Source organism: Nicotiana tabacum, chromosome 6 (genome assembly GCF_000715075.1).
Source record: "Nicotiana tabacum cultivar K326 chromosome 6, ASM71507v2, whole genome shotgun sequence".
NCBI lineage: Eukaryota > Viridiplantae > Streptophyta > Magnoliopsida > Solanales > Solanaceae > Nicotiana > Nicotiana tabacum.
Genome location: NC_134085.1, coordinates 56,717,350 through 56,789,438, shown reverse-complemented (window position 1 = coordinate 56,789,438; position 72,089 = coordinate 56,717,350). Strand labels below are relative to the sequence as shown.

Genomic DNA, 72,089 nt, shown 5'->3' with positions numbered 1-72,089 from the left:
AGTTCAAGCAACAGTCTCAAACTAACCATTTCAAACCACATACGCCCCCTTAACTAATACCCCTCAACTGTCCCATTCAGAAGAATAACAAAACAGCTTATTAAATAAACCTAGCCAAAATGTTAAACTAGTTTAATTAACAAAATAATTAACAAGTTAATCCTAAATCCACTAACTTAATCAACTCGATTAAACAATCCAAAACAAAAATAAAACCTAACTGATAATTCAAAACTAAAAGAAAGAAGAGACAAAGTAATGAGAGAAAGAAGAATACACTAATTTTGGGCCGGGAATGAGTGGAGACGAAACGATGACAGCAACGAATCTTTGGCCATTCACAGGGGACTCTACTGGAATCTAGTGCACTTTGAAATGGGCCAATGATGATACTAATCGATGGCATAAATTTTGGCACGAATCGAGCTTTGAAAACCATTGAAATCGGATTAGGGTTTTTTTATTTCTTTTGGAATCTCAAATTTGAAATTAAAGCAAATGGGTGGAGATTTTGGGGAAATTGATAGTGGGATAGAGATGACGGGAGGCTAGGGATTGTGGGATGAAATTTTGGGCTAGTTGGGGTATCGCCACCGCTGTGGGGCGATTTCCAGCGGGTGGCTAGTAGCGGCAATTTAGAGAAACGAAGAAGGGTCTATGAGTGTTTTTGGGGGGTAGGGGAGTCTATCCGACAGTTATAAGGGAAGAAGGAAATCAGTTGCGGGCCGTTGGATCAAAATGATCCAATGGATGGGATTAATGGGAGGAGAAACGATGACGTTTTGTTTAATGGGGGGCTGGACCGGGTAAGGGTTTTGGGCCAGGGTGGTTTGGACTGAATTTGGGTATTAAAATTGCCCAAATTCAAATTAAAACCCCTTTCTTCAATTTCTTTTCTTATTTCCTTTTCTTCTTTGTTTTTCTTTTCTTTTTCTTAATTAAAAAATCTAAGTTAAATTCCTAAATTAATTTAAATTGTAGAATTAAGCTAATTATCTAATTAAAATATTTATAAAAATTAGTTGATCCTAAATTAAAAGAAAAAAATTACTAATCTAAAATTAAAAGCTAAAAATGTAAAAAGGAGCCAATTTTTTTATTTTCATTTTAATAAAGCAATTAATTGATTAATCAATCCTAAAAATAAAAAAATAAAATCTAAATGTAATGCATGATATTTTTAACATTTTTGGGGGATTTTTACGATTTTTAATAAAAATTAAATGTGCACAAAATGCAAACAATTAATAAAATCCTATAAAATGGCAAATAATTGGAAAAAATCAATTTCTTTGATTTTATAAGAGTATTTCGAATAGGGCAAAAATCACATGCTTACAACATTTATGTGTAGTCCCACATTGGAATGAGAGTAATATGTACTTTGTAGACTATAGCTATAAATTGGACCTCTTGTATTATATGGAGTAACCAATATCAATAATAATATTTTTCTCCCGTATATTATCATATGGTATCAGAGCATTAGTGACAAACTTATCGATGTTCATCATTCCAGCGACTTTCGGGAAGAAAGACCTTGTCGCCGTGCAATTTTTCCGGCGACTTAAGAGGTTGTTCGCAACAAAATCACTTTCCATTGGCATTGTGCAACAACCAACACCATCACAAGACTCCTTAGGCTCAGGCGACCAAACCTTGCTCCACCTCACCGAAAAAATACCTTCCCATGTGCCCTCACGCGCCCGAAAAAGAAAACAGAGTTTGGCGAGATCTGCTCTGCGCACCGGCGCGTGGAGCCCTTTCTGGCCATTTTTTGAAAAAGATTTTCTTAGGACAACTTGCTCGCAAGGGAATTCCGAGTCTATCCATCCTGGTTACGAAAAATTCCGACAACTTTACAATTTTTCGGTGAGCTACAATGTTTTTCGGTGTGAACACTATTTCCGGCGTAAAATAGTGTTCTGTTTTCTACTGTAAACAGTGTTTTCCCAGCTTTTCTTTAGTTTTCCCACAGGAGTTATTGATTTCCACTATTTCAAGTTAACCCTACTACTACAAATTGTAGCAACATGGGAACCAATACTTTGAATAGTCGAATGGTTTCTTTAGCAGATTATATTGAGTTCCTTTAGTACAAAGCATGAAAGAAGACATTTTCTGAGATAGCTTCTGTTGTTCAAATAGGTCATATCGGACTTTTATCTCCTAATCTTCATTCTCTGAGTCTTGGGTCATTGATTCAGGTGCATTGGACCATATTTCTGGTAACAAATCTCTTTTCACTACTATTTCGTATTCTCAATGGGTCTCAAATCTCTGGTGTCTCTAGTCACAATGGCCAATAGGTCTCAAACCATGAAAACTGCAATAGGTCAAGCAAGCTCACTTCCTTCCTTACCTTTAGATTCAGTTCTTTATGTTCCCAGTAGTCCTTTTAATCTCATAGTTGTTAGTCGCTTAGCCAAATCACTTAAATGCGATGTTTTATTTCTTGATGACCATGACATTATACAAGAACACAGTACAGGGAGGATCATTGGTACCGGGCGTGAATCAAATGGACTTTATCACCTTATCCTTTCTAAATCACATGGACTCACATCTTGTCTTCTTGCAACAACTTGTCCTGTTACTGATTCACCAGATTTATTACATAAACGGTTGGGACATCCCACTTTGTCAAAACTTTAGAAAATGGTACCTGGTTTATCTCACTTGTCAGATATAGAGTGTTAGTCCTGTCAGCTCAGTAAGCATACTCACTCACATTTCCCTCGGTGTCTTGATAATCGAACACCGTCACCTTTTACTTTAGTCCATTTAGATGTTTGGGGTCCTAGTCCGGTAAGTTTTACCTTGGGATTCCACTATTTTTTCAGTTTAATTGATGATCATTCCAGGTGCACTTGGTTATTTTTGATAAAGAAAACGATATGAGTTATTTTCTATTTTTTAGAGCTTCCACGCTAAAATTCAAAATTAATTTGGGGTTTCTATTCGCACATTTCGTAGTGATAATGCCCGAGAGTATTTGTCTTCCCTATGTCAGCACTTTATGAAATCTCATGGGAATATTCATCAAGCATATTGTCTGTACACATATCAACAAATGGGGTAGCTAAAAGAAATAATAGACATCTTATTGAAACTGCTCGTACCCTACTCATACAATCTCATGCTCCATTGCATTTTTGGGGGGATGCAGTTCTTACACCTTTCTATCATATTAATCGTATGCCATCTTCAGTTATCCAGAACTAAGTTCCATTCTCTATCATGTTTTCCCACTTACCTTTGTTCTTTCTTCCACTCCATGTCTTTGGAAGCACTTGTTTTGTCCATAACCTTACTCCAGGAACAGAAAAGTTAGCTCCCTGTGCTCTTAAGTACATATTTATGGGTTACTCGAGAACGCAAAAGAGGTATCGAGGCTATTCTCCTGACCTCTAACGGTACCTTATGTTAGCTAATTTTACCTTCTTTGAAACTCAATCATACTTCACTATTCCAGGTAATCACTTAGATATTTCAGAGGTACTACCGGTTCATTTTGAAGATTCAGTCACTATCTCCCATTCGTCTCCCTCTACATCTCCAGCTCCACCACATACAACCCCAGTTGTATCTCCACTACTAATATCTCTAGCTCCACCACCTGTAGTTCCAGTTCCACCACCTATGGCTCCAGTTCCTCCACATAATCCAGGTCAACCTTATGCAGCTCCACCACACTTGACTTATTATCGTCGTCTACGTCCAACATCCGGCCCAGTGATTCACGTCCTGCATCAGATTATGCACCTAGTGCAGACTTGTCTCCTCTTAGTCAACCAATTGTACTCTACAAAAGTGTATGATCCACACTTAATCCTAATCCTAACTATGTCGGTTTAAGTTATCATTATCTATCATCACCTTATTATGCTTTTATATCTTCATTGCCCACTGTTTCTATCCCTAAATCTATAGGTGAGGCACTATCTCATCCAGGATGGTGAGAGGCTATGATTGACGAGATGTCTGCTTTACATGCGAGTGGCACTTAGGAGCTTGTTCCTCGTCCTTCAGACATGTTTATTGTTGGTTGCCTTTGGGTTTATGCAGTCAAAGTTGGCCTAGATGGCCAAGTTGATCGGCTTAAGGCTCATCTTGTTGCAAACAGATACACTCATATTTTTGGGCTTGATTATTGTGATACTTTCTCTCCTGTGGCTAAAGTAGCATATGTTCATCTCTTTTTGTCTATGGTTGTTGTACATTATTGGACTCTTTATTAGTTAGACATTAAGAATGCTTTTCTCCACTGTGATCTTGAGGAAGAAGTTTATATGGAGCAACCTATGGTTGCCCAGCGGGAGTTTAGCGGTTGTGTATGCAGATTGCGCGGGTCATTATATGAGTTGAAACAGTCCCCTCTAGCTTGGTTGGTAAGTTCATCACAATTATTCTAGAGTTCGGCATGACTCGTAGTGAGGCTGATCACTTTGTGTTTTGTCGGCATTTTACTAATAATCTGTGTACTTATCTGGTGGTTTATGTTGATGATATTGTTATTAGTGGCAATGATCAGGATGGTATTACTAATCTGAAGAGCATCTCTTTCAGCACTTCCAAACTAATGATCTTGGCAGATTGAAGTATTTTCTAGGTATTGAAGTCGCTTAGTATAGTTCAGGTATTGTTATTTCACAGCAAAAGTATGCCTTAGACATTCTTAAGGAGACTGGAATGATGGGTTGCAAACCTATTGACTCTCCTATGGATCCGAATGCTAAGCTTCTGCCTGGACAGGGGAAGCCTCTTAGAGATCCTACGAGATATAGGAGATTGGTTGGCAAATTGAATTACCTCGCAGTGACTAGACCTGACATTTCTTTTCCGATGAGTGTTGTAAGTCAGTTTATGGATTCTCTCTATGATAGTCAATGAGATGTAGTTGTTTGAATTCTTTGGGTATAATGTCAGTTCCAGGCAAATGATTACTATTCGAGGATCGAGGCCAAGAGTAGATTGTTGGGTACACAGATGTTGATTGGGCAGGATCACCTCCTGATAGATGTTCTATGTCTGGATATTGTGTTCTAGTAGGGGGTAATTTTGTCTCTTAGAAGAGCAAGAAACAAAGTTTAGTTGCTCGATCTACCGCCGAAACCGAATATCAAACCACGGCTATGGCAATGTGTGAGTTAGTTTGGATCAAGCATTTGCTCAAGGAGTAAAGTTCAGAGAAATCGACAAGATGGAACTAGTGTGTGATAACCAAGCTACTCTTCATATTGCGTCAAATCCGGTGTTCCATGAGAGAACTAAAAACATTGAGATCGACTGTCACTTTGTCAGAGAAAAAATACTCTCAGGAGATATTGTTACAAAGTTTGTGAAGTTGAATTATCAACAAACAGATATTTTCACTAAGTCTCTTACTGATTCTCGTATTAGTTATATATGTAAGAAGCTCGGTACATATGATGTGTATGTACCGGCTTGAGGGGGAGTGTTAGTAACAGTGATGTGTAGTCCCACATTGGAATGGGAGTAATATGTACGTTGTAGACTATAGCTATAATTAGGACCTCTTGTATTATATGTAGTAACCAATATCAATAATAATATTTCTCTCCCGTGCATTCTCACAATTATATATTTTTTGTACAGTTATAACTTATAATAAAATTAATTTACAATTTTTCATAAAAATAATAAATGCACAAAAACTAATTTATCAAAATTATACGCCAAAATTAAGATGTAAAATTAATATTATAAAGATATTACATAAATATAATTAGGTATATATAAAAAGATAAATTAAAAGAGTTAAATAATAAAAATAATAATAAAGTAATAGAAAATAGTAATGGATGAGATGAATAGTGTCACTCCAAATTTGGAGTGACACTATTCATCCCCCATCTTGCAGCCAAAAGTGCAGCAACGTTGGAAACCAATTACTCCAAAAACTACCTACATTATAGCAAATGCAGTTGGCGTTGGAGATGTCCTAAGTATAATAGATGTCAGATACTCGTGGCAATTGAGTTTCAATTATAGCTATAAATTACATAAGTTTTTTTCGGATTAAAGTTTATTTATTAAAAGCATAGAAATAGTTCAAGGAATATTATTACAAATTGGGATTAATCTAAATGACTTAATCCCAACAAGTCTTTGCGGTACAGAAATAAAACATGTAAGGGAGAGAGATTCCAACATAGGATATCTGAAATGATTCCTATCATTCCTATCTTTCCATTTTGCACCAAGGACTCTACTACCCTATTAGCTTCTTTATATGTATGGCATAATGGCGGTTAGTCCATTACCCTTAGAAGAAACTTGCAATTATTAACAAATGTGAGAAAGATAGTAGTTTTTTTAGTTGTTGCGATGAGGTCAACCAATACTTGTGAGTCTATTTCCACTAATATAGGAAACAAATTTTTTGTAAAAGTGTAAAGCCCACCGATCATTTTGTGTATTTGAGTCTCGTTCTCCTATTTTATGCTTTTTGTATGCTTGTTTGTTATTTTGTGAGTTGCAGGGATGATTGGTTTGGTTTTGGAAAGGTTTTGGAGTTACTTGGAACACTTAGTTCCATGGTTGGAAGCTTGGACTATAAAGAGTTGACCGATGTTTGACTTGTGAGTAAACAACCTCGAAATGGTATTTTGATAGTTCCAATAAGTTCGTATCGTGATTTTGGACTTAGACGTAAGTCCGGATTTGGATTTGGAGGCTCCTAGATTGATTTGGCTCTATTTGGCGAAATTTGAAAATTTGAAACTTTGGAAGGTTCATGGTTTGACTGGGAGTTGAATCGATGCTATCATGTTAAAATTATTGTTCCTAGATTTGGAATAGGTTATTTATGTCAAATGGGATTTGTGTGAAAAGTTTTGGTTGCATTCCGCATTAGTTTGATAGGAACCAGACGTTTAGTTGGAAGTTAAAAGCTTATGAACTTAACAGAAGTTCAATTGATGGTTGGTCAACGATTTGTAGATGTGGTGATCTTTTATGTATTTAGAGGCTTTGAATAGGTGTATATAGTGTTTATTAACTTTTTCGTATAAGTGGACGGGGTCTCTGGTGGCTCGGGTGAGTTTCAGACCACCCGTAGCTTGGTTGGAATTGTTGACGACTGCTAGTGTCTGGTGTTCTTCGCGATCACGGAGTAGATCTCGCGATCATGAAGAGTCTTTTTGGGCAGCTGAGTTTTTGTCTTTCACGTTCGCGAACAGGGCATCACATTCGCAAAGTATTGGATTTGTTGGTCTTTACTTTCGCGGGCTAAGGGCTCGCATTCGTGTAGTGGAGAGCCTGTCTAGGAGCCGTTTGGAGCTAAGCCTTCGCCTTCGTGATGGGTTGATCACATTGGCGTAGGCCATGTGGATCTTAAGCATCGTTTTTGGGGAGTAGGATCTGCGTTCGAGAAAGTTTAACTGAATGCTAAGGAGTTTTGTGTTTCGCGAACGCGAGGCAGTGGCCGCGTTCGCAAAGGGTATCACTGGATAGACTTTTAAGAGTTCTAATTTCCAGACATAGACCCATTATTTTATATTATGAGCCCTATACTTGGAGAGAGGTGATTTTTTAAAGGAATTTTCACAAAAGGCAAGAGGGTAAGTTAATTTCAACTTGATTTTAATATTATATCTTATTTTTCCTCAGATTATGGGATTTGAGAGAGAAATTGGGAATTTTGTATAAGGTTTTGAAGTGTGAAAAAATGGGGATTTAAACCCTGTTCGGAATAGAATTTGGATGAAACTACTATATTTGGGACTTTTATCGGATTCCGAAAAGCGGGCCCGTGTAGAACTTTTTGGTTGACTTTTTATTATTTGATAAAGATTGGAGTTTTATTACTTGAAATCGATTTCTATAGCCGTGTTTGATGTTATTGAGTTGTTTTTTCTAGATTCGAGTCATTTAGAGGTTGATTTGTGTGGGAAGGGCTTTTGTATTGATTCTCGAGCTTTAAAGTAAGTATCTTGCCTAGGCTTGGCTTGAGTGTATTTTCCCCATAGACGACGATGCTTGCTATGTGTTGGGGGTGACACATGTATGTGGTGACGAACATGTATGCGTACACTGTGGTTATTTATGATGCAGGTAGATCTTAGGCTATTATGTGCCTTGTTTTGCTATCATGACTTTGTGTACCTTGTTTCCTCTATTTGTATGACTACTTGAGCTATTATTCATGTTAGAAATCAAGTTTAGGCTATGTGCTTATCTGTTTGAGACATATTAGGGCTATTTTGCTATGTTGAGTTGTTTGCCTTGATTGTAGTCATACTTTTCAGTCATAATATTATATAGCATATTATTTCACCATCTTTGTATACTTCTCACATGTTATTGGTGTCCTTACTTGTGTGACACAGGTTTGAGTGGATTTGTGGTATGTTGGTATAATTTGTATGGTGTATTGATTTCTAATGTTGTGAGTGTCGCGCCCCATTTTCTCGTGAAAGAGGGTTTCGACATGTGATAACTCTTTTAATGGTTATTAAAAGAGAAGAGTCGCCACCTAACAAATTTAAGGTGTGTTAGGGCATCATTTACAAATAACTCTATTTTAATCAGTCTGTTTCACTACAAATTGGGTAAGGGCTCAAATTACCTCAAAGATAAGGGGTTAGGCACTCTTCAAGGTCCACAACTGTGGGTCCCAACCAACTTTATGCTATGCGGGATTCTTGATTCATAATTATCCTATGTGATCATATAAGTTAAAGAAAGTTAGGGAGTCCAAATATCTAATTACAATGTGAAACAAGCATTAAAAGAGATTGCACATATGAAAGAAGTGGATTATACATCAATAAGTGATCGGTACAAATCTTTTGAGGATTACAAGGTGCAACCTAGTTTGATCTAAGTTCAAATAAACAGGTGTACAAGTAGTAACAATATATGGGGGTCCAAAGTTTTTTAGCCTATAGTATCACCCCGTGCAACATAAATAAAACTTCGTAACTCCACCATGACGGGGGTGTTACTCATATTATCCAGCAGGCATAGACTATCATCTCCTACTACCCGATTACTATCTTAAAGTTGTTTACCTAAAGCGTTCTAGCTTAATTCTAAGTCGTGTCCTATGTGTGCTTTACCCGTCCTATGTCTATGGTCCAAGAGGCTTTGGACCTACTACTTTGATGGTTCTAGACTTTACTTAGATTCTCAAAAGAATAAAAACTAAGGCGCAATTAAAAACAAATAAGACTGCACATAGTTAACAGTTAAGGTCTCAAATTGGCCTCCTCACGTAGACACAGATGCACGCGAACAGTTATAGGCTCATGCTAACAATATTCTAGATTATTAAGTGAACGGTTGTAGGTAGACAGACTTTATATGGAGCAGTATTGAATGGCACAATACTTATAGGCATGATTTCCATATGGTTGATTGATTCAAGAGTTAGCATAAGATCCTACAAACTACTAATTTTAACAAATGATTTATTAAAACCCTATAGGCATGATGTCTATGTGACTTATGACTGGACTGTGGGATCATTTAAAACACATAGTTATTTTTCTTTGATCATATAGACATGATTTCTAATTGAATAGCAAAATCCTATAGGCATGATATCTAAATAATAATATATGTGCAACAAAGTAATTGAGAACATACACTACTTTCATTCTATTCCTATAGGCATATTATCTGGGCAGCGGTATGATAAGGATAGTAATAACAACAATCTTAATTAAACACCTTGAAGTCCTATCGACATGATTCATTAGATGGTCAGATTTGGGAAATGAAGTTATTTTAAATGCAAGTTTGTGTCATTAGTCCTATAGCCATGCTTTCTAGGTGAGACACATAATTGCAAGAGGTATCAATGTAAACAATTCTTGATTACTCAAATGAGATCTTATAGGCATGTTGTCTAACAACACATAGAAATAGAGCATGTTTAGCAAGTAGCCAATGAAGTATTTAGATCATATACGCATGTTTTTAGCCATTTTATGCGAGAATTAAAGTATCCCAGCCCTTCACTTTCATTAATCCCCAACTGTTGTTTATTATAAGTTATCATAGGCCCAAGAGGAAGAATACTTGCCTCAAATTTGACCAAATTATAAGCTGAAACAAATACAGGCCCAACGGATAGTTACATGCCCAAAGATATAACCTAGTGATACTTCTAGGCCTTCAGCAGCCCCATTCTTCGCCCAAACAACAGACTCAAATCCCAAGCTTACCCAAGGCATAAGACAGTCACAAGGTACAACTCTAACAATACACATGGATAAAAACCAAGCTCAAATGGATGACTTACATACCCAACCGGATGCCAAAATTAACCATACAAGTAACAAATTACACATGTTAATTAAACAACCTTTTGGAGTCTACATACTGAATTCACAAAGTCGTAGCTAATAGCAGTTTTCACTAAACATATTGACAAGTTTATAGGCCATACATAATGTCACGCCCCGACCTTGGGGAGCGCGACCGGCGCTCAATCGAGATACCCTAGTCAAGCAAGCCTATATAATGCCTTCTACCCAAACTCACTCGTGAACAAAGAGAAGATATATTTCATTAATTAGACAATGAGAGGTCATGTGAACAACACCAGTTCATCACCATTAGTTACGTCATTTATAAGTCCCAAAATACATACACTATCATAGTTTGAAGTGGAACATGTGGTACAAATACAACATTACTAGTTTGACTTTCCCAAACACAAGTATACAACTGACACTATGTCTGTGGAGCCTCTAATAGATACAAAAGAGTAGCACGATGGTGCCAGCAACAAGGCTCCGGCTATACCTCAAAATAATATATATAGAGGACAAGAGATACAAGACCCCGAAATGATGTAGGGTTTACCAAGTCAGCTGAGGAGAGGGCGTACTGCTATCACCGGTCAATACCGCCTGCCGTGGAACCGCCTGTATCCATTAAAGATGCAGCACCCGACAAAGGGGACGTTAGTACATATGGAATAGTACTAGTATGTAAAACTAAACATATTCTCAATAGAACGAGTAACAGTAAAATGAGAAGGAAACATGGAATCAATGAGAGCCTCAAATAATATTAGAGTGTCAAGTTAGGATAAAGATAAATTTCAAGTTAGTTTCAATATTTTTAAGTTGAGAGACCTTTAGTACCGATACACCACCATATTTTTAGCACGGAATCCGTTCTCAGCCCGATCGGCTAAGCCATCTCACCTTGATACATCCACTCACAACACCACCATGTGTGCGGAATGGCATCCAATCTCAGCCCGATCGACTAAGTCGTCTCACTACAACGTCATGTGGGTCGACATCACATCCATCCCGCTAGCAATCATCTCATCTCATTTAAGGGGAAATATTTCAACACATCAATCTCATCCCATATAAAGGAAAACAATCTCATCACATCAACACGGGGATTTACCCCTCAATCACTCTTACACTGGTACGTGTAGTTTCGGAGTTAGTTTATTTCGATCTACCCTTCCTCGGTGACTAAAAGATACTCTCAAAACATTTATTATTTAACGGAATTACAACTCATTTCATAATCTTTCACACATCTTTCCTGTAACGACCCGGACGGTTGTTTTAAGAATTAATGCCCTGATCCCCTGTTAATTGCATTCCCCATGTTTGTTTTTGCTATTGTGAGTTGCCGGGAAGGTTTATTTGGAGTTTCGGAGAGTTTTGGGACACTTAGTCCCTAAATGAGAGTTTAAGCTTTAGAATTTGGATCATAGTCGGAGCAGTGCGAAGATGGCCTCGGAATGGAATTTCGTCAGTTTCGTTAGCTCAGTTGGGTGATTTCGGGCTTATAGGCGTGTTCGGATTGTGTTTTGGAGGTCCATAGCTTATTTAGGCTTGAAATGCCAAAAGTTGAATTTTTGAAGTTTCCGGTTCGATAGTGAGATTTTGATATCAGGGTCGGAATGGTATTTGAAAGTTGGAGTAGCTCCGTAGAGTTGAATGTGACGTGTGTCAAAATTTCAGGTCATTCGAATGAGGTTTGGTAGACTTTTTGATCGAAAGCGTAATTTGAGATTTTTTGGAGTTCTTAGGCTTAAATCCGATGTTTAATTGATGTTTTGATGTTGTTTTGAGTGTTCCAAAGGTTGGAACAAGTTTGAATGATGTTTTAGGATTGGTTGAGGTCCCGGGGGCCTCAGGTGAGTTTCGGGTGCTTAACGGAAATTGAATTTTTACTTAGGAAAATTTGATGTTGGTTGAACCTGTCATAACTTCACCTACGTGAATGGGACCGCAGGTGCGGCGCCGCATAAGAGGCTAAGGGACCGCAGAAGCAGGATTAGCCCAGGCCCCAGAAGCCGCAGGTGCGAGGGATTTGACGCACCTGCGGGACCGCAGGTGCGGTAAGTGAGTCACAGAAGCGAAAGTTGAGTTTTAATGAAATGTCACATATGTGACTTGGTCTTCGTAGAAGCGGGATCGCAGGTGCGGTCCCAGAGCTGCAGATGCGGTTTCACTGGTCAGAAAAGGGGCAGAATCGAGGGTTAGTTTCAAAAACCTTAGAAATTGATTTGGGAGCTCAGGATTTGCAATTTTGAGAGAGATTTTCACCTGGGTGTTTTAGGTAAGTAATTCTTACTCGTTTTTGATTAATTTCCACGAATCTATGCTTAAATTCATCCCTTAAATTCGAATTTGGGGTGAAAAAATTGGAGAAAATTTGGAAAAGTTCTTATACCTAATTTTGGAGTTTTGATCAAGATTTTGATGTCGGATTGGAGTAATTTTTGTATATATGAACTCGTGAGAGTGTGAGGATCCCGAATTTATAAATTTTACCCGATTCTGAGACGCGGGCCCAGGGGGGCATTTTAGTCATTTTACCTAATTTGGCGTATCAGCTTAGAATTTATTTGTGGAATCAGTTACTTGAAGTTATATTTACATTATGCAATTGAATTGAATAGATCTGAGCTATTTGGAATCGAGAAATCGTGGCAAGAACGTGGTTTCGGGTTGATTTTTGAGCCGGTTCGAGGTAAGTGGCTTGCCTAACCTTGTGTGGGGAAACTCCCCTTAGGATTTGGTATTGTTGATATTTGAAATGCCTTGTACGTGAGGTGACGAGTGCTTACTTGTGCTAATTGTTGAAAATCATGTTTTCATTAAATAACTTTAACTGTGTTTCCTTTCCTGTTTATACTACTTGCAATATAAGCCTGTTATTAGCTTAGGGAAGCATGACTAATTGACTTAATTGCTTTACTTGCTCAAACTGCCTTATTTGGATAATGTGCAGCATGCTAGGTTAGAAATACCTGTTTTACCTTGGTATGAAATTGGAATTGAATTGAGTATTCTTCGTGTTGTTGTTGTGTGTTTACTTTAGGACTACGGGATGGTATCCTGGGAGATCCCCGGCTTGTTTACTTTGGGACTACGGATTTGTATTCCGGGAGATCTCTTGCACATATATTGATTTGGACTGTAGTGCGAGATACTGAGAGATCCCCAGCACGTATATTGAGGATACCAAGAGATCCTCGGGATAACGAGAGATCCCCAGCACGTATATTGAGGATACTAAGAGATCCTTGGGATACCGAGAGATCCCCAGCATATATATTGAGGATACTAAGACATCCTCGAGATACCGAGATATCCCCGGTTGTTATCTCTGTGTTGAGTTGTATTCCTTTTGTGATTATTTTGTCTCTGTTATAGTTGTTGTTATTCTTATTATCATGTGTTACTTTATACTGTTAGCATTTAATTATATTTTGTATTCTATACTATTTTACCATGTTTTTCAGCTATAATCAGTAGGGCCCTAACCTTCCTCGTCACTACACGACCGAGGTTAGGCTTGGCACTTACTGAGTACCGTTGTGGTGTACTCATGCCCTTTCTGCGCATGTTCTTCATGTGCAGATCCAGGTACTTCGACTTAGTCCCACTACCCTTGAGGCAAGGCAATCCTCCAGAGACTTCGAGGTATATCTGCCGCGTCCGCAGACCGAGGAGTCCCTTTCCATTCTCTCTCATAGTATTAGCCCTTCTATATTTACGTTTGTTTAGACATTCTGGAGTTAGACACTTGTAGTTATTCAACAGCTTGTGATTTCATGAGATTCCAGGTTTTGGGAATTGTTCAGTTTTTGAGATCTTGTATTGGTATATTCCGAGCGGCATCTTAAACACTTCTATATTTGTTTATCTTCAGTTTTTATTAGTTTTTCCGCATTTTGGTTCTTTGTCCGCAATTGTTAGGCTTACCTAGTCGTAGAGACTAGGTGCCGTCACGACAGTTAACGGAGGGCGAACTTGGGTCGTCACAAGTTGGTATCAAAGCCCTAGGTTCATAGGAGTCATGAATCACAAGTCGGTTTATTAGAGTCTCGCGGATCGGTACAGAGACGTTTGTACTTACCTGTGAGAGGCTATGTAACTATTAGGAAAATTCCACTTCATTTGATTTCCTTTTCGTGCGAGATTTTTGATATCACAATTCTAAACCTCTGTCTTCTATTCTCTCACAGATGGCGAGGACACGTGCTACCAAAGATGATCAGGCACCCACGCCCCCTACTGGAGCCGTTAGAGGTCGGGGCCGGGGTAGAGGCTGAGGACACGCAAGTGGTGCAGCTAGAGTACCCACGCAAGCTGCCACCAAGGTGCCACCAGCAGTTCCAGCCAAAGTCTAGGCACCTGATACGCCTACTGCTACTACTACTCCAGCTCTCCAGGAGACCCTTGCACAGTTCATGAGCATGTATACCACTCTGGCTCTGGCAGGGTTGCTTCCCCTTGCTGCAGCTACATCTCAGGCCGGGGGAGGAACACAGACTCCTGTTGCCCGCACTCCTGTGTAGCGAGTCCATGTTGACCAGGTCCTAGAGATTATTCATGTACAGCCTGCAATCCCAGATAAGCCCGAGGGCAGGCAGCGGCTTCCGAGGATGAGCAGCTAGCTGAGGCTTGAGAGGTTTAAGAAGTACAAGCCTCATGTATTCAGTGGTCTAGCATTAAATGATGCTCTGGGATTTCTAGATGAGTGTTACCGTATCCTCCATACCATGGGTATATCCGGATCGAGCGGGGTTTCTTTCACTACCTTCCAGCTTCGAGGAGCAGCTTTTGAGTGGTGGCGTACCTAGGAGTTAGACAGTCCGGATGAGGCAGCTTCCCTGACTTGGACTCAATTTTTAGATATGTTCCTGAGAGAGTACATTCCTCAGAGCCTCAGGAACGCATGGCGTGCGGAGTTTGAGCATTTGCACCAGGGTACTATGACTGTCTCGGAGTATGCTGCCCATTACACTAGCTTGGCTAGACATGCCCCAGCCTTGGTTTCTACTATTCGCGAGACGGTTTGCTGGGTTATTGAGGGGCTTATTCCCAACATCAGGTCTAGCATAGCTCGTGAGTTGGAGATGGATATTTCTTATCAGCAGGTGGTGAGCATTGCTAAGAGGATAGAGGGTATGCATGCTAGGGACAGAGAGGATATGGAGGCCAAGTGGTCTCGAGAGTCAGGCCGATATTCTAGTGCCCGTGCTCCAGTTGTAGTTCGTCATAGTAGGGGTTATATGAGTCACCCCGTTCATTCAGCTCTTTCAGTAGCCAATGGTATTCTAGCTCCTCCTAGGCCTCAGGATCCTTATTATGCACCTCTAGTATCTAGTGCGCCTCCTGCACGGGGTGCTTTTAGAGGTCAGTCCAGCAGATCTAGCCTGATCCAGTCACAGTCGCCACGTCCTCCCAGAGCTTGTTTTGAGTGTGGTGACACACGTCATATGGTGAGGGATTGCCCTAGACTTGGGAGAAGTGCACCTCCACTGACTTCTCAACCATAGCGTGCCCCGTTGAGTTCTCATGCTATGGTTACAGCTCTAGTTGCTACCCCACCTGCTCAGCTAGCTAGAGGTAGAGGTCGGGGAGGTAGAGGTCACCCTAGAGGGGGAGGCCAGGCCAGATATTCTGCCCTTCCTGCCCATACCAAGGTTGTCGCCTCCGATTCTGTCATCACAGGTATTGTCCTGGTTTTTCATAGAGATGCATCAGTTTTATTCGATCCAGGCTCCACCTATTCTTATGTGTCTTCTTATTTTGCCCTGCATTTGGGTGTATCTCGGGATACTTTGAGTTCCCCTGTTTATGTTTCTACTCTCGTGGGAGATTCTCTTGTTGTGGATTGCGTTTATCGGTCGTGTTTGATTGCTCTTAGTGGTTTTGAGACCAAAGCCGATTTGTTATTGCTCAGCATGGTAGATTTTGATGTTATCTTGGGCATGGACTGGTTGTCGCCCCATTATGCTATTCTTGATTGTCACGCCAAAACCGTGACACTAGTTATGCCAGGTGTTCCAAGAGTTGAGTGGAGGGGTGCCATAGATCATACTTCCAGTAGAATTATTTCATTCCTTAAGGCTCAGCGTATGGTTGAGAAGGGGTGTGACGCATATCTAGTTTATGTGAGAGATGTCAGTATTGATACCCCTACAATTGATTCAGTCCCAGTAGTACGGGATTTTTCTGATGTGTTTCCATCTGATCTTCCAGGCATGCCGCCCGATAGAGATATTTATTTGGCATTGATCTATTGTCGGGCACTCGGCCCATTTCTATTCCTCTGTATCGTATGGCCCCTCCTAAGTTGAAGGAGTTGAAGGATCAGTGACAGGAATTGCATGATAAGGGTTTTATTCAGCCCAGTATATCACCTTGGGGTGCTCTTGTCTTGTTTGTGAAGAAAAAGGATGGTTCTATGCGTATGTGCATTGATTATCGCCAGTTGAACAAAGTTACAGTGAAGAACCGTTATCTTTTGCCCCATATTAATGATTTTTTTGACCAGCTACAAGGTGCACGAGTGTTTTCTAAGATTGACTTGCGTTCAGGGTACCATCTGTTGAAGATTCAGGAGCCAGATATCCCGAAGACTGCTTTCATGACTCGGTATGGTCATTACGAGTTCCTTGTTATGTCATTTGGGCTGACCAATGCCCCAGCAGCCTTCATGCATTTGATGCACAGTGCGTTCCGGCCATATCTTGACTCATTCATCATTGTTTTTTATTGATAATATTCTGGTATACTCCTAGAGTCGGGAAGATCATGAGAAGCACCTGAGGACAGTGCTTCAGACTTTAAGGGAAAAGAAGTTATATGCAAAGTTCTCGAAATGTGAGTTTTGGTTGGATTCCGTGGCATTCTTAGGCCACGTGGTATCGAGTGGGGGTATTTAGGTGGATTCGAAGAAAGTGGAAGTAGTGCAGAGTTGGCCCAGACCATCCTCAGCTACAGAGATCCGCAGTTTTCTTGGCATGGTGGGTTATTACCATCGATTTGTTGAGGGGTTTTCATCTATTGTAGCCCCTATGACCAGGATGACCCAGAAGGGTGCTCCGTTCTAGTGGACGGAAGAGTGTGAGGCGGGCTTTCAGAAGCTTAAGATAACTTTGATATTGCCTACAGGCTCGGGGTCTTATACTGTCTATTGTGATGCCTCGAGGATTGGCCTTGGAGCAGTATTGATGCAGGACGGTAGGGTGATTGCCTACCCGTCCAGATAGTTGAAGGTACATGAGAAGAATTATCCTGTCCATGATCTCGAGTTAGCTGCTATTGTTCACGCCTTGAAGATCTGGCGTCATTATTTGTACGGTGTGTCTTGTGAGATTTATACTGATTACCGGAGTTTGCAACATTTGTTCAAGCATAAAACCTTAATTTGCGTTAGAGGAGGTGGTTAGAGCTGCTAAAGGACTATGATATCACTATTTTGTATCACCCGGGCAAGGCCAGTGTGCTGACCGATGCTTTGAGTCGCCGGGCGGAGATTTTGGGGAGTTTAGCTTATTTACCAGCAGCGGAGAGGCCCATGGCGATGGATGTTCAGGCCTTAGCCAGCCAGTTTGTGAGATTGGATCTTTCGGAGCCCAGTCAAGTTCTAGCTTGTGTGGTTTCTCGGTCTTCCTTGTTTGATCGTACCTAGGAGCATCAATTTGATGACCCTCATTTGCTTGTCCTCAAGGACAAGGTTTTGCATAGCGATGTCAGAGATGTTACTATTGGTGATAACGGAGTGTTGAGAATGCAGGGTTGGATTTGTGTACCTAATGTTGATGGGCTTCGGGAGTTGATTCTAGAGGAGGTCTATAATTTGCGGTATTCCATTCATCCGGGTGCCGCGAAGATGTACTAGGATTTGAGGCAGCACTGTTGGTGGAGGCGGATGAATAAAGATATAGTTGGGTTTGTATCTCAGTGCCTCAATTGTCAGCAGGTGTAGTATGAACACCAGAGACCGGGTGGGTTGCTTCAGCAGATAGAGATTCTAGAGTGGAAGTGGGAGTGGATCACCATAGACTTTGTAGTTGGGCTCCCACAGACCTTGAAGAAGTTCAATGCCATTTGGGTGATTGTGGATTGGCTGACCAAGTCCGCGCACTTCATTCCTGTGTGTACTACCTATTCTTCGAACCGGTTGGCGAAGATTTATATCCGGGAGATTGTTCGTTTGCATGGTATTCCAGTTTCCATCATTTCAGATAGAGGTACTCAGTTCAAATCACGGTTCTGGAGAGCCGTACAACATGAGCTGGGTACTCGGGTGGAGTTGAGTACAGCATTTCACCCCCAGATGAACGGACAGTCCGAGTGCACTATTCAGATTCTTGGGGATATATTCCGTGCATGTGTGATTGAGTTTGGAGGGTCTTGGGATCAGTTCTTGCCATTGGCGGAGTTGCCCACAACAACAGATATTAGTCCAGCATTCAGATGGCACCATACAAGGCTTTATATGGTAGGCGTTGTAGATCCTCGGTGGGTTGGTTTGAGCCGAGTGAGGCCATATTATTAGGCACTGACTTGGTTCAGGATGCGTTGGAGAAGGTTAAGGTAATTCAGAACAAACTCCATATAGCCTAGTCCAGACAGAAGAGTTACGCAGACCGAAAGGTTCATGATGTTTCCTATATGGTTGGAGAGCGGGTTCTGCTTCAGGTTTCGCCTATGAATGGCGTTATGAGATTTGGAAAGAAAGGGAAGTTGAGTCTGAGGTTTATTGGTCCTTTTGAGATATTGCGGCGAGTTGGGGAGGTTGCTTATGAGCTTGCCTTACCTCCCAGCTTGGTAGGAGTTCATCCAGTATTTCATGTTTCAATGCTCCGGAAGTATCACGGTGATCTATCGCACGTGTTGGATTTCAGTTCAGTCCAGTTGGAAAAGGATCTATCTTATGTTGAGGAGCCAGTGGCGATATTGGACAGGCAGGTTCAAAAGCTGAGGTCAAAGAACATTTCATCAGTGAAGGTTCAAAGGCGGGGTCAGCTGGTTGAGGAGGCGACCTGGGAGACCTAGCAGGATATGCGCAACCGTTACCCTCGTCTTTTCTACTTCAGGTATGTCTCTATGCTCATTCGAGGATGAACAAATGTTTAAGTATAGGAGGATGTAACGACCTGGCCGGTCGTTTTAAGAATTAATGCCTCGATCCCCTGTTAACTGCATTCCTCGTGTTTGTTTTTGCTATTGTGAGTTGCCGGGAAGGTTTATTTGGGGTTTCGGAGAGTTTTGGGACATTTAGTCCCTAAATGAGAGTTTAAGCTTTAGAATTTGGACCGTAGTCAGAGTAGTGTGAAGATGGCCAAGGAATGGAATTCTGTCAGTTCTGTTAGCTCTGTTGGCTGATTTCGGGCTAAGAGACGTGTTCGGATTGTGTTTTGGAGGTCCGTAGCTTATTCAGGCTTGAAATGCCAAAAGTTGAATTTTTGAAGTTTCCGGTTCGATAGTGAGATTTTGATATCGGGTCGGAATGGAATTCCAAAAGTTAGAGTAGCTCCGTAGTGTTGATGTGACGTGTGTGAAAAATTTCAAGTCATTCGAACGAGGTTTGGTAAACTTTTTGATCGAAAGCGTAATTTGAGAGTTTTTGGAGTTCTTAGGCTTAAATCCGATGTTTAATTGGTGTTTTGATGTTGTTTCGAGTGTTCCGAAGGTTGGAAGAAGTTTGAATGTTGTTTTAGGATTGGTTGGCAGGTTTATTTGAGGTCCCGGGGGCCTCGGGTGAGTTTCGGGTGCTTAACGGAAATTGAATTGGACTTAGGAAAATTTGATGTTGGCTGAACCTGTCATAACCGCACCTGCGTGAATGGGACCGCAGGTGCGGCGCCGCAGAAGCGGCTAAGGGACCGCAGAAACGGGATTAGCCCAGGCCCCAAAAGCCTCAGGTGCGAGGAATTTGACGCACCGGCGGGACCGCAGGTGCGGTAAGTGAGTCGCAGAAGCGGAAGCTGCGTTTTAATGAAATGTCGTAGATGTGACTTGGTCTTCGCAGAAGAGGGACCGCGGGTGCGATCCCAAAGCCGCAGATGCGGTTTCACTGGCCAGAAAAGGGGTAGGATCGAGGGTTAGTTTCAAAAACCTTAGAAATTGATTTGAGAGCTCGGGATTTGCGATTTTGAGAGAAATTTTCACCTGGGTGTTTTGGGTAAGTAATTTTTACTCTGTTTTGATTAATTTTCACGAATCTATGCTTAAATTCATCCTTTAAATTCAAATTTGGGGTGGAAAATTTGGAGAAAAATTGGAAAAGTTCTTAGACCTAATTTTGGAGTTTTGATCAGGATTTTGATGTCGCATTTGAGTAATTTCTGTATATATAAGAGTGTGAGGATCCCGAATTTGTAAATTTTACCCAATTCTAAGACGTGGGCCCGGGGGAATTTTAGTTATTTTACCTAATTTTGCGTATGTGATTAGAATTTATTTGTGGAATCAGTTACTTGAAGTTATATTTACATTATGCAATTGAATTGAATAGATTTGAGCCATTTGGAGTCGAGTACTCGTGGAAAGAACGTGGTTTCGGGTTGATTTTTGAGCCGGTTCAAGGTAAGTGACTTGCCTAACCTTGTGTGGGGGAACTCCCCTTAGGATTTGGTATTATTGATATTTGAAATGCCTTGTACGTGAGGTGACGAGTGCGTACTTGTGCTAATTGGTGAAAATCATGTTTTCATTAAGTAACTTTAACTGTGTTTCCTTTCTTGTTTATACTACTTGCAATTTAAGCCTTCTATTAGCTTAGGGAAGCATGACTAATTGACTTAATTGCTTTACTTGCTCAAACTGCCTTATTTGGATTAATGTGCAGCATGCTAAGTTAGAAATACCTATTTTACCTTTGTATAAAATTGGAATTGAATTGAGTATTCTTCGTCTTGCTGCTGTGTGTTTATTTTGGGATTATGGGACGGTATCCCGAAAGATCCCCCGGCTTGTTTACTTTGGGACTACGGATTTGTATTTTGGGAGATCTCCTGCACATATATTGATTTGGACTGTAGTGCGGGATACCGAGAGATCCTCAGCACGTATATTGAGGATACCAAGAGATCCTCGGGATACCGAAAGATCCCCAACATGTATATTGAGGATACTAAGACATCCTCGGAATACCGAGAGATCTCCGGTTGTTATCTCTGTGTTGAGCTGTATTCCTTTTGTGATTATTTTGTCTCTGTTATAGTTGTTGTTATTCTTATTATCATGTGTTACTTTATACTGTTAGCATTTAATTATATTTCGTATTCTATACTGTTTTACCTTGTTTTTTAGCTATAATCAGTAGGGCCCTGACCTTCCTCGTCACTACTCGACCGAGGTTAGGCTTGACACTTACTAAGTACCGTTGTGGTGTACTTATGCCCTTTCCGCACATGTTTTTCATGTGCAAATCCAGGTACTTCGACTTAGTCCCACTACCCTTGAGGCGAGGCGATCCTCCAGAGACTTCGAGGTATATCTGCCGCGTCCGCAGACCGAGGAGTCCTTTTTCATTCTCTCTCATAGTATTAGCCCTTCTATATTTACGTTTTTTTAGACATTCTGGAGTTAGACACTTTTAGTTATTCAACAGCTTGTGATTTCATGAGATTCCAGGTTTTGGGAATTGTTCAGTTTTTGAGATCTTGTATTGGTATATGCCGAGCGGCATCTTAAACACTTCTCTATTTGTTTATCTTCAGTTTTTATTAGTTTTTCTGTATTTTGGTTCTTTTTCCGCAATTTTTAGGCTTACCTAGTCGTACAGACTAGGTGCCGTCACGATAGTTCACGGAGGGTGAACTTGGATCGTGAAATTTCCATTTCATTGGCACTTGTGGCCACAATTGTAATATCATTCTCGGCACGTCGTCCGTATTTCATATTTCATGCTCACCCATATAACTTTCAAGCATCATCACGGTTTATCAACAATAAGGGAATTTGAAATCAAAACTTTAAGTGTATATATGAGGAATAAGAGTCTTAATCACATTTAGTGTCTCTTCCACAATTAGGCATACTAACTTGCAATTGAAACATGATTTTTAAATCACAACACCTTTAATACATTGGTCATACTAGATCACATTCTCGGAGGGAATCATGATATGATGGGAACATTTGAAACATATTTTGAGTACATACATATTTCAACACAACACTTGTTTTAGAATAATCAAATTTATTAGGAAGGACTCGAAACATGAGAAATAAGAAATTGACCCAATTATAATCGCAACTTATGAGGACATCGTGGAATTCAATTTTTACAAGAGGAGTTTAGCCAACATACCTCCCTTGAGCCTTCCTTAAATTACTATAACATTTCGGAAATCCTAGCGACTTCAATTTAGTAGAGACATGACAAATTTGAACCACAATTAGGAAGATACTCGGGGATTCATATCATTTGAGCATTTTATCAAATATTAGGTTGGCATTATGATTTTAAGGTTCTCCTATGGAGGATTCCTTCATCCCACAACCCAATGTTTACCCATTTGAGCTCAATAACCTTCCCACCAACCTTGATGGTACATGCATGCATAAATAACACTCTCACACCCAAAAATCACACTCTTCATTACCCATCTTCTATCACAAATTTGAAATGGAAAGCTAGGGTTAGAACCTTACCTCTTGGGTAAAGACCTTGTAAGTTTTCCTTGTGAATTCTCTAAGACTTGAGCAAAGATTGGTGAACCAAACACTTGGGCCTTCCTCCTCTCTCTCTAAAACACTCCCCTCTCTCTAAAATGGCAGTTTAAACCTTCGAAAATAACCCCCAAAGTCTTTTTATGAAAATGGGATCAGGTGAAATTTACCAAAACTTAAACTTTACAAAGCTGGGTCTGCGGTAGCAGACCGGACCGCACGGGTATACGGCCCGCAAAGGGGACCGCAGAAATGGTCCCAAAAACTGGGCAGGCCTGGACAAGTCTGCGACTGGTCTGCGATCGCATAATAGACCGCAAAACCTCCTTTCAAAGTTTTCTCATGTTGGTTCTGTGATGGATGGGTGGCCCGCGAAACGATTATGCGGTCGCATAGTTGACCACTAAACGACCTCCAAATTTGGCCCTCTTTTTGCTTCACTCCGTGGCAGATCTGCGGTTGCATAATAGACCGCAGAAATGCCCTATTATGCAACAATTTTTCTTTAACTCCCTAATGCACTGTTCAACCCAAAAGTCCGTACTGCAGTGACCTTGAAGAATTTCTACAATCACCAAACACATAAACCTATCTTGGCATCACAAAACCCCGGGTTTTAGGTAAAATTTTACGGGGCCTTACACATAAGGCAGGTTCTTGCTTGCATTTTTTAGGAACAAATCTAAGGTGACAAAATTGACCAACATGAAATAGCATACTTACTTCAAGTGAAGTTTCAAAGAAGTCATCGCTAGAACTAGCCTAAAGCACATTAGATAGGAGGTTGAAGCATAAAAACTAGTAAAGTCATTGTGGAGCACATCCTTTACATGGTATGCTTAATATGGAAGCCATAACAGAAAAGGTTCATAGTCAAGCAATTACTTAATTAGGCAAGGAAAAAATTTAGCATGTTGAACATTAATCACACCTCAATTTCAGAAGTAAGGCAAACAGGCATAAAATCTAGCAATAGTTGACCACAGATAGGGGAAAATGCTAGTTTTAAAGTTACTTTGAATGTTTAACTAGTACTGAAGAATATAGGGTTGATTAAGCCAACAAACACACAATAGAAATAGAAATTGCATGAGAACAAGTTGTAATGAACAATAGGATCCAAGAAAGGTAGCAAGTTAGGCATGCGTGACTTAGTAGGAATTAGAATACCTCATAGACATGAGCTTGATTGACATAACAGTCCAAAACAAGGCAGAGAGGCAAACTCAATATAACATAGTAGACTAAACAAGTTTAGGAGAGCCAGAATTCATAGTGGGCAAGGACACAATAAAACTGGATTATCGGACCACACATAAGTAAAAGGGAGATATTACAGTTCACCTTATTGGTTGTAAGTAGTATCAAACAACACATGATTGAACTAGGCATATAACACACATCAGAGCACATAATTTGCAGAATAACATATTTGGGCTGACAACATAGTTAGGCATTGGTCCTAGTAGGGTATTAGAACACATGAGTTGATCTATCACAAGGATGCAGAACAAAGTAGGGAGATAAACTCAGGAAGATTAGAAGGTAACACACAAAAACACACTATGCTAGGCATGCTTAAAGTAGTGAGAATCATTTATGATAAGCACATACAGTAGGTGTAAGAATCCAGACATACACACACATATTAGGCTAAGAAGACCCAAGAGAGACAGAAATCAAGGGCATACATCAAACTTAGAGTTTTAGGCAGGTTCTAAGGCAAGAAAAGCATAGAGCTACAAGATAACTTTAAAAGTCCCAAAAGAACCACAAACAGAGATAACATAGTATCATATTGATTCACTGAAACTCAAGTGGAATGGTTTCACAAAGCATTAGCACAAGAAACGAGATAAAATTGAAAGAGTCACAGATGCTTACCAGTAGAAACTAACGAACAAGTCAAGAGCAAATTTCAGCAAAACATCAAAGGTCAGTAGCAATAGAGAACAACACGACTGTAATCCCACTATGTCAGAGTTCACAAGGACTTCTGATGAGTCCCGAGTAGTTCTCACACTGGAGAGATTAACAATGCAAATTATGTTGGCCTTGTCTTTCAGTCAGCCAAGAACAATAGATTTAGAATAGTATCGAGTGAGTCAGAGTAAGAGAGAGTAGTGGTCAAGGTCCATTTTAGGGGAATTGGAGGAGTGGTTTATATAGTGACAGATTAGGACGAACAAACATGGAAAATAATCAAATAAACATAATAAGGAAGAAAAAGATCATATACAGTCATTAACAGAGCCAGTAAAAGAGATAAAATAAATTTCAAATCCTAGTTGAGTCCAATGGCCATGAATCGGACCAAAAATGCAAGAATCATTTATTGTAGAGTGTATATAGATGAAACATCACCTAGATCTTCATAAAATCGAGTCAATCGGGCCTAATTTTGAAAGGCAGTAGTTGCCAAAATTGGGCAAATACTAAGTAACACCATGAACGCGTGAGCAGTAGCGGGATAAGGCAAGAAAATCATGAAAGGATTCCATAGTATAGCCGAATTCGGAGAGGATTTGGCGGATAAGGAGACTAGGGTTTTCAGAGAAAGAGGGAAGGTTAGAGAGAGTTTAGGGGCAGTGGATGGATAGAAATGTTCTCTAAGGTTTGGGAACGGGTTTATAAGTAAAGGGAGGGATTTGTTGTGAGTCGTTGATTATTTGAGATCAATGGCCGAGATTAAAAGGGAAGGCGGGGCGGTTTAAGGTCGGGTCCACGATCAGGTTAGAAAGAAAGGGATTATTTGGCTTGGGCTAAGGACTGTTGGGCTAAGGATTTGGGACTGTTTGGTCCGAAAACTAGCTTGGTTTTGGGCAGGGATTAAAACAAGTGAGAATTAAGAAAAAATAATAATTAAAAAGTATATAATAAATATAAAAATACTGTTTATGCAATTTTATATTTTCAAAATAATAAAGGAAGATTGTAAAATATAAAAATGCTATTTTGGATTAAATAATGCACTAAAATCCAATTATTTGTAGGGTATAGGCTATTATCGCAAATAATGTATAAATAATATAAAAAATACAAATATAATTATAAAATAAAGTAAATTATTAGTATAAAATATGCATGTGGGTGTAAATAATTGATTTAAACCGCTCAAAAATAATTTGAAGGAGTAATTAATAAAAATTTATCAATTAAAAATGCACAAAATCAATTTTAAAAACTTTAAAAATTGTAGAAACCACTTATATGATCTCTATAAATTAGGTAATAGTGCAAAAATGATATTTTAAAAATATATGAAATACTTTATAAAATATGAGGGCAAAATTGGGTATCAACAATGAACCTTTTTATCCGAAAATGATGAAAGAGTTACCGAGTAAAGAAAATAATGATTGATTTTATCTGAATGAGAGTATGAGGTAATTTGAAAAATGGGGGCCGAACCCTGGTTCCTGAGTTGCCTACATATCCCTAGTGTTAGGGAAATCAGGTCGTGGGTAGTTCTGGATCCAACGATGAACGAAATCGACGGAGTTGTTATAAGAATGTTCGTACGTTTCGAAGAAGGGTATTCTATGGATAGGATAGTGTCATAAGTAACAGATAATTTCAGGTGGAGCTATGAATGCGAATCTAAACATCATGGATGACAAGAAAAATGTTTGAGCGATTACAGAATAAACAGTAATCAATTGCTGACCATCGGTTGTGTTTGAGACAATTAAGGGATGTGAGCATTGTGAATGGAAACTGGAGCAAAGATTAATTTGTAGAACAGTTACCTCTCGAGTTACCTGCAAAAATTAAAACACGATGCATATATATATATATATATATATATATATATATATATATATATATATATATATATATATATACTGAGGAGTTTTAAATATGATGCAAATTCTCTTTGGACCATGAGAATTGTCTTTGGATGATGAGGATGATGTCCTTAGACCATGACGTCCTGGGCCATGAGGCGTACAATAAAGGGATTCGCAGGCCATGGAATTGTGTCCTCGGGCCATGAGGATGGTGCCTCTGGACTATGACACCTTTGAATAATGATATGCAATTTCGAGAGATCCTCAGGCCATGGCATGGTGTCTTCAGGCTATGAGGATGATGCCTTTGGATTATGATTCCTTTAGAAAATATGGTGATGTTTCAGCCTATGAAATGCACGGATGCATTGGTATTGAACGTTTGATAGAGGGGACATGTGATGCTTAGTCATATGCGAGAAGGGCAATGTTTAGCCTTATATAATGTAATGGAGGCAGGGCTTAGCCTCATGCAAAGTAATGAGGGTAGTGCTTAGCTCTATGCAGAGAAAGGCAGCGTTTGGCCTTATGCGATGGTGGTGGCAGTGCTTAGCCTCATGCAATGTAATGGAGGCAATCTGCAAAGGAAGGCAAGATTTAGCCTTATGAAATGATGGAGGTAGTTCTTAGCCTCATGCAATGTAATGAAGGAAGTGCATAGCCCTAAGCAGAGAAAGGTAGTGTTTAGCCTTATGCAATATAAAAGAGGTAGTGTTTAGCCTAATGCGAAGTAATGGAGACAGTGCTTAGTCTCGAGTGAAGGAATACAGTGTTTAGCCTTATGCAATGATAGAGGCAGTGCTTAGCCTCATGCAATGTAAGGAGGGCAGTGCTTAGCCATATGCAATGATGGAGGCATTGCTTAGCCTCATGCAATGTAATGATGGCAGCGCTTAGCCTTATGCAATGATGGAGGCTGTGCTTACTCTCATGCAAAGAAAGGCAGCGTTTAGTCTTATGCAATTATGGAGGTAGTGCTTACCCTCATGCAAAGTAATAGAGACAGTTCTTAGTCTCATGCAAAGAAAGACAGCGTTTAGCCTTATGCAATAATAGAGGCAGTGCTTAGCCTCGTGCAAAGTAATGGAGATAGTGCTTAGTCTTATGCAAAGAAAGGCAATATTTAGCCTTATGCAATAATGGAGGCAGTGCTTAGCCTCGTGCAAAGTAATGGAGACAGTGCTTAGTCTCATGCAAAGAAAGGTTGTGTTTAACCTTATGCAATAACGGAGGCAGCACTTAGCCTCGTGCAAAGTAATGGAGACAGTACTTAGTCTCATGCAAAGAAAGGCAGCGTCTACCCTTATGCAATAATAGAGGCAGCGCTTATCCTCGTACAAAGTAATGGAGACAGTGCTTAGTCTTATGCAAAGAAAGGCAGTGTTTACCCTTATGCAATAATGGAGGTAGCGATTAGCCTCGTGCAAAGTAATGGAGACAGTACTTAGTCTAATGCAAAGAAAGGCATCGTTTAGCCTTATGCAATTATGAGGGAAGTACTTAACCCTATGCAAAGAAAATCGACGATTCAATATAAGGAAGCAAAGTGGTTCTTAGCTTGACACGTTTGTCTTGGCGACTTTTGTAGATATGAAGATAGTGGTCTTGTTGTATATATGTTTGTTGTGCCTGCATATGTGAAGATAATGGTCTTGTTGGGGGGAAGGTCGGTTCGTGCTTTCGATTCCTCATTTCGCCTTTGTTTTTGTCTTGACGCCTTGTTCAAGTCACCCTGGGTAACATTTGGCTACAACAAACCTTGAGGAAATATGATGCAGTCTTGGTAATTTTGGACCAGTTAACTAAGTCTGCACACTTCATTCCGGTGATGACTTCCTATTCTTGAGAGCGGTTGGCTCAGATTTACATCCGGGAGATTATCCGCCTGCATGGCGTGCCTATTTCTATCATTTTTGATCGAGGAACGCAGTTCACATTGCATTTTTGGAGAGTCGTGTAGCATGAGTTGGGTACGAGCGCACTATTTAGATATTGGAGGACATGTTGCGGGCATGCTCTATGGATTTCGAGGGTTAGTGGGACCAATTTTTACCTCTAACGGGGTTTGCCTACAACAACAACTATCAGTCGAGCATCCAGATGGCTCCGTACGAGGACTTATATGTGAAGTGATATCGTTCTCTGATTGGTTGGTTTTAGCTCAGAGACGTTAGATTATTAGGCACTGATTTGGTCTATGATTCTATAGAGAAGGTTAAGGTGATTCAGGAGCAATTTTCGTACAACTTAGTCCAGTCAAAAGAGTTATGCGGACCAGAAGGTTTGAGATGTGGCTTTCATGGCGGTTGAGAAGGTTCTTTTACGAGTGTCGACTATGAAGGGCATGATGCGGTTTGGGAAGAAGGGCAAATTGAGCCCGAGGTTTATTGGCCCATTTGATATCTTGGAGAGAGTTGGAAAGGTTGCTTATAGGCTTGCATTGCCTCCAAGCCTATCAAGGGTACATTCGGTATTTCAATTTTATATGCTTCGAAAGTACCATGAGGATAGATCATATGTTTTGGACTTCAGCATGGTGCAGCTTGAAAAAAAATTTACCTATGAGGAAGAGCCGGTGGCTATTCTAGACCAGCGGGTTTGAAAGGTGAGATCTAAGAGTTTTCCCTCTATGAAAGTGCAATGGAGAGGTCCGCCAATTGAGGAGGCTAAGCAGAGTCCGAGTCTAATATATGGGATAGATACCCCCACCTTTTTACCAATCCAGTTACTTTTCTATGTCCATTCGAGGACGAATATTTCTTTTAAAAGTGGAGAATGTGACGACCTGATAGGTCGTTTTGTGTATTAGCCTTTATTTTTGTGTTTTAGGATCTCTCATAGCTTCATTTGATATTTCTTACGTACATAGTCTATGTCTCTTTTCGGATACTATTACGTAAAATTTTGCAGAAAATGAGATTTTTGACTTAAAATAAAGCTAGAGTTGACCACAAACAAATATTTTGATAAACTACTTCGGATTGGTGTTTTGACAATTCTGGTAGGTTCATATGATGTTTTTGTACTTGTACGCATGTTTGGTTGGGGTCCAAGGTGACCCGAGCGCATTTCGACGTATTATGTGAAAGATTGAAAATTGAGTTTACAAGTTGAAGTTTTGAGGATCAATTCCTATTATTTAGTGTTATTTTGATGATTTGAGGTAGCGAGCGAGTTTGTATGATGTTATTGCTCTTGTGTGCATGTTTAGTTTGGAGCCCGAGGGGCTCGGGTGAGTTTAATGTGAGTGTCAGATGAGTTCGGATGTTTTTAGAACTACTGGTGCTCAGCTGTTGCTGGTGCAAGCCTGCAGATTTCGCATTTGCGAGGTCTTGCTTACATTTGCGAGGTTCGCTTTTGTAGTCATTTCATCGCATTTGCAAAAGGCAACTGGGACTGAGGAATTTTGCATTTGCGAAAAAGGAATCGCATTTGCGAAGGCTGGGAAATCGCAAATGGGTATGGAGTATCGCGTTTGCGACTCTGGAAACTTTGGGGAGGAGGAACCTTCACAAATGCTAAGGTTTTGTCGCATTTGCGACTTCTGTGCATCTGATGCACTATTTGCATTTATGACCAGTGTCTCGCATTTGTGAACAAGTGTTCGCAAATGCGACATCTGCAGTTGGGTAAAAGATTAGTGGTTGGGACTTAGCTCATTTTACACCATTTTTTAACCCTAAGCTCTTTAGTGTCGATTTTCGAAGAACTTATTCTTCCCAAATTCATTGGTAAGTATTTCTAATACTTTTCAATCAAGTTCAATTACTTTTCATGAATTTTAACATCAAATCTATGAATTTCATGGTAGATATTAGGGGTTTTAGGTAGAATTTAGGGATTTTACAAACTTGAGATTTAGACCTCAAATTGAGATCAAATTTCGAAACAAATCACATAACCGAGCTCGGGGGTGAATGGGTAATCGGGTTTTGATCTGAATATCGGATTTCGACCAAGTGAGCCCCGGGTTGACTTTTTTGAATTTTTCAAAAATGATCAATATTGAACCTTTTTCATTCATAGGTAGTTTCTAAAGCTTATTTTGAATTGTTTGATCGATAATCGGCTAGATTCGGTTGGTTTGGAGGCTTGTTCAAAAGGCAAAGCCGTGATTGATTGTTGATTTGGTTGTGGAGTGAGGAAAGTGTCATGGTTAACTTTGACTCGAGGGAATTAGGACTTGTTTGGTCTATTTGATATATGAACTAAGTGTGGGGATGGCATATTTGGAAGGTGACGAGTATATATATGTTGTCATGGGTTAAAGCATGCGGGTGAAAATTGTCTTGTTTGTACCATGGTGATTCATCTACTATGCTTTCCATGTCTTAGCTGGATTGTTTATTCTTTAATTGTTCGCTTCCGTGTTCATCTCTCAAGTTGAGGTTGTTGTGATATTGAAAGTTGAATTTGCCTATTCTAGCACCATGGTTGAAGTTGAAATTTGCTTTCCATCTTACTTAATACTTTGGGTTGTTATTATTGCTTAGTGAGGAAGAGTAAAAATCATGAAGGGTATTGTCGTACCATATTTGTGAATACTTCTATTATCCAAACATAGAAGCGAAAGGAAATCCAAGTATAGTATAAGTATCCTTCTCTTTCTCTTTTTCTTTCTCTTTTCTATCTCATTCTCATTGTCTGAAATATTTTGTTTGGACTTCAAGCAACTTTTCAATGAGTAGACTAACTTTTCAAAATAAAAAGAGCTCCAATGGAAAGAAGAACAGAGTTGATCATCATCAATGATTTTTATTACCCGCTTAGACGCATTTTTAGTCTTACGCTTACCCATCAACACATACTCAACAAAATAGATTGTTGCCAACTTCATTGTGTAGTTGTCGCTACCTATTCTCTCTTTCATTCAAAAAGTTGAAGTCCCCTGAAGAAGAACATTTCTAACCCAGTAATTATGTGTAAGGCTTCACTTGTAAACTTCACTTCGCGATCCAAAAATCTTAAATGTCATTGAATTTTTATCATTCCTTACAATTTCATAAATCAACATACAATGAATTAATTTGCCACAAAATTTAACACCTTTCGACCGGAAAAAATTTCCAAAATACCCTCTCTCAATTTCTTCCATTGTGCTTTCAACAAGAAACTTTTTATTGTTTTCTTTTATTGAAAATCTCCTTTCCAATAACTATTCAGATTACGCCAGTCGTAAAAAGATCGATCTCCTTCCATTACCATAATACTCAGAGCTTGTATTTATAACAAATTCAGTTTACCAATAAATAATATATTAAATATATCCAATAATCTACAAAGAAGGAAATAGCAGGTAAGCATCAGGACTATTTTCCTGTAATGTCCTGAATATTTAAAGTAAAAAATTAATATTCAGGACCTAATTTCAGGCTAATGTCTGAAAGTGCTAAGGTCATATCTGTGAACTTAGAATCGACAAAGAAGGAAATAGCTGGTAAACTTCAGGACTAATGTTACGAAAGACATGAGAGTGAGAAAAGATTATCAACGAACTAGTAAGCAACAAACTCTAATCAGGCAATCGCCTAGTACACTTTGTTCCCTTCTCACTCGAGTAATAATACTTAAATCGATTAATAGTGAAGTTCTTAATACCAACTCACATGTTTATATGGCTCCAGAAATTGTAGGGTTCTCCATCCTCTTCTTAAATCTTAGTAAGTATGGAGTAAATGTTTGAGTTTTCTTTTAAATAAGGGATCTAAAAATGAAAATAAAAAAGGTTCAAAGATTGAATAATTGACAACATTAGGATTCAAGTTCAGCATCATAGAAATCGGAATGTAATAAAAACAACCAAGTAGAGGAGGCATAATATAAGAACATGAAACACATGAAGCATGTAGTAGCTAGTGCCTAGAAAGTGAAAATCGAAGACGAAATCATGGGGAAAAAACAAGTTTAAACAGAAATTATACCTACGTATAGGACGTTGATGAAAATTGATGAAAACTTTTGTGATTTTTTGGAAAAATTTACTACTGCATATTGGGAAATCAAACGAGGTTCAGTCCTCTCTCCATAAGGGAAGAAACGAGGGTTTTGATAATGAAAAAGGTTTGGAAAAGAAAAGAGATGAAGAAAATGTAAAAAAGTCCTTTCTTATTTATTATAACAGAGTAGTGACTATTTTTGCTGAGCATTAAAATTGATGGCTAAACACTAAATAGCAAGTTAAAAACTGGCCACCCGAAAAATTCAAAAATAGCCAGATTTACAAGTGGTCATTCAAAAGTAGCCACAGTTTTAAAAGTAATCGCAATTTGGCCACTTTTCATGTAAAGATAAATCTGAACGAAAAAACTGTTCAAAATCCGGAAAAATACTCCAATATAATATACTGAAACTCTAGTATATTATACTGGTCCAACATAATATACTGGAGATTGGAGCACCGGTGCTCCAATATCAAGTATATTATACTGGAAATTTCCGCGTATTGGAGTTCCAGCATAATATGCTGGAAGTTCATACACAGGTGCACCGATCTCCAGTATATATGCTGGAACTTTCCGTGTTGCAGCAAAATAGTAGCTATTTTTCAATGACTTTGCAAATGCTGGCTATTTTTGAATGACCAGTCCGAAAACTGGCTAGCCCGTGATATTTTTACCCCTACGTCATTTCCACAAGAATAAGCTCTTCAAACTAGGCCCGCATGCATAGGTCGATAACCATCTAATAAAGGGGTGCTTTGCACAAACGTGACATTTTCACTAGTATTTAAATTTTGTTACCGTTTTGAGAGCTATGCAAAAAGGGCCTTATTTTAGCTGAATGACATTTTTTTTTTAAAACTAAAACACCCTAAAACACAACACTAATCTTTTTCATCACCCAAATTGAGCCAATATTCCACAGCTTTTGGGCTTTTATTTGTGGCTGCTGCTATTGCCACTGCTAGTATTAATAAGCTTATCATACGAATGACTATTAGCTTCTCCATTTCCTTCTTGTTTCTACAAGAAATAGGAATTCATAGGATTGATTAAAAGAAAGAAGATATATAAAGATTAGTTCTATAGAAAGATAAATCACCTATTGGAAAGTATGTTTGCCACTTTGGTTGTCATATTAAATCTGAATAATAATATTTTTTGGCTGCCTACAAAAATAATAGCTCGCAAATGTATATATTTTATATACTTGAATAAATATACATATAATGTATGTAATAAGTATATTTTATGTATTTAGGCTACCGCCTGTAATTATTTTTGGTTGTTGGGCCAAAAATAAAAATAGCCCAATCAGAAACACCTTTATCAACATCATTGATTGAGAAGCGAGTTTATCAATCGTAATTAAATTTATTCCAACCAATAGTCGGAGACTTTGAGTGTTCAATTATTCACAAAATTCTACCAGGTTGGTATAGTTTTGTGTTATATTCTTTTTACCTATTTTGTTTAATTATTCATAAATTTTAACGATTGGCATGACTTTGATAGTTCAATTGTTCACCAAACTCTACCATATTGGCATGACTTTGGTGATATATCTATTCTATCTCGTTCATTGGTCACAAATTATACTGGATTGTCATGACTTTGTGCTATATTCTTATTCAAATGTTCCTAAATTCTACCGAATCGTCATAAATTTATGCCTGCATGACTTTTGCTTGTCCAATTATTTACCAAACACACCAAATTAGCATAACTTAAAAGTTATATGCATTCGACCAATCTGTCAAATTGTTAACAAATTCTACTCGATTAGCATAATTTATCTGTATTGTTCAATAAAATGTTCTTCAAATTTACAATTTAAATTTTTTATCAAATCACCTCAAATCTAGTCCAAATGATCTCAAATTTAAACAAAACCTCCAAACACCAACACAAATGATCCACAATCACCAATAAAAAAGATCACGAAATCACCGTTTGAAATAAAAATTTAAACACAAATAATCAGCACTCAAACGATTTTCACAATAATCAACCATTAACTTTGAATTTCAATCACCAAACAAAAAAACAAGATTAGCATAATTTTAAGTTACCGAACGAACAAAAAACAAGATTAGCATAATTTTAAGTTATCTATTCGACCTATGTATTAACCTGTATACAAATTCTACTCAATTAGCACAAATTTATCTGTGGTGTTCTTCAAAGTAATTTTCAAATTTGCAACAATCCAATTGAGATCTACTCCAAATGATCTCAAATATGAAACAAAATGATCCCCTATCACCAATTTATTAGTCAAATAACACCAAATCAACGAAGACCCACTGTCTTCTTCAACACTTTCTAAGGACTAATAATAGAGTTTTAAGATTTTTAAAGTAAATCATTAAATTACTATTTGAAATAAAAAATTAAGCACAAATAATCAGCACTCAAACGATTTTAACAATAATCAACTATTAACTTCGAATTTCAAGCTTCTAAAATTGAACAACTACGATGGTCTTAGCGAAAAAACAAGAGTTGGAGAAGAAACATAAGAATGGACGGGTAAAAATGTCAATTATGTGTATATAAAACCAAAGAAGCCTACTTTCACAATAAAATAAAAAATGGGAATAAAAAATGAATACCAGTCCCTCATGAGGGCAATCTGTGTAATTTCGTGTTATTAAAGCATATAAAAATAAGCTAAATAAGCCTTAAAATGTGCGACTATCATGTGTCACTTCTTATTGCGTATAAAACCAAAGCCTACTTACACAACAAAATCAAAAATGGGAACAAAAAATGAATATCAGTTCCTCATGAGGACAATCTGTATAATTTCGTGCTAATAAAAGCATATAAAAATAAGCTAAATAAGCCTTAAAATGTGTGTTAATCATGTGTCACTTATTATGATAAGTTCCTAAAAGTTCAATTAAAAGAATTTGGCCAATTCATCTCAAGTCAGCAAATGTCGGGTTTTCTTGCTCGCAAGCCCAAAGCAAAACAATCTTGAATCTTCTTTCACGCTCCTTCATTGGTCGAAGGAGCTTCTTGTCTACTCCATTCATGGCTTCTTTGGTCTTCTTAACTCTAGTTCTTGTAATTGATCTCTTTGTTTGCAACTTGATCGAGCTGTCTCATATCACATTGCCATAGATGTCCTTAAGCTGAGACAATGGAAGCTGCTTCTACAAATATAGGTTGCCTTAGCAACGTAATTACCAGCTTAAGACCTGCAGCATATCAGAGCTCTCTATACAAAAAATTAATGCTCAACTTTGCTATCCAGTTTATGTTATCTTGCATTTTCCTTGTGAGGTTTCACCTTTTTTGACACCACAAGCTGCTTGGACAATGACTCAGCAATAAGTTGATGGCCAAACAAGTGAGAGTTCTTCAGAATCAAATTTCTTGTTGATGGATCAATAACATAGCCTTGACCAGACATCCACTCCAGTAACTGCAGAAGTAGTTCCTTCTTTTCTGGTTTTGAAACGTAGCGTGATATAGCCATATCAAATAATTCCTGAGAAGAGTGTTTCAAGAGAGGAGATTTTAGCATCTTTGCTAAAGTACGCTCCTATGTAAATGCTAGAGTTATGTTTGCCTCCAAATTGACAACTAAAAACAGCCAACAACCAAATTCTGCATGTCAAATAAGTGCCTGATACACAAGGTATAAGTCAGTGCAATCCAAATTCAAGTTAGAATGGATTCCTCTAAATCCTAGAAAGAACCTTATTAGCAATTAGTCACTCCTGCAGATAACTACAACATTGCTATCCATAAATCAGCACTTACCTTTATACCGTCGGATACAAAGTCATCTATTTTTGATCAGTTTTTCTTCCTCAAATTTAACTTCATTCATAGAGAAGCTCTTTCTTTTTGCACTTCTTTTCTTTTTCTTTTTAAAAGTGCACCTTGTGGTCGGGGGCAGTTTGCATTGACATGGAAGAGAGGCTTGGTTTTTGCTTCTCTTTTCTTCTTTTCTCTCTTTCAGACAAAGGCCGGCTAAGAAACAGAGTTGAATCAGCGAAATATCAAAAATCATAAAATAGAGTTTCTTTTTTCACTTGAATAAAATAGGAATCGCCAGTCCTAGGAGTAGGCGAACATGTATATAAGGGACAAAGTTGTTTGAAATGCTCAGGGACAGTCTATCTGAAACAGGTTTGGCAACCATTGTGGTTTGCTCCTTCAACGTTTTAAAACTCAGATACTTGTATAAAACCATTTTGGATGTTTGTATTTCTTCTATTGGACACCGACAGGACATCGCACTGCTTTGCAATGGGTCGTGTCTTCTCTGGTTGAACTTGGCTTCTCTGCTTTCCCAGGCTGGCCACCTACTTTGTCGTTCATTTTGAAAGTTAACAATCCACTACAATCAAGAGCTAAAGAGAGGGTGATGATGATGTTAAAAATAATGAAGTAAGGTTGCTTGATGCCTATTTCGCATTAATCTTACGTAAAACTGAGTAACATTAGACAGATGTTACTCAGTTTTACATTAGCCATTTCGTACTATGTTTTAAGATCTTGTCGGTACTATTTACGATATTTTCTTAATCTTCATTGAGATGCTGACAAACTGAATCTGTTTCATGCAAAGTTAGAATCTCTGAAATAGACGAGTATGTTCTCTGTGTCTTATGTTTGATAGTTATTTATGTTTTAGTTCTGTTTTATGTCAGATAGTTATTTATTTCTTATGGTAGATGAAGGAAACATAACAATGATAAATTTTGCCACGTTTGTGTTGTTCACCCTAGTTTTATAACATCCCGTGCAATGACGTACATGCTCCTCAGGCTATGACAGATTTCTCGATACATAGAAAAATACATTCTCCAATACTAATGGCCTATAAACATATTTGCTTGAATACATCTTTTTTGTCATTTCAATACAATCTGGATTTTATCTTTATTTAGTTCTGTTATTGCAGTTTCTACGCTTCATAGAAGTAAAGTGTGGTGACCTTTCTCCTATGATGATCACTTATGAGAGAAGACATATGCAACATTCTCACCCCAACGAACTTAGGTTATGTCAACGAAGGCATGTTCCATGCTTCATACTAGAACCACACAAGCGAGCGCAGGAAAAAAAGAACCCAAACCTTAGTATAGTAATATCAAATAGGCACACACAGTCTAAAACAGATCTAGAGTTAATCAATCTTATTGCCAGAAAAGTTCGATGACCTTCTCAACACAACATTAGTTAAGTCCATGATACCTGATATTTTAAAGGACGATGCTTATCTAAACAATAATGATAGAGGCGAATTGAAACTTCTTGTACCTGATCAATCCGGTGGCCAGAGCTGTGCATAGCCTTCATCACATCATTGATTAAGTTTACATTGCCAGATCTCATGAAGTTGACAGCAAACCTTTTGATAGCCGGCCGGGAGATGAATCCTGCATTGTCCTGTATAGCTAGTGATTAAAATAGGATTCTTTATGAGAAACAGCAAAATACAGACGAAAATTGCAAGAAAAAGTAGGTATGAAGTACCTTGACAACTACATAAGCATCTTTGAGAAGGCGCCCAGCAATCAAAATGTGCAAAATCTTCTCATGAAGGGATTTGGATATGGTTCTTTTGCTATATCTCAGCATGTTATATACAGAAAATGCTTCTGAATGTGCATCTGTCTTTCCAAGATAATAAATTAAAGAGGAACAAAGTCCCTGAAAAAGGAAAAAGTTAAACAAAGAGAGTGTTAGAACTACGGATAACATTTATGTCATATTTTTCACTATAATTACCAATGTATAGTGTAAAAAAAATAGCACCTCATACAAATTTTTCAAGTCTCATCATTGATTCAACTATGTCTAAAGCTAAAGTGAAACTTCAAGCACAAATGGGGTTGAGAAGATAAAGAACGGAGCAACCTAAATTTTTAGCTTTACCAAGGTAGAAGAAGAAAGAATACTTTAAAAAGAGAAAGAGGATATAATTATTTTATTCAAAAAAGAAAAAAGAACAAATTCTTCTACTAGCTATCCAGTGATTATATTTTACTTGTGCATTAGCGCAAAATATAGGGGAACACATCACAAATTAACTAAAAACTGGACATCAGCAATTCGGGGTTGCCAAAGTGGAGGCAGTTGAGACTGTTGCTATTAAAAAGGGCAGCCCGGTGCAATAAGCTCCCGCTATGCGTGGGGTCCGGGGAAGGGCCGGACCATAAGGGTCTATTGTACGCAGTGTTACCCTGCATTTCTGCAAGAGGCTGTTTCCACAAGGGTCTGTTGCTATGGGAAAACCAAAAAACAAAGAGAAATTTTGATGTCATGTATTCTTTGTGAAGTACACAACAGAATTTATTCCAAATTCAGCCACTGCAACAAATTTTTCTGCTTGATGGTTGACCTAACCCTGATGCACTGCCGTTTAAATCATTTCTATAATTAGATGCCTCATTGAGCAACAATACAAGTTTACTTTTGACTCACATCAACCCACACAAACAAGCATCTGCAATTGAGCATATTGGTTTCTTAATCACGGGGCCACAAACGCAGTTAAGAAAAAGTAGTTTAGGATGTTATCTTAATCTAGTGAGTCTGGGGTCTCTAGAATGCTAAACCGTGTACAGAATGCCAACAACAGTTAACCCTGCTATAAATGCCACTTTCATTTCTTTTTATGGATTAAAAAAACAGTGAGAGTTTTTAACTTCTGCCTACCTCCTCTGGCTGGTGACCTTTTCTATGCATGTCCTGCATGGTACGATAAGCAAGCAAATACAGCTTCTCCTTGCAGAAATATCTTATAAGAATATTAAAGGTATTCCAATCAGGACTAATTGCAGAGTCATCCATCTTCTTCATCATGCTCATTACATTCTCTATTTCCCCTGCTCTGCAATAGGCAGAGAGCATTGCATTCAAAATAACTACATCATATTTGTCATATTTTTCTTCAAATTCAGAAGCTAATTTCTTTGCATCTTCGAGAAGCCCACTGCGGCAGAATGCTGAAATCATAATGCTATAGGAGTATCCATCTGCTCATTTATAACCAAAAGACCAAATCAAATAAATATAAATTACAAGAAAAATAAGACAGAACGTAAAACTTTAATCCATGTGCAGGAACCCCTCAAATATAATAAAGTGAGGCAATGATAGTGCACAAGGAAAGGAAGAACACATCGAGTAGGTAATCTCTAAGTTGATAGTGCAGGCAAACTAAGAAGAAGCAGTGCTTATCGACACCCATTGTTTGAGAGCATAGAGAACCCGGGCAGACACCGGACTTAAAACATCACAAAGTAATTTGACCAGCTTGAACATATGAAGGAGCATCAACATAATGTAATCAAACCAGCTAAAATACATCTCGGCTGCACAGATACATGAAGCAAAAGGCACCAAATACACTCTGATCGAACTGACAAAAATTGAAGAGCTCAAGAATAAATTTTTACTCATTTCACTACTGAACCTCACAGTGAGTTTCCAACATATTTTATTAGAAATTTTAGAATGGTCAATAGCCTGTCAATAGTATGAAAGATGCATACCAGTTTTCACATGTTTTCCCATCATCTCATCAAATACTGATTTTGCTTCAAGAAGAAGTCCAGACTTTACAAGGCCATCCATTAGGAGACAAAATGGCATCTGTAAGTAACATTTTGTAAGCCATAGAACACTAAAAAGTACGACAAGAATTAAAGTAAGAGCGAACAATCTGTAAGTGAAAAACTTCAGGTATACCACTTTCAGCAGATTGGTGACAAAAATCAGAAGACTTTCTCAACTTTAGGATCCATAAAGTACGCAAGAAGTCAGGAAAACATTTGGATCGAAAGATTTGTAACTTCAGAGCAATAAACAATGCTGTCAATGCCATTATTTCAGGAAAATAAATTGCCGGAATATCACTGCTGGAATCTTCTGGACATAATTAAAGATGTAAATCAACTTTTAATATGCTGGAAATGTGAAGAAAAGTTGGTCGGACGATGAGAAATCTGAAAACTCTTATTACTATCGGTAGTAAATCGAGGTTAAAAAATTTCTAGAAAGCACCTGAGCAGAGTGACAAGGCTCAATGGCTTCCCCATCAATTAGAAAATTGGAAAATAGTTGGTCGTAGCGCAGAGAACTTCATCATAACATTCAGACAAGTGAATAGGTAAGTTCCGACCACAAAAATAAGTTGGAACTTGGATGGCTCACTTCGGAACAAGCAGTCGACCTCCAGGAAGATGAGAACCTCGGCAAAAGGTGATTGAAAAGCTTTATGTCAACCTTTTAGTTAGAACCAATAATGAAAAAGTTTCTTCTCTGTGAAGGGATGTAACAACACATGAGATGTTCAACGGCGGGTACTGGTTATGCATGGCACTCACGGAAAACTAGGACGGGGTAGATTTAACAATTGCCGATGATGAAACTCCCTTGATTGCTGCATTCACGAATAATTTTTTTTTTTTTTTTTTGAGAAGGTAACATATTTGTATATATATAAAAATTGGAACTACACAAAACAATGTAGTCCCATATAATTACAAGGTGGAATACAAACTGACGCCCAAATCCCATTACATCTACAAATAATCTAGCACCTCAAAAATAGACTCAGCTTCCTGTAAGTATTCTCGTTTACACCAAAAATAAAAAGGGCTAAACAATTCATCTTCATCTTCTGCAAGGAACTGTTGTTGCCTTCAAAACTTCTTTGATTTCTCTCCTTCCAGATTGTCCACCAAATACAAGCTGGGACAATCCTCCATCTCTCTTATTGGCTGGAAAGGCTGCCATCTGTATTCCAACATGCTAGCACATCTAGGATACTCCTTGTCCTTAGTCCAACTAATCCCCCTCAAATTAATGAAGATCTTCCATAATTGATCTGTCATTCTATAGTGTAAAAAGAGATGATTGATTGTCTCAGCCTCTGCACTACATAAATAGCATTTGGAACATAAATGGAATCCCCTCTGGGTAAGATTGTCTTCAGTCCGTACAGCTTCTTTCACCAGTAACCATGCGAAACAAGTAACTTTGAATGGGATCTTAACCTTCTATATCAATTTCCAGGGACAACAACCAATCTGATTATTGGAGAAGTTAAACTCCTTATAAGTTGACATCACAGTAAACTTCTCTTGTGCACTCCCACCCCATAATAAGCTATCTACATTTGTAGACAACCCTGTGAATTGTTCTACGGTATTGTAGAACTCTGCTAACCTGTCAATCTCCCAGTCATTTAGAAACCTTCTGAAGCTAAGGTTCCATCCTGGATCACCCCAAATCCTGTCAACAGCTATGAAATGCTCCTCTACTCCCGCAGGTCCTATTTGTTCAAGAGCTTCTGCTGCATCTAAAACAGTTGCAGCCTCTCTCATGTCAAACCTCATTAGCTCAAGCAAACAACCAGGTCCAATCTCGATGTTGTACCCACCATTGTCAAAAAACAATATGTTTCCAACCGTTAATACTCCTTCCTCCACATTGGCTTGTTCTTCTGAATGTGTTAACCGAACATTAAAACTACTCCATTTGATGTCTCCAACACAGTATTCAAGTACTAAACTCTTGGCTGCCTTCGCCTCTCTTCTCATCCCATTGTAGATCAAGCAAACAGACAATACCATCTTCATCTTCTTCAATAAGCGGATAGCATCGCTATGTTCTTTCATAGTCATCAATAGTTCATTTATGAAAGAAGATACAAAGGCTCATTCACTCAATTGAACAGCAAGTACTTCGTATTCCTTGTACAGATTTTCACCAACCATTGTTGCCAAGTAATCCAAAAAGCCAATTATCTTTGAATGATAAGTAGCTATGAGGATCATCATGCCCACCTCAGAACTCACTGTATGACTTATCTGTAAGCCCACATGAGTGATTAAAACACCAAGAACCTTCTGTGTTGAATAACTGGAGTATAAACCTTCAGTTGGAATGACAATTGACATAAAAGTGTGTTCACTATTATACAAGAATTGCGGCTGAACAGAAGAGTTAAGCACACAGCTTGTGTTAACCACCATACTTAGACAGTCCACCTGAACAAAAGAATCAGATGCGCCATGATAAGATTTAGTTGCATAGCAAGATGCACTGAATAGAAAACTATCATCATTGATAAGACCCTTTTCCTCCAATCTTCTTTTGGATTGTTCGCGCCGCCCGACATAGGTAACCCCATACACTGAGGTTACTGTTATCTGCTTCACCAATGTGTTCTCAACTTGATTAGTTAATAGTTTGGCTAATAAAGCACTGAAATCAGTTGCATGGTCCTTGGTAATATTTCCTATGATAATATGATGAACATAGAGAAATTCCAGTATAAACATCGGCCGGCTGCTCTCCAACAACTAAGTTGACAGCTACTGCCACCATAACATCTCTTTCCAGAGATACATAGTATTCTAGGCCATTGCATGAACCATCCTTAGAAATTCCGGCCAACAAACATGAATAAACTATTTGGTCAAGCACATGAACTGAACGAAAGTCCGCAATCCACTTCCCCATCAAGCCACCCTTGCCCTCAAAGGGTGATATGTGAAAATGAAGAAATAACCACACCTGGATCGAATGGGATCTCAGAGAAGTCCCCAAACAATAAGATTCTTTCTAACACTGGAAGAACTTAATTGGTAATAGTTAGCAACTGTTCTCCTGAAAAAAATCGCTTCAAGTGTTGGTCAACTGAGCAATATTGACTAATGTGTGCACCACTGCCCTTCCACTGCATCTCAATGTCAAATGAGGGGCAATGTATTGGCAGACTAATATCAACAATACCAACAGATCCAAAAGAATGTAATTTCATATTTAGCCACTCCCATATTACACTTTCAACAGTCTTCTTTATCTATTCACTTTGTCTCACTTCTTCATCAGTCAATGAAGCTGTCAAAGTAGAGATGAGGGCAGAGTTTAGTTTTTGCAATTTATGCACAGAAGCAATTGCAATAGACTTCCCAAATCCTTCCTTTGACAAAATAAAACTGCTAGAAAGATCCCATAGTACTACATTCCCCTCACTAGTAAACAATGAAGCACCCAGGACCAGGTAGGCTGCTTGTTCATAAACAGATGAACTAAAAATTATCCACCAAATGGTAGAATTTATATCAACGGACTCATACTTCACCAGCTCTTCTGACACCTCAAGAAAGCCATTCTGCACATAAGAAGTCTCTGTAATCACCAAAGCCATCTCAAGATGTCCAGTTCTCATACAAAATGGGCAGAGTTTTGTAAGTGACACCTAGGAATGCCAGAATAAACAGGTGATTCATCACTAAAAAGAGTTGGATTTAGAGCAACATAAAATTGTCTTTTAGGAACTCAACTTTGATCAAATACTTCTCAACTGAATCCTGAAGCTCCCTGTCAGCCTCAAGTAATGAACAAAAATCATATCCTCCTCCTCTGAAGTTTTCCCACATGTGGTCATAATAGAAAAACTATCAAGAGCAACAGCTTCGCGTTTCTTGGGATTCACACTCTGTTCAAAGAGCATTTCAAAATCATGTTCATTAACTACAACTATCCCTGAGTCAATATAATAAAATAAAACTCACAGCCGCCTATTTGTCTTAGTTGCTCATGAGACATAGGACCAAGGACTAATATTTAATTTCGCCACCTCAATAATGCAGAGTTATGGAGGACAATATTTCACAAAACTTCTTTAAGAGTTTCACAATAAACAGTTCAACAAGCCCCTTTTCCATGGGTAGAATTAAAGTTCGCTCAAGAACTTCATGACACAAAAACGAAATTCCGAATTGTCTTATGCATCTGTAGGAGTCATTACAGACTCCACGTCTGATATACTCTCTCCATACTTCAACAATCTTCTCAATTTCAGATCTCAAACTAGCGTTCTCCCACTCTTCATTGCGCACATGAGTTTCTTGAGTTGGACAATTACTCTCTTCCAATTGTTTGGCTTTTTCTAGTGTGTTGTTATGATCTTCCTCAGCAAACTTGGTGCTTCTGTGCGTCCTCCAGATATCACCATTGATAGCACGAGAAATTTGATAATCCCTGTGACGTTTCAACAGATCCTCAGTAAGAGGCAAAGCTCCAGCTTCAGTGTCGAGTGGTTTGTGCTTTGGAGTTACAAGCGTTACTGATGAACTGTCAGCCACGTTGACTTTGAAACTGTAATTATTGTTAAGTGGACTCACTATTGACTCCAACAGAGTCTCAAGAACCGGACACTCCACCCCAATTAGAGGTTCGACTCCTCCCGAGCTCTCTTTCTCCGGGGAAATTTCAGGTATACGACAACCTTTGATATTTGTTCGGTGTCTGCCATTCTCGTCTTCTCTAAGTGTCCCCTCTCTATCAGATTTCAGAGACGGAAACAAATTTGTCAAAAGAGCTAGCTACCTCCGTTCTAGCTAGTACAATTAAAACACCTGCCTATATCATTGCTTCATCAGAAAGAGAAGCTAATTTGTCTAAAGGCATCACTACTTCATTAATTGGCATTTCATCAAACATCTTGTGCTCAGGAGAGAAGTGTTATTCCTTTTTTCATAGCTCAAATTCTGCCAAACCTAACTCCGTAGGGATAACATCTTCATTGTTTGCAACAGTGACACCGAGAAACGGAGTTTCAGGAGCACCAACCTCGTGAGAAGAGAAAATACCAATTCTAAATCCTGTGGTAGAAGGAAGTTGGGCAGAATTAACTGCAAACCCACCATGGAAACCAACTCCAACATCATCTGGACTTGAACTGGAATTTGTATCGCAATAATGGTGCGCATATAGATCCTGATAAGAACCACCAATATTATACTCGAGGCCGCCATAGGAGTTTGGACATGCACTGTAATACTGATAGGCATATGGATCCACACCACCAAACTTGACACAATGGGGGAATATGGATTACAACTGAGATCCGCATTGTAATACTGATGGGAATTACACGTCGCGTAGGGTATCACATTGGTGTGACTGATGTAAGCGCTGCTTATAACCTCCCATTGGCCAAAAATTAGGGGAAGCAGCGACGAACACGGACTGCCGGTAAAGATTAGAAAGAAAAGGTTGGTAACCCACGAACAAATGTTGCTTTGGGTTTTCGAATTGAGAAGTTGGTGGTATGAATTGTGGTTGTATGGTGGAGGGTTCTGCAATAGTGATGAGTATGATGTTTGTGATGGGTTCTTTTTCAAGGTCGAGGTATTCAGAGACCCCAAATTCTCGCCACCTGTGGGTAACTTCAAATTGCGGATAGAATTTATCAAATTTAGCTCCGTTCTATCATAACTCTTGATAATATTTGATTTTTGTGAATCCAATTTCTTCACAATTTCTCTTATCTTCTAGATATCTGATGCCATCTTTAAAATTACTCACAGAGCGAGGATGATGGCTCTAATACCACTAATACATATACTAAATTTCAGAGGGAGAAAAAGCAAATTAGGGCTAAGCTAAAGCTAAAAGAGGAGAAACTAATGCTAATAAGATAAAGGTTTTTCATTCATAGTCTCTAAAAATGGCAAGCTCGGTACATATCGGGAAAGTAAGACCTACCGGTCAAAGTGAAATAAAATAACTACTTATTGGACCCAAATGTAAAAGTAATAACAGGTAGGTAAATAACAAGCTCAACTCCCATATACACTTCTGGAATCATAGAGTACTTCTTCCCACAGCTGCTCTATTTCTAAATCGTATCACTCAATAGTGTTCGATAATTCATTTATTCTTTCAATATTACAACCGCTAAAATCACTCCTATGCTGAGAACTCCAACTTCTTTCATTTCAAGAGTCAACTATATAACACTTTCTATTAATCACCATGCTATACAAATTAGGAAGGCTTTTTCCCTTTTCCCCATACCTTTTGTCCTCCATAATTTAATTTTCTGACATCACCAACTTTTAACCTTATTCTCTCTTGAAATTCAATTCATAGGCTGCTGATATGTTTCCAACTTGCAGCTCCATGTGTGAATATATAAAGAGGTGCCCTATGGATTATGTATACCATATTTGAATTTGATGACCAACAGCTATATAATAATCTATTGGGGTCAGCCAAGCGGTTCAGGTTTTAGGTTGGTTCCTGTTTGCCTTCCCACTCCCAACTCCCCCCCCCCCCCAACCCCAAGACTATTAGTGGGTAGGGTGGTCAACCGAGAGGGCGCCCGCATCCTCTTCAGACATTGCCTCGACAACCTGGCAGTTCTTCTATCTCCGCTTTTGGGGCGGGAGTGCTATGTCGCTTCCTCAACCAGTTCAGTTGTCACTCCTAAGATTGGTTATTTACACCAATGACATAGGGCCTGAAGGGGTATACTTCTTCTATGTGAGCTTATCACTTTATGCCAATAAACTTACTAAAAATTATACTACCAAGTAGAATATTAAATGAAACGTTTGGGAAGTTTTTTCAAACACATGAAATCCTAAAGCAAGAAGTTTACCTCATCCTTAGCATAGCCAAAAGCTTCTAACTCCTTTAATAGTTCCTTTGACTTCTCAAAGAAACCTCCTTTCACGTATACCTTCAACAAAGTTGTGTAGACCACCTGCAAACACATCATGAGCAGCATAATGAGTTTTTAAATAAAATTTTGAGCGCTAGAAGTGACAATTCGGAATTTAAAATGGAAAGATGAATTAAGTTGCCAAAAACAGTTTGACTCCAGACTGCAATAGCATATTGCAGTCTGCAGTGGAACAACAAAATACTAATCTTAAACTAGTCAAAAAAATTCCTTTAGACACCACAACAAAGGTCATGACAGCCACCTGAAGTATGCGCAAAATGTGTTTATTAGAAGACATGACATGGCAAATGTGTGACTTTCAACCAAAATCAAGCCCATGTTGCTGGAAAGATTAAAGTTTTTCGCTGGAAAAATGATTTTCCAGCCATTTCCCAAACAACTGCATTTTTGCAACCATCTTTCTCAACGCACTTTCTTCCTCCTCTTCTCTGAGGCTCACACCAGATTCAGACCCTATTATCATTATCTTCTTCTAATACTTGAGATGGATCATGCAATTAAATGTGATTTTCTAAGTGTACTACTCCAATGATTTTGTAAGGAGCATTCATGTTTATTTAATTAACTAGTATTGTTAAGCCCGGGCTGAGCCCGGGCCCAAGCCTAATACTAAAAATTAAATTGATAATCATCGGATTTAGCATTTACAGTTCTAGTCGGTATAAATAGATTATACGCAGATTATATACGGCTATAAACATATCAAGTATATATTAAACATTCGCTAGCTATTTTAGTTTAAGCGATTGGGTGAACGGCTATTTGGGTTAATTCTTCTGATTATTTATAGACATAATTTCAATAACATTTCTCTTGGTTTGCTTTGGTAATACTAATTACCTCTCATATGGTTTAAATACTATAATTACCTATTTTGTTTCTATTTTCTTGTTAAGAAACTGGTTTCAAGTGATATATTTGTTATAATATTTCGTAATTACCATCCTCAATCTTACATATTAGTGTTGAGCAGCTTAATTATAGGAGAAGAATCAGAGAATCAAATCTGTAATTAATAGCTTGATTGTAGGATAGCTTAATTGTAGGAAAATTGTATTGTAGCTGAATATTCTCTCATTATTTTCATTTATTTACTTTCCTAGAATAGCTGTAGAACTTTTGTATAAAGGAATGTACCAATAGGATGTAAAATACGTTGAAATATAAAGAAGCCTTCTCTTCTCTCAATTTCATCATGGTGTCAGAGCCATTGCTGCCCTTTTGAGGTGAGTTTTCTCCCTCCGCACACTAGGGTTCCATAGGATGAGTTTTCTCCCTCTTTTTTATAGTTTTCTTGCTAAAGTTTCTGTCTGAAGCTTTTTTTTCACCCTCCGTCAGTTTTGTACAAAAATTGGTATCACTTGAAGGATTACGCTTATTGTACGACCTACCCAAACCAGTTTTAGATTTTTCCGAACACTAGAAGACAAGTCCAGCGTAACCAGTAAGCTCCAGGAGCCTTTTTTCAGATTCTGAAGGTTGTTTTTGGATTACCTAGTGTTATGAACAACGTGAAGCGAGGAAAAGGGACAAGCTCCTTTTCGCTTAAAGCGAGAAGTGAAGCGGAATTTTAAAAAAAAATATATTAAAATAAATATTGATACCACATGTAACTATAAGCAAATGTTCAATACTTCAATGTAAAAATTAAAGAGTAGCATTATTTAAAGACATCTAATAGCCATCTTGTTGGTCTCGCTAACTCTTGCAAAATAAACCCAAGCCGGGTCTTTCCTATCTTCTTTTGATGCCATAAAAAGAACAACTACATAACACATAAGAAACGTAATAAGAACTAAGAATAAATGATATGAAAAAAAAATGGCAGTAAGTATACGAAAAAGGGCAGTATAACTGAGACGAAAAAATGGGCAGCATTTCAGCATTTTTATCACTGAAACAGTGCAAGAAAATGAAGAACTGAAGGGGGAAAAAAATTCGCCAATCTTTCGTTGCTATTTGGACACTCAAATAGTGAAAGGACCTGGGACCAAACTTGCTAGTAGGTTAGCAAGATCCTATATAGACACAAGCACGTACGTTTAGTCTGTGTGTAAGTTTATCTAACTAAAAATAAATTTTTTATTTTGAAGAAAAAACATCAATCATGTTATTAAGAAATATGGATCCTTCAAACGGCTCATGTAATAGTACAAGAATGATATATAGAGGTTTTGACAACAATGTCATACATGCAAAAATAATAATGGGCCAAATTGCTTCCACGCATGTGTTTATTCCCAGAATTCAACATTCACCTCCAGAAAATGAAGGATACTCTTTTGAATTTATTAGAAAATAATTTTCGGTATAATTATACTTTTCGATGACAATAAAATAAGTACAAGGTTAAATGATCACTAATGTTGAACTGTACTTGCTGCAGTACACTTTTCATATGGATAACTATATGCTGCAGTTTCAAGGGGAATATCAATGACAACAATAAGGGTTTTCATCAAGGCACGGCACTGAAGTAATATAAAGAAATACACCAAGAACATCGTCTACATAGAAATATTAGGACAGTTACAACAATACAACATATCAGCATCTCATATAATAAGATATTTTTAATAAAAGAATATATAACTAACTTACCTAAAATCTTTATTGTTGCAGGTTCAAAAGATATCCAATTACTTTGAATTCAACTATTGTGCGCTTAAATGTAGTGACATTATTTTTTTCTGTTTAAATGAACATTGCATCTTTGCTATTACACATAATTCATTCTTTTTTTTACACTATTTTATTAATATATACATAATACACGTGCAATGCACGTACACTAAAACTAGTGATTCCAATTTAGTAAAAAAGTGAGTATAAAGAATTTTTGATCTTTTTGCTTCATTTGTCATTACCGCACCAAAAAAGTTCTCGGGACCACAAATTATTACTCCTTAGGCAATTGATTGAGAAAAATCATTGACTGCAGTGTTAGGTAAAGAGTAAAACGGCTAAAAGTCAACAAGCCTGTCTATATGCTATCACACTTCCCACCTATAAAAAAATATCATGTGTAAAGTAAAAATAATTACTTTTAAAATTTTGGTGAACCCCGTGGTTTACTTTAGTTTCAAGTAGCAAAGTAGAACAATTAGATTCACTTTCACGCCAATTAAGGGAAAAAGAAGAAATTGAATGGTCCTAAATGCTACATTTCTATATATAGTACTTACATAATTATATTACAATCTGAGGCCTAACTTGAATTCAGCTTTGCTTTACGAAAAAATTCCATGTATAACTTTTCTGATTTGTACTCTATGTTATCTAGCAGAAAACAATTGAAATCTCCTCGAATAATTTAATTCGTTACTACTATCTTTCCACGGTAAATAAAATAGTACTCGTTGCTATTATTGCAAATGTAAAAGAGATAGTACAGTACGCACGAGGACGCTTAAACGCGCCTCTGAAAAGGCTGGAGATGCTGATTAAGGTGCCAAATGAAAACTAAAGAGGGGCCATTTTTCAGAAAGTTGTGTATATCTCCAGAGGATAGGGACGAAATTAAACAAAAATCTTCTGGATTTTTCGACTTTCGTCCATAACGGTAAAAGTACACCCACAACACCTAAAATACACTGTGGCATTAAAGCAGATAATGCTTAAAATACAAAACGTGTCCCCCAGGTCGGCAAGGAGGACGACGGGAAGCTCCTGAATGTTTGAAACTGTCCCTTATATAGTACTAATTTCAAAATGCCATAAATAGCATTTTTTCAAAGCTCTGCCAGATTAGTGGATTCTCATCCAAATCGGATTAATGAAATCACTCAACTCTATCCCTGACACTTATACATAGATCCTCCTAAATTTTGTAAACTCCACTGTAACCCAAATTGCAAGAAAGAAAATTCATGCATAAAAAAACTCAAGAACAAAGATTTAAAACCAAACAATTATTTATAAGGAACTCAGTAGGTAGAAACAACCAACCAACTCAACAAAAGAACACAAACTCACCATCCAACAAGCAAGAACTTAAAAACCCGCAATGATAAAAACAACCGGCAAATCATATCCTAAACCACAAAAAAAAAAGGTAACAATAGTATTACAGTTTTTTTCTCAAATGGTGCTCTCTAATCTGCTATCTTGAAACCACTAATCATACCAAATAAAACAAAGATGCAGATATTAATAGTTTATTTCCTTCACTGGTAAGAGAGCATAGAGACATACCTTATTTAATACTAAACCTGCAGATCTCATTTCTTCAATCAATGCTTCAGCCTTCTCGTAATTTCCATCAACCGAATAAGCATTAAGCAAAGAGCTATAGTGGTAGACATTAGGAGACTGACCTTCAGCTTTCATCTTCTGAAAGTACTTTTCAGCTTCATTGCACTCTTTATGTGAAGCACATACCGAAAGAAGTGACCCATAAGTCACACTATCCATTAGCAGTCCATTAGACATCAGCTCCTGAACCAGCTCTAGGGCCTTAGAGTATCCATCTTTTACTTTGGCACAGCCTGCAAGAAGCTAAAACGTGGCAGATGAAAGTTTAAAAGAGGTTAACAACAGATTATATTGTAGCTTCTTTAATCAACAAGTTTAATAGGCATCACATTGCGCAGTTCTATGTTTTTATTGCCAATTCTAAGATTCAACAATCAAAACCTATTTAACAAGACTAGGTGACTCTAACTGCTAGGAGTGGGATTTACAATCTGAAGCAGCATACCGTGCTATATGTGACAGCATCTGGTACTAAACCATCTCGCTTCATTTGAGTAAACAGTTTGAGACTGCTCTCAGATTTTCCGTTCTTAACTAGACAACTAAGAAGCGCATTACAGACTGAGACATTAATCTTTGTTGACCTATCTTTGATGCTTTTGTACATTACTAAAGCCTCAACAGAACTGAGGCTCTTTCCCATGAGCTTTACATAACTGCTGTAAGATGCAACATTGATCTTCTGATTTTGCTGCATCCAATCAAACACCTGAGAAGCAGAAACGAAGGTCAAACTCCTGGTAATAACACAAATTCATGTAAGGAAAGATCAGATGCCAAATCTGAAAGATTTCATGGTAATTTAAACTTAAAGGATACATAATACTCTGACAACAACAACATACACAGTGAAATCCCACAAGTGGGGTCTAGGGAGAGCAATATCTACACAGCCTTACCCCTACCTTTGTGAAGGTAGAGAGGCTGTTTCCGATAGACCCTCGGCTCAAGGAAAGCAAAATCCCAGCAATCATTAAAAGGACAAACAAAACAGTAACAACAGCAAGAAAAATAAGATAACTCAAGCAAAGAACTGATAGATAATAATGGAAAAACTACGAACTGAGAAAGCACGGGGGCAATACTAATGCTACCGGTATGAAGAAGAGAAACGAACGACTACTTGCTAACTTAATACATTAATCTTCGACCTCCACACCCTCCTATCAAGGGTCATGTCCTCAGTAAGCTGAAGATGTGTCATGTCATGCCTAACCACCTCTCCCCAATACTTCTTCGGTCTGCCTCTGCCTCTCCTAAGACACACCATTGCCAACCTCTCACACCTCCTTATTGGGCATTTAGGCATCTCCTCTTCACATGCCTGAATTATCTCAACATCGCTTCCCGTATCTTGTCCTCCACAAAGGTCACTCCCACCTTGTCCTAAATATCCACATTCCTAATCATATCTCTCCTAGTATGCTCACACATCCACCTCAGCATCCTCATTTCCGCTACTTTCATCTTCTGGACATGAGAGTTCTTGACTGGCCAATACTCCGTCGCATACAACATACTCAGTTGAATCACCACTATTTAAACTTACCTTTAAGTCTAGGTGGCATATGTTATTGAATCACCACTCTATAAAACTTACCTTTAAGTCTTGGTGGCACCTTCTTATCACACAAGACCATGGATGTGAGCATCCATTTCATCCACCCTGCTCCAATACGATGTGTGACGTCAGCATCAATCTCTCCATTACCTTGGATTATAGACCAAAGATACTTTAAACTCCCTCTCTTGGAGATGACTTGTGTATCAAGCCTCACTTCCATGGTAGCCTCATGCATCACGTCACTGAAGTTGCACTCCAAATATTTTGTTTTAGTTTTGCTCAATCGAAAATCTTTAAACTCTAGTGTCTGTCTCCAAATCTCTAGCCTATCATTAACCTCGTATCGCATCTCGTCAATCAATACTATGTCATCTGCAAATAGTATGCACCATGGCACCTTCCCTTGGATGTACCTCGTTATCTCATCCATCACCACGGCAAATAGGAAGGGGCTAAGAGCTGATCCCTCGTACAACCCCATCATGACTGGAAAGTGTCCCCAGTCTCCTCCTAATGTCCTTACCCGAGTCTTGGATCCAACGAACATGTCCTTAATGACCCTAATATATGCGATAGGTACACCTCTAGCCTCCAAACATCTCCACAGAACCTCTCTTGGGACTTTGTCATATGCTTTTTTCTAGGTCAATGAACACCATATGTAAGTCTCTCTTTCTCTCCTTATACTACTCCACCAATCTCCTTACAAGGTGAATGGCTTCTATAGTCAAACATCCCGGCATAAAACCGAATTGGTTCTCGAAAATTAACACACTCCTTACTCTCATCTCCATCACTCTCTCACAAACTTTCGTGGTGTGGCTTAGCAGCTTGATACCCCAATAGTTGTTCCAATTTGGATATCAACCTTATTCTTATACAACGGAATCATTGTACTCCACCTCTATTCCTCAGGCATTTTTGTCGTCCTAACAATGACATTAAACAATCCAATAAGGCACTCCAAACCTGTCATGTCCGCGCTCTTCCAAAATTCCATTGGGATCTCGTTTGGCCCAATCGCCCTTCGCCTGTGCATCCTACGCATAGCCCTCTCGCCTCCACAACCTAATACGCCAACAATACCCAAAATCTCGACGACAATCTGAGTGCTTCAAATCGCCCAGCACAATACTCATGTCCCCCTCTTCATTCAGGAGTTTATGTAAGTATGTCTGCCATCTTCTTCTAATGTGTGCCTCTTCCACTAATACTTTTTCTTCCTCATCCTTGACACACTTCACCTGGTCCAGATCCCGAGTCATCCTTTCTCTCGCCTTGGCTAATCTGTATAACTTTTTATCCCCGTATTTGTTCTCAAGTTCAATATACAAGCGTTCAAATGTTGCTATCTTTGCTACCGTAATTGCTAACTTTGCCTCCTTCTTCGTTATCTTATACTCCACCCTAGTTGCTTCCCTAATACAACTAGTTGTCCAATCCCACATATTGTTTGCATCCCCACTGCTTCCCACGCCCAATGCCCTCGACTTCTCCCTATCTCTTGAGCATTGGCGGTAGTCAAACTACATCACTTGATCCTTTTTTTTCCACTTGATCCTTACCATGTCATACACAACCCTCTTTTTCCTTTTCCTCCTAATTTCTAAATCAATTACCAAGAGCTTATGTTGGGTTGTAAGATTCTCACTCGGTAAAACTTTGCAATCCTTACAAAGAACTTTATCACACCTCCTAAAGAGTAAGGAGTCTATCTGGGTCTTAGCCACCGAACTACAGAAGGTTACTAAGTGCTCCTCCTTCGGAGAAACTCGAATTAGCTATCACCAACGCAAAAGTTTTCACGAAATCCAAAAGGAAGACTCCTCCTTCGTTTCTATCCCATAGCCATAACCTCCATGCACCACGTTATAACCTCCTAAAGTTGTTCCGATATGGCCATTAAAATCTCCTCCTACGAATAGCTTCCCGGTAAGCGGTACGCCTCTCACAACCTCGTCCAAATCATCCCAAAAACGCTTCTTCACCTCCTCTTCTAAGTCCACTTGGGTTGCATATGCACTAATAAGCTCAAAGTAAACCCCCAACGACTATCTTAACCGCAATTTCCCTATCGCTTACCCTCCTAACTTCTACCATGCCTACTCCATTACTATTCCTCAAGCCTCCTGAGTACCATAATTTAAACCCGTTCACATTCCGTACCTTAGTTCCTACACAATTGATTTCCTGGACACAAGCTATATTGATCTTCCTCTTTTTGAGAATCTTCATCAACTCTATAGACTTTCCCATTAACATCCCTATGTTCTAATGCCCAATTCTCAGTCTAGAGGTTTCCTTAACCCCCTACAACCCTTATCCCCCCTACCCACCCAAAACGAGGGCATGACCTTAGTCTGCCGTCGCTCACTAGCGCCACTAAAACATGTGTACGTTAATAATATGTACACAAAAAAAGGCAGAAAAACAAGTAGCGCTTTAAAAGTTAAAGGCAGACAAGTCGAACTAAAAACAAATATTGCAAATTCTAGACAGGCAAGCAATTACAGCCAAGCTAAGCAGATTATAACAAAACAGGAGAGAGATAGAAAGATAGAACCTAGAAAGCATCATAGTGGGTCGCCGGAAACCAGGGGGCTCACCGAAAAGCTCACCGGAAAGGGTGCAGATCAGATCGATTTGGAGAGGCCACCATCGGAGAGTGATAGTATCACTGGAAATCTGCCTGGCCGAGTGCTCACATGTTGGCTCGCGTAAGAACTTCGTCGGAAAAGTCTAACCTGTTGGGGGTGTTCAAAACCGATCCGAAACCGAAAACCGAACCGAACCGCAGTTTAATGGCTTACTGGTAACGGGTTAACGGCTTAACGGACGGGGAACAAATTGAAATTCTTTTATTAACGGCTTATCGGTTTAAGGGTGGATTATTCAATTTTCTTAACGGATAATCCGTTAACCCGTTAAGAATATATATATTTTTATTTATATATATTAAATATAAAAAAGACAAAAACCCTTGACCCTTCTGTTCCAGTCGACCAGTACTCTGTCTGTCTTTAGAGCAATATTTGTACAAAATTCATGTTTCTTTTACTGTATCCTCCATTGCCTCTTCCATTTTAATGTGTTTGTTGCTTTTTGCTTATTGAAGGGTCGTTTGACATTGTTGGAGCCAAGTTAAGCAGCAGCTTTTTCATTCTACAAGTTGCAATAACTTTAGGAGAGCAGAGAGACATGTAATCTTGTGTGTTGTTTGCTACTTCTTGTGTAAACTGTAAAGTAAACTTCTCTTGTGCCCTGAGGCAATTCTAAATGTCCCTAATACTTCACTGGAATATGTGGGATAATCATACAGTTGTACAGCTAAACATTGAATGGCAGATTGTTGCTGGATCATTACTTCAGGGTATTGCTAGTTTCACTCTCAAATGATTTGTTCTGCTTTTTTAACAGACATGTATGTCTAGTATAATTTCGATTTCTGAATATGTATGTCAGGCCGATAAACCGCCCGATAACCGTCCGATAAGAGCTAAACTGATACCAATCCGCCCGATATTTTATTGGGTGGCTAGCGGATTAATATATTTAAAAGTCGATAACCGATAAGCCAAACCGTTAAGAGTAAATAACCGCTCAATCCGTCCGATAAGCAGCCCTATAACCTGTTATTGTTCGCACCCGCGAACAGCACAGCCACACACGTAGAGAGAGAGGAAGAGAAAAAGAGAGAGAGACGGAAAAGCGGAGAAGAAACAAAGGCGGAGTGGTCTATCATCGTCGGCCTCTAACCAGAAAAAAGGAAGAGGAAAAGAGGAAAAAAAAAGAAAGAAAGAAAGAAAGAAGAGAGAGAAGAGAGAAAGGAAAGGGCCTTACTAGTATTGTGATGTGCCGACGAAGAGGGTCGGCGGAGAAGAAGGTTAGCAGATGGTGGAGAAGAAAATTCTCATTGGGGAGAGAGATAGAATGGTCTGACATTCAAAACTATTGAAAATTTTTATGGTGTTAAGAATATTGCGTATGTTAAAATGAATTAGGGAGACAGCAAAATTAATTAGGGAGCTATTGTGCATTTGTAATTATATAATCTTGATTTTTGTCCTAGTTTGTGGCAAAATGGATTAAAAAATAGTTATCTATCTATGTTATCAACTAAGAAATGAGTTGGATAATGAACTTTTTAAAAATGGGTCAAATATGGATAAGATTCAAATTATCCACTTAAAAAATAGATAATGAATGGGTTTAACTTTTACATTTGCAAAGACTCAAATTGGGGGTTCCTCAAGTTTGGGAGACTAGAAATTCTCCTAAAATTGATCATATTCAAGAAGCCATGGATAATAAGGATATCCATATTATCCACCAATTAACCCATTTTCTATCCGTATTAATATGGGCCGGGTCGGATAATTTATCCGTTTTTGTATGACCCATTTTCGACCCGCCCATTTTCTGCCCCTAGTTTAGAAAGTTGAGAGAATTTCAGGCAATAATCAATACTTCATTTCTTTCTTCCGTATTATATATTTTACATGATACCAGAGCATTGGCAAGAAATTAGTCATTTCACCATTACCTGTGACAGAGAGAAGAAATTAGGTCATCATGCAAATTTTCTGACCAACCTAAAGACGGTTCGAGAGGTCCTTGCCTTACGTGTGTGTTGTGCATAAACCAACATTTTAACAAGGATTGGGTCACTGCAGGCACAGGCACACTTTGACCAGCTTCGTCGTCGCTACAGCTACTGCATGCCCTCACGCCGCCACCTTCTCTGTATCTCCGACTCATGTGCCAATATGACTTTCTAGCCACCTTCCAGTTATATCTCTTCATCCATCTGGGTCGACGGAGCATTTCGAGTCCACCTATCTTGATTCCAGTTACTCCGGTGATAAGAATCCTAAACAAAGCAAAACTTTCCAATGAGTTTCCCGGCATCTGACAAGTTTTATTGGTGTTTCCTGATTGTTGCGAGTTGACTAGGGCTTATGAGAGTACCTCTATATAATTCTAACTTTTTCGGCCAGATTTGGGTGCTTCTCCGACAAGTCAAAAAAAAATTCGAACTACTATACTTCCGGGTGAGACCTTGTTGTGACAATTGATTGAAGGTCTATGATCTTTTCTACCTATTTTTTATACTTTCCGGCAAGCAACATCATATTTCAAAATGGGTTCGGGCAATGCAAGAAGCCGGATAATTTGCTTGTCTAATTATAATGAGTTTCTTAGGTACAAAATGCACCTAAGTAAACCATTTCACAAATCACAACTGTAGTTCAAACTGGTTAATTATGTAGTTTATGTTTCTCCTTCTTCTACCCCTGAACCTTGGGCCATTCATCAAGAGTCCAAAGGCTTCAAGTTGAGCAGGACTAAAACCGAATACATGGAGTGCAAATTTAGCGACGTAACACAGGAAGCTGAGGTAGAAGTGAGGCTTGATACACAAGTCATCCCCAAAAGAGAAAGTTTCAAATACCTAGGGTCAGTAATCCTAGGTAACGAAGAGATTGACGAGGATGTCACACACCATATTGGAGCAGGATGGATGAAATAAAGGGCTTGCTTCCGGCTACTTGTGTGATAAGAATGTGACACCTGGAATTAAAGGTAAGTTCAACAAAATGGTGGTTAGACCGACTATGTTGTATGGGGCAAAGTATTGGCCAGTCAAGAAATCTCATGTTCGGAAAATGAAAGTAGCGAAATAAGATGTTGAGGTGGATGTGTGGGCATACTAGGAGGGATAGGGTCAGGAACATAGATATTCGGGAAAAAGTGGGGGATGGCTTCTGTGGAAGATAAGATGCGAGAAGTGAAGCTGAGGTGGTTCGGGCATGTGATGAAGAGATGCATTGATACCCCAATGAAGTGAGAGAGGTTGAATCGGTGGGTCAAAGGAGAGGTAGAGGAAGGCCGAAGAAGTATGGGAGAAGTAATTAGGCAGGACATGGCGCTTTTTCAGCTTACCAAAGACAAGACTCCTTGATAGGAAGTTGTGAAGGTCGAGAATTTGATTGGAAGGTTAGTGGGTAGGAGAGCTTTCTTCCTGTCCTTATCAGTAGTTTTAGTGTTACTCTTATTTTGTCGTATTCTTGGATGTCTATCACTATCAAATGTTGCTTATGCTTTTATTTTTGTTAATATTTTGTTGTTATTGTTGTTTTTCCATGACTCTTTTCATATACTAAGTTGCTCGGACTCGAGTGCGGGTATCCGAGACGGGGACGGATCCAAGTATCGAATTCGGCAAAATCAAAATTTTAAGATTCGGGGATGCGGATCCGGATATGGATACGGAGATTCAGCTAAACAAAAAATAGAGCTATAAAAATATTGTAAATTTTGAGAGAAATTCTGTGAAAAACTTACATGAATATTGTAGAATTCAATCTTTCAATCTCCAAGATGGACATTATTCTTTCATTCTTCTAAATCTGTTTTATTTTTTATTTTGAGAAATCAAAATCTCAATTTTTCTGCCAAATTTGTCGATGGACTCCCATCAAAGTGGCCGAAGTTAGTTGACCGTATCTGGGACATATCCCGCTCCCGCCTCGTATCAGGACGGGGACGGCACCAAAATCGAAGAGTCCGCGCAACTTAGTTCATATATATATATATATATATATATATATATATATATATATATATATATATATATTGCTTTAATGTTGCGACTTTGTTGGACTGAGCCTGGGGGTCTATCCGAAACAGCCTCTCTATCTGCACAAAGCAAGGGTAAGGTTGCGTACACATTACCCTCCCAAGACTCTACCTGTGAGATTACACCGCTTGTTGTTTTTAATAAATCTTTTTTCTCTTCTATTTCCTATTCTCATTCTCTTCCTGTTGTCACATTACCAATGTTTCACAAACCACGGCAATCGGAGTAGGCCAAATTATCCTATTTCCCTTTATGACTTTAAACCTAGTTTTATGTTCCTAGTTGTCATCCATTAGTTGTTTGTCTCAACACTTAATTGTCCAGTAACCTTTCTTAATAACTTTGTTGTTATGCAGGATAGGTTATGGGAAGATCATTGGTATCGAGCGTAAGTCAAATTGAATTTAGTACCTTAACTCGTTAAGGTCACTCACAGCCTGACCTATTATTAACTCTCCAAAGTTACTTCGTAAACAATTAGACATCCGAATCTATTTAAGCTTCAAAAAATAGTACTTGCTTGTCTCATGTCTACTTTAGTCTATAAATCATGTAAACTTGGTAAGCATACTCGATTATTCTTCCCCCGTTGTCCTGATATTGAAAAAAGTCTCTTTTTCACCTTAGTCCATTCAAATATTTGGAGTCCTAGTCGAGTCAGTTCTACTCTTGGATTCCATTACTTTGTCAACTTACGATTTTTCAAACACAGAGTATTCTAGATGGAAAATTTTGACTGTTGTTGCTTATCCGATAGAGGAGAATGGGGATGCAGGCTCCCAAAAACAGATAAGGGGTTGTTGAATAAGTTGTACAATCTTTTTCTCTTTCAAAAAAAATAACTAAATTGTCAATGATTTATCAATAGATGAAAAAGTGATAGGGGTATCTTGGGTAAATAAAAAATGGGTACATGCTAACCTACTGCCTCACGTAGTAGGTTAGCAAATCCCTTATTTAATATGAATACTTAGAGCAGTATATATATATATATATATATATATATATATATATATATATATATATATATATATATATATATATATATATATATACATACTCCCTTTGTCCCAATTTATGCGCGGGTGTTCGAATTTCGAGAGTCAACCAAGTTTTCTTTGACCGCGACTTTTTTATATATCTTTTAAATATTTTAAATTGTTAATTATTGAGACTTATAGTACTTTTTACGTAATTTTCAAATATGTAAATCTTATTTCTTTATTTTTAAGGAAAATAGAACACCTATTAATTGGAGACACAAAAAAACTTAAAGACTTCATTTAAAATATGTTTTGTGTCAAAAATTTAAATATTCTATGTCTGAATTCACAATCAAAATTAAGAAGTTTGACTCTTGAAATCTAAATTATGCCACATAAATTAGGATAGAGGGAGTATATGTTACTGCAGACAACTTCCTCTCTTTTGCATATCAGTCCTCCTTTATTGGTTTTAACCCTTTGGTTTTTCTCTTATTAACATGATTTCATCATATAGTTTCAGTTAAATGGATTCTTCTTTGAACAAGTAGACAAGACACGAAGAAGGCAAAAGTGCCCTATGGTGGAAGAAAAATAGGACATGAGCAAGAGAAGAGGAAGGAGGTAGATTTTCCGGTTCCTCAATAGCAACAAGGGAAGATAATACGATAGATGCAACACCCTACATAGTTCCTTGGTTGACACACTTTGCAGGAAGGACTCTCTTCAAATATACGTGATCAAGCTTCTATAGGGCTAGTTTCTCGACCTTTTCTCCAATGTCCCAACAATTGTTCCACATATTAGCGGCACTTTAATGCTGAAATGTAGGGAGAGACCTAATTTGATAGAAAAACTTCTGATTTAATAAAAAAGCTTGTACTCCCTCTGTTTGATTTTGTTTGGCACTATTTCCTAATTATTAGGTTCCAGAAAGATTGGTATATATTTATATTTTAAAAAGAGCAGCCCGGTGCACTAAGCTCCCGCTATGCGTGGGGTCCGGGGAAGGGCCGGACCACAAGGGTCTATTGTACGCAGTCATACCCTGCATTTCTGCAAGAGGCTATTTCCGCAGCTCGAACCCGTGACCTATTTAGAAACAATTAATTTTATACATTTCATTTTACCCTTAATAAAAAAAATTATAGCCACAAAAATGTCATGGCATGTTCCAGACCACAAGTTTCAAAAGTTTTATTTTCACACAAGTGTTATGCATGTTTAAGATAACAAGTTTTAAAAGTTTTCATATTTTTTCTTGAACTTCATGTCGGGCCAAACTTTACCATACAAATTGGAAACGAGGGAGAATCAGATACTACTGATTGCCTTACCATCAGAAAGACTGTTAAAACATTGGAAACTCAAAGCATAACAAAATAAGAGAACTTGATAGGTTTGCTAACAGAACCTGAGAAAGCTCCTGTCGTCTACTTAGCTTCCCAAAGTAGCGCAAAATCACATTCATATCCTGTACTTTAAGCGTCTCACCAAGCCTGAAAAGCAGTTAATAAAATTAGATGCATAAAATTAGAAACTCTTTCTCGATTCCCAGTTGAGATTTCAACTGAACATCTCAAGTGTCGTTCTAAAAGACGGACAAAATGTTGCAAATAGCCAGAAAATGGGTACCTGACATTTCACCGTCAAAGCACATACAAGAACCAACAGCCACTTACATAAGTTACAGATAGAAATATTTTCATGTTTTGACGTTTTGTGTCAAATTAAAGGTGACTATAATGTATGTCGGACAATTGAAACAAGTGAGACTAAAATTGAAAGAGAGAGAGAATAAAAGTGAATATTTATAGTAGAAAATGACTCCCGCCCATAAGTGATGGACTTATAATTTCTCCATTTTCCGTCATACACCCTTAATTTTTTATTTTTTTTTAGAATGGTAACAACAGATGACCCCGCTTGACCAACGAGCTGGCTCTAACAGTTGTCATGCACCCTTAATTCAAGCCAAAAATAAAAAACTTAATTCAAGCCCCAAAAAAAAAACCTTGGAAGAGCAGAACCCAAGTCAGACGACTCCTGAATCTGAAGAATTGCCGACTGTCTATCATTACGGGAAACAGGAAACTGATTTGAAGAATTAGGAGAGACATAATCTGTGAGTACGTTCTGAAATTCGCCTGCCTCAGTCCGGGGAATAGAATCGGTTGTTATCTTCGTTGCCGCAGAGGTCGAAGACTGTAACTTGAACTTGTGAATGTTGGGTCTCTTTCTACTGGAAGTTGGAAAAGAAAAAGGAGAAGAAGAAGAAGAGAACAAAGGTGATGAAAGAGCCATTATAGAATGAAACATAGAGGAAATCTCCATAGTTTGCTGCCTGCTCACAGGCAATATTCAAGTCCGTCCTATTGAAATTAAAAAAAGATCTGCGCCTTTTTTTGGATAATTTCACAACCCTCCCTCGAAGTTTGGCTTTGTAACACTTAATATCCTACGGAAAGAGGGCATAAATATGAATAACAATCACAAAGTAAATCTATAATTGCGAGGAATATAAAAAAATAAGAATCTATATCTATCTATATTTATCTATATCTATATATAAGCACGAAGGTCATTAGCAAAATATCGTTCGTCTTTTTTACCCTCTAAAAATTAATTTTACGCTGGACAAAATTGTAATTTAAGTTTTTTCCTAATTTTTAGGAGTTCTAATTGATTGAACCATTAAATCTATATCATGATTACGGAACCATAGCAATAATAATCGTCGAATTCTAAGGTCGTATGAGGAAGTTATGTCCATTTTAGTATTATAATAAATTGTTGGTAATGGTGCACCGCATATGCGGAAAGGGTTTGCAGGTGTAAAAAATGACACCGCAGGTGCTGAAATGATGCAGGTGCTTTAAAAATCTGACTTCGTTTCATTCATTCTAAATCAATTTCCAGGAGTTCTAGAGCTCGAATATGGTTGATGTTCGTGGCGTTCTTGTCGTTTCGATGTAAGGTCAGTATCTAAACTCAATTTTTGTATCTCAACATGATTACGCTCGTTCAATAGTGAATTAATCTATGTTTTGGTTGGGGATTTGGTGGTTTTAGCCCTAAAACTTAAGAGGATGAAATTTATGGATTTAAAAGTCAATTTGAAGTCGTTTTGGGATGAAATTTCAAATATGAGTTCCCTAAGGGATGAGTAACCTGATTTTAGACGAAATTTCCGGTTTTTTCCTCGGGGACGGGGGTTAATGTTTGAGTTGACTTTTCTAAATTCACTAAAGATTAAAGCTTTTTGATTTGAGATTTCTTCCTAAAGCATGATTTGACCTTGTTGAGTATTATTTGGCTATATTGGAAATATTTGGAGGTGATTTTTAAAAGAAAAACGGTATTTCAAGATTAAAGCTAGCTTAGAAATAGGTAAGTCTCTTGTCTAGCCTCGTTAAGAGGAAATATTTCCCCAAAAGGTGATTTATGTGCTATTGATTGATTGATTTGGGAGTTATGTATATACGAGATGACGAGCATATATGTAAGCTTTTGGATTTGACCATGTTCGAATAGAGTTAGGCCTACATATGCCTTGTTTAGGCTATGTGAATTAATTACACATGCTTTATTTGACTATATAAATACGAGGCTAATCTTAATCATTATAGAAACCATTCTTAGACCTATGACTTAATTATCTGGGCTTGATAAAGTGCTTTGTTATGTGGAGCTTTATGATTAGTCGTAACCTTATACATGTCTTATTTGATTTATAATTTTCGTGACTATGTGGCTATTATTGCACATGTTAAAGACCATGTCTAGGCTTTATTATTCGTTGATTGGGCATTATGAGCTATATTTGTTATGTTAAGCCACATGATTAGTCGTAATCATACACAACATTCATGAGCATATCCGCATATTTAGTATTGATATCCTGATGCATCACATATATTATCTCATGTGCATATGGACACTGTTGATGGCCAATTTTGACCATCTCTTTTTAAATTAATTTATTTTTACTTAATAATTTACAATAAATATTTTTAAAGTATTTTTTAGTAACAAATACTTATTTTTACAAATCAATTAAATAATAGTTTTAAAATTAATCTCATGGTATTAACATTATGTAATTACAAATATTTGCTATTTTAACATTATTAAAATAATTCTTATATATACATTACATTGGTTCTATAATTAATTTGATAAATTACTCTTAATTTTCTAGTTAATTAGATTATTATGTGAAATTCGAAATTAGTGTTGCAATTTAGGAAAATAAAGTGTTTTATAAATAGTTAATTAAGTAATTAGTAGTATATATATAGTAAGTATAATTTTACCACATTTATTGAAAATGGTTAAGTTTATTTAAATAAAATTCAAGAAGGGATTAAAAGACAAAGGCTACAATTGCAATTATCAAATCAAAGGCAAAGTGGCCATTTTTTAAATTATTTTGGCCCAATTACTTAAGCCCAGTCCGAAATATACCCAACCCAAACACCCATCTCTTTTCTTGTTGCCGATCCAAGCCACCTTATTTGCACCAATCACGGCACACCACATCACCCTCTCTCACCACTCACACAAGAAAGACAATGCATTCAAGCCGTTGATCCATCTAATCAATGGCTCACGTTTATTTTCTGATTTTCCTTTTGATTCTAATTCTTGCCCCCAGAGACCTAATCTCGACCATCCAAAACTCCATCATCCAATAGACATCGAAATTTTCCCTAAAATCCTAATTAACCAAATTATCAAGACCGTTGATCTCAAAGAATCAACGGTCTGGGTTCTATCTCCTAACTTTTAACCTAAAGACCAACCCAATCCCCTAGAAACCCTAATCATTTTATTCATTTCCCCTTTCTATCTCTTTTCTCTCATCCTTTCCAACCCATCAATCAGAGAAAACTTGCACGAATCAATGCAAGGTCACAAAACCTTCACCAAATTGCCTTTCGGTGTCCCTTCATCCCCCGAATCCTGCTAGTTTCGCCTTTTTGCTCTCCAAATCTGAGAGATTAGACTCGGCCAGTGAGGTCGAAACACCATTCCTTTGTTCTCTCAAATCAAACTTGCAGATTCGTCTTTCTTAGTCGTTAGGAGAAGAAGCCAGTGAGCCCAATTTACATTCTCGTCGTTTGAATTCAAAACCCTAGACCTAATCAATGAACTTTCATTTCATTTAGTTTCTCCACTCGCTCTGCCAAATCGGAGCACGCATGTGCATATTTCAGAGCTTCATCATGAATATTTTGTACCTAGAGGACAAACGTAGTGACCTCTAGATTTTGGGGCTTTATCCAATAGTTTTCCTTCCGCGGTCAACTGAACCTCCACTCAGGTAAAAAAAACTGTCATGAGTCAATTATTTGATAATCCTAATTAAGATGAACCTGAAAGTTCATAAGTTTCTATCATTTAGCTTAAGCATGAAAATCTAAGTGTTTAGATTCTTTCTTTCTATAACTTTGAAGGCAACTTCTAGGCTGTTACCATGGCATTCTCATGGTTATACCTAACTGTTGGATGCATTTGCATGAAACCATCTTGCTTGTGTTAAACTGTGTTCTTTTCATGAACCTCTAATGTATATATTCTGTTTAGATTAAGCTACCTTCCTCTTCATCAAACAAGTCATGATCATGTTTGGTTATAAACAACTCACCCGCTCCCCATGGAACATCCTTTTTTGGGACATTAAAGTGATCAAGCCCGGAAAAGTCCTCCAACGCGGCTATGTCCATGCCATTGAAGAACATTTTGAGGGCATTATTTGGGCCCGGCTCCATCTCGTTTGATTTCTCTTTGCCCGTTTAAGCCTCTTCAAGCATGGACTTAGTATATGATGGCGTCTCCACAATGTCGATGACACCAGATACCTCCTTCGGGACAGGAGCGGCTTCTCGGGAGGCCGCGACCTCCGTCTCTCTCACTGGTTTCACAGCTAGAAGGGGATTGACTTTGTGGTCACCTTTCTCGATTGCCACCTGCTCCCCCTCATTGAGGGTCGAACCATGAGCAATTAACTCAAGGTCATCATCCTCGAGATAATCCCTAAGCTGATAGAGGGGATCAAAGTCCGGCCCCCTGGAATTGGTGTACTTTTTGCTTTTTCGGACCCGGATGGTCACCCTCTTCTTCTTCACCTCGGCATCGAAGGAGCTCGAGGACTTCCTCTTCTTCTTTCCCTCCTCCTTTGTGGCAGCCCCAAGTTGCCTCAAAGCGGAGGGTTCGGCGAGTGAGGGCTTATCCTCATCCTCATCTAACAGTCTGAGCTCAATGGTCTTGGAAAAACATATGAGAAGGAAGAAGACTTAGCGAAATATAAGTGTCGTGTATGAATGTAATCATTCGGGAGAGCCTCACCTTGGGAACGGGCCTCCCACTTGCCCTTCGAGAGCTTATGCCATGTGTGCTCGAGGTAGGGAATCTGTTTGCAGATCCCCTCGATCTAGTCCTTGAAGTGAGGGAATGCATTAAAAACCTTGGCAACCGCTGCATGATGACAAATACAGGCAATTAGAAAAAGAATAAAAGGGAATGCCAAATACTTAAGAAGGAAAAGACTTATGGGATGCGTTTCACTTTTTGGGGAATGGTAGAAATTATGAGAGGATGAGGTCTTCGGTTTTCACCCAAACGAACCTCCCATGCCAGCCTCGATCTCGGTCCTCGTCAATGCCAGAGAACAAAGCCTTGCTTGTTGTGCAAATGAGCTTGATCAACCCCCCTCAGAAGATCCGGGGATTGTATAGATGAAGCAGATGGTTGAGGGTGAACCGAGGTGCTTCGGTGTTGTTCACAAAGTGTCGGAGGAGGATTACGATCCTCTAGAAGGATCGGTGAATCTGCCCAAAGCAGACCTCGTACCTTTTACAAAAGTCAATGACTATGAGGTCCACCAAGGCGAGCATGAATGGGGAAGTATAAACACTTAAGTACCCCTCAATATGAGTGATGATGTCAGCGTTGGGCTCAGGGACGACCACCTCCTTGCCCTCCTAGTTACAGTCTACTTGGACTGTGGGTAGTGTTTCCTCAGTAACGGAGCATATGTACCTCCATGCTCCCTCACCTCAGTCCTGTTGATTGGAGGCCTTCTTGATGTTGAAGTCGTTCCCGATAGAGCAGCCCCCGGGTATGAAGCTCTTCAAGTGAGCCTCCTGGGCTACCTCAGGAATGGTCATCTCGACACTTGTGGCTGGGTGGGAAGATGAAAGAGCAGTTTGCTGAGGCATGAACCTGGAAAATATGAAGGTTCAAAGAAAAAATATGAAGATTTGAAGATGAGATAAAGACATGAAGGTCTAGGTTGAAGATTCAAAGAGAATGTATGAAGGTTGAGAATGAAGATATGAAGGTCTAAGGAGCAATGTATGAAGATTTGAAGGAATTAAATGTAAGCATAGAATTCGAGGGTAAATCAAAGAGTTCTGGATTCAGAAAGTGGAGAAGTGAAAAAGGGTTGGAGTTTTTATAGGGGGAGAACAATTAATGCGCGACGTTTTGCATTCGAGGACAATCAACCGGCGGCTGACACGTGTTCGATGTCACAACGACGCGACTGATGAGACGTTTTGTTGACCCAACAACTCGGTGGAAGTAAGGATTGTAATTGGGGTCAATGTCTACCTTGATTCCCTAATGAAAGAACGAACGAGGAACACATATCCGCGAAATTATAATCGAGGCCAGATACCCATTGTCACACCTCCTTTTTCCGCCCCCGCGAGGGGTGAAGGAGTTTTTCCAATTAAAAGACAATCGAAACGAGATTTGTTTGTTTATTTCAGAGTCACCACTTGGGAGATTTAGGGTGTCCCAAGTCACCAATTTAATCCCGAATCGAGGAAAAGAATGACTCTGTATTACAATCTGCGAACCAGAAATCCGGATAAGGAATTATGTTAACCCGGGAGAAGGTGTTAGGCATTCCCGAGTTCCGTGGTTCTAGCACGGTCGCTCAACTATCATATTCGGCTTAATTATCTGATTTTTATACATGTTGAACCTATATGCGAATTTTAACTTTTAACCGCTTTTATCATTTACTGTTATTTTTTATCAAGAATTGCAACATCGTGGAAACACATCTCGAACCATGTCACATTCAATGCACCCATGGTTGTTGGCATATTTCAACTCTGTTGAGATTGGGATTTGGGTCACATAAATGTGCACCCGAGTTTAAGAAGATAACATTATTAAATACGCGCCTAAAGCGACTAACGTGTCATTATTATTAAATTTTTTTTTTGGGTAGGGCCGTGAAATTTGCTAAACGACCCGTCCCGGAATCTAAGCAATTTTTAAAGCAAATATTTACAGAGGGCCCCGCAATTTTTGCATTTTTATTCGGCGAGGCTCATCTCATTATTATTATTAAAAGGGCAATCCTAGAAGTGGCTAAGGTTTTCTATTGGGTTTATTTTTAACAATGAAAGAAAAAGAGCGGTTCAACTTTATTTACATGTTCACAAGATAGTTATAACCGGGTTCCTAATATGATTTGCGAAATCCGAACAGGAACACGTATATGGGCAGTCGTTTAGATATTACGGGCCCAGGCCCAATGTGCGTAACGTTAAGCTCGGCGTGGGCCATCCTTATTCCAATTGGGCCTATTCAACTTATTTGATATATGTTTAACATTTATAAACAAGGGGGAAAGCTAGCATGCAATGTACAACTTACCTTAATCAAACCATATTCTTACCAACTAAAAAAAACTACCATTTGTTTAAGGAGGTAACTATTGGACACCTAACATGCTTCTTGACAACAATGATGAACTTAACAGAACATGGCTACTGCAACATTGATCCTTTTTTATTATAAGCAAAAGCATAGAGTTTTCCAACTACATGATATGTGTAAAAGTGCAGTTACACCACAACTAGCTTCATGGTTCTAGTAGAGAAAGTACATTATCATACAAACAACCTATTTTCAATACATTTCTAAAGCTAATTCGAAATAACTTCAACTCTTCCAATTTTCTTTGTATTCATGCTTCAACTTTCAGCTTACATTGACAGTGTATCAGTGGTGTACCTAGTATTGAGAAAATCAAGAGAAGAAAAGGAATGATCAGTGGAAGCAGTAGCATACACAGCAACAACAACAACAAGAGAAGCAACACTCAGCAGCACTCAGCAGCAAACAACCCAGTAGGCAGATTTTTAAAACCAATACAAACCCAGCAAGAAAATCCAATAATAACCAGTAGGAGGAAACAACAACAGATTTAAACCAAGCAGAAGACCAATGAACTATCAGACCAACAGAAAACCCAAAACAACTCAACTGAAATAGTGTTCAATCAAGTAAAGGACCCAATTTGCAGCCCAACAGCATCAAAACAAATACAGGCTAAGCAGAGAAGGAAACAGATGCAGAAAAGCAGTATCTTCTGATTGTTATGGTCGAAAATCCAGCACACTCTTAACTCTCTATTACTCTGAAACAGACTATCCTCTAAAGGTTGGAAGACCAACCTTGTTTTTGCTTTTCTTTTCTCTCTCACTTAAAACTGTCCAGCCTCTAAACTTAACTGTCCAGCCTTAAAACCAGTTTTTTTTCTTTTTCCTCCAGAATCAATCCTCTCAAAAATTCCTCCCTTCAAACTGTCCTCAATGAGCCTGTTTATAGGCCAGAAATGGCAAGCCCCCAGGCTGCCTTCCCACTCTGCCCATACCCCCTTAAACTAATCAAAATGCCCATGATATTCCTGACAGACTCCCCATACTGCATGCTTTTCTCTTTTTTAATCAAAGTTATGGGTGTTTAACTTATTTTAATCAACCTCCCCCATGCCATTTAATCTTGTTCCCAACTATCCTCAAATAATATGTTAGTTTTGATAGTATTTTAATACCCTACTGTCAGCCCAATTTTAACTAACCAATTTCTGATCATTTCAATCCCCAAACTACCCCCTAACCCCTGTGTATTACTGTTATGCCCTAACTCTCAATAGCCAGGATAAAAACTCTTCTAAATTCAAACTAATCACTGATTACAGCTATGACCAATTCAATCCTGTCTAACCCACTAAATGATTCTAGGCAGAAGGGATGAGGGAATGAGGTTCATGTGCCTCAATCACATAAGAATAGAAAAGAGGCAGAAATGACAAACACTGAACAATTCGTGGCTTCCTAGTTTCTTTCAGTGAATTCAATTGACGACATTCATTTAGTTAACTATATGAGCTACAACAGATAGCTAACAATTAAAATATCTCAAACGGGCTACCCAATCAGCTTCAGTGATTTTACCAGGGAACCTTGATATGAACTAGACTATTCTACGATTCTAAACAGGATGGACACACAAACTCACAATAACAATGAACAACAAACAAACAGAAGCTAATTTGAACCATACAAAAGGTCTTATAAAGCCGGAGAAAAGTGAAAGAAAAATAACAGAAAAATCGAACAAATCAGCTACGACATGCAGACAAACACAAAATAGAACTCAAACAAGAACGGAAGGGAAAAAGAAACTTATCGGAGGAGCCGATAACGAGGGTGGTTAGGAGATTCAGGGGTGTGATCTTGGTGGTCATCGGAGGAGGTAAGGTTTCAGGCCGGTTCTTTGATTTGATATTCGAAACGTTCCATTGAGATTCGAAGTAAAGAGAGCCTGGATTCGTGATGAGGGTGGTTGGGCGGCCCAGGGGTGTTGGTTTCATGGCCAGCAGCATCGTTGCCACCGATTTTTAGGCAAAGGGGCGGGGTGGCGGCTAGGGTTTGAAGGGTTCGTCTTTGAGAGACGATGATGAATAGGAGGTGAGGGGGGTTTGGTTTGGGGGGCGTGGGGCGAGGGATTGGGGTTTTTATACGGAGGGGTAGTTTGATCCTGGCCGTCGGATAGAGAGTGATCAATGGCCAGGATCCCTTGGCTAATGTAAAACGGTGTCGTTCCACTTAAAAGGAGATCGGGTTGGTCCGGGGTTAAATGGGTCGGGCATATGGGGATGGCTTGAGGCCGTTGGATGGGGTTGGGTTAACGGTTGAGATCAGATGGCCCTATACGACGTCGTTTGGGTAAGTGAATGGCTTGATCTGGGCCGTTCATTTGAATCAATCAATGGCTCAGAATGGGGATGCTAATACGACGTCGTTTCACCGTCTGTGAGACCGGGTCGATGTGGACTGGGTCAGCCATAGATTGGGCCTGATCTGCTTGGGTTGAACATGAGCCCAAAACCGAGTTTCTCTTCAATTTTGAATTCTTTTTCTTTTTTTCTACTTTTAATTAACAATCAATAAAATTCTAAAAATAACTTGTAAAACCAAAATTATCCTACACCACTATTAAACTTTAACAACAATTATCACACAAGATTAAATATTTAATTAATTAAAACAAAGTTACACAGCGGCACACATAAATGACAAAATGCAACAAAACTGCATATTTTGTAATTTTCTTTCTTTTTCCATAAAACATAACTCAATTAATTCC

The 72,089-nt window shown here is 38.5% G+C and overlaps 1 protein-coding gene across 8 annotated transcripts; it reads right to left on the bottom strand.

The window, feature by feature from the left end:
* Positions 1–35,347: 35,347 nt before the first annotated feature.
* On the bottom strand, positions 35,348–63,058 carry LOC107792065 (pentatricopeptide repeat-containing protein At1g10910, chloroplastic). Of its 8 annotated transcripts, XR_012710362.1 has the most exons (11): positions 62,644–63,057; positions 62,044–62,128; positions 51,888–52,151; positions 51,383–51,685; positions 47,102–47,206; positions 40,191–40,290; positions 39,352–39,671; positions 38,167–38,343; positions 37,951–38,079; positions 36,442–36,654; positions 36,178–36,304 (listed from the first exon to the last, which is right to left on the bottom strand). XR_012710362.1 is itself a non-coding variant. In XM_016614240.2 (10 exons), the coding sequence occupies exons 1-10, from the start codon at positions 62,961–62,963 to the stop codon at positions 35,936–35,938; spliced, it is 2,034 nt and encodes a 677-aa protein (XP_016469726.1). In that variant the 5' UTR covers positions 62,964–63,055; the 3' UTR covers positions 35,348–35,935. The 8 variants fall into 8 exon arrangements, 4 of the variants coding, with proteins under 4 accessions (XP_016469726.1, XP_016469727.1, XP_075110877.1 ...); XR_001649431.2 differs by lacking the exons at positions 36,178–36,304; positions 36,442–36,654 and adding an exon at positions 35,348–36,166 and having other exon boundaries at positions 37,951–38,087; XM_016614240.2 differs by lacking the exons at positions 36,178–36,304; positions 36,442–36,654 and adding an exon at positions 35,348–36,166 and having other exon boundaries at positions 62,644–63,055.
* Positions 63,059–72,089: the final 9,031 nt, after the last annotated feature.

Excerpts from the sequence above, each read along its gene's own strand:
- LOC107792065 (XM_016614240.2), bottom strand. The coding sequence starts at position 62,963 with ATGGAGATTTCCTCTATGTTTCATTCTATAATGGCTCTTTCATCACCT. Across the intron at positions 40,291-47,101 it reads TTGGCTATGCTAAGGATGAG|ATGCCATTTTGTCTCCTAAT; the intron begins GTAAACTTCTTG and ends TGTTACTTACAG. Across the intron at positions 38,080-38,166 it reads ATGCTTATGTAGTTGTCAAG|GACAATGCAGGATTCATCTC; the intron begins GTACTTCATACC and ends CTAGCTATACAG.